Consider the following 72,089-nt stretch of genomic DNA (forward strand, 5'->3'; position numbering starts at 1 on the left):
CTCATATGTATTAGATTTTATGACTGCTTCTTGTCGGCACATTTAGGAAATGTATTTTCCCTATTGATCAGTAAATAGCTAGTTTCTTTTATTCTGAAATTTTCATTTGATTTTCTCAGTATTTCTAAGTAGATAAAAATATTTTTTTTTCTACATACCACATAAAATTTAGGTAGCAGCCCTTGTCCTTTGCCTAACAAAATGAAGTCTGCTGCTTCCTCTAAAATGGGGCTTTAATTAACGAGGCCCAGAAACATGCATGTTTTAATTGTGTACCGTTGCCCTGGCACATTGCAGAGTTCTCAGTCATATCTCTTGTATATATTGATTAGCACAAGTTAATCAATGATTGTCCCCAGGCCAGAAAAAAATCAGCACCGCCTGGGAGCTTGTTTGAAATGCTAATTCTTGAGCTCTACTCTAGACCTGAGTCAAAATGGGAATGCTAAGATGTGTGGATAATTTCTATGTATCTAAAGCTGTGGCATTCTGCTTTAAAACTTGGTGGAATAATAGTTCTTCCTCATTTCTTTAAATTTTTCCTTCTCCACTTCACAGATAATTAGAGACTAGAGACACCGGGGGAAAATCATTCAAAAATAGCGGTAAATAGACTGTGAAGCCACAGGATATGAGGGAGAAATTGAGATTAGGAAGCAGCTAGTTCACAATGCCCAAAATTAACACTGTGGCAGCTCCCTCAAATCTAAATATTGTAGGGCACCCTGACAATTCTAATTCTAAAAATTCTAATGATCTTTTTTATGTGGAGTCACTTCCTTTTATATGGTAAGTGAAAGTTTACATCACTTCCATAGTCGAAACCTGTATTACTCTCCAAATAATGAATTTATTTATGAAAACAATAAGTGATTCGCTGGAAACTTAAGGTCAACAAAGGTCAGAGTAGGGCAAAGTTCTACACCATTGAAAACATTTTTAAAGGCTACTTAAAAATCATTAAGTTTTGAGGGATGAGGATGTACCAGGTACAGATGTATGGGTTTTGATCCTCTCAAGGGCCTCATGAGGTTTTTGGTAACATTGCCTGCATTCTGCGGCTGAGATCTCTGGGATATACAGATATCAGATAATGTGTGAGATGCCACACAGCTTTGAATCCAGGTCACTCAGAATCTGACAGTGCTACACCTGCCATGACTTCTCAGTCCCAAGAAATCCAAGTCAAAATGCTTTGGATGTTATGATCAGTATCACTTATTGTGGTGACTTGAATAAGAAGGGCCCCCACAGGCTTCTTTACTTGTTTGATAGGATTAGAAGGATTAAGAGGAATGGTTATGTTGAAGGAAGTTGTCACTGGGGGGTGGACTTTGAGTTTTTAAAAACCCATACCAGGCTCTGTCTCTCTCTCCTTCCCTCTGCCTATGGGCCAGGATGTAAAACTCTCAGCTACTTCTTCAGCATTACCCTGCAGGCTGTCAAACTCTCTGCCATGAGGATACTGGACTAAACCTCTGAAACTGTAAGAAATAAAACTTTCTCTTATAAGAGTTTCCTTGGTCAAAGGACATCCAGAGACTGCAGAGATCCATCCCATATTCTGTCACCAAACCTAGACAATACTGTAGATGCCAAGAAGTGCATGCTGACAGATGCCTGATATAGCTGTCTCCTGAAAGGCTCTGCCAGAGCCTGAAAATTAGTCAGATGCTCTCAACCAACCACTGGACTGAGAATGGGGCCTTCAATAGAGGAGTTAGAAAAAGGACTGAAGGAACTGAAAGGGTTTGCAACCCCACAGGAAGAACAACAATATCAACCAACCAGACCCCCCAGAGCTCTCAGAGACTAAACCACCAACCTAAGAGTACACATGGAGGGACCCATGGCTCCAGCCGCATATGTAGCAGCGGATGGCCTTATAGGGCATCAACGAAAGGAGAGGTCCTTGGCCCTGTGAAGGCTCAATATGTCAGTTTAGGGGAATGCCAGGGTGGGAAGATGGGAGAGAGTGGGTGGGTGGGGAGCACTTTCATAGAGGCAAGGGTGGGGGCTGAGTTGGGGGATTCCAGAGAGAAAACCAGGAAAAGGGATAACATTTGAAATGTAAGTAAAGAAAATATCCAATAAAAAATAAATTAAAATAAAAAGGGTTTCCTTGGTCATGGTGCCTCTTCACAGCAATAGAGCAAGAAGACACTTATATTAGGAGTTTTTACCCTAATTGAATGTCACCATTGTTTTACATTACTTGGGGAAGGTGAAAGAAATTGTGTCATGTGATTTTTTTTTCTAGAAACTGTCATATGAGAGGATGTTTTTGCTGAGAACAGACACGTGGTGTTTTTCTGACAGCTGCCTGGAAAAGTGCATGTGATGTTTGGCTAAAGTGGATGTTTGGGAAAATGCTTGATATTATGAAAGGATATAAGTGTGACCCAACAGACAGTGAACAACATTGTGTGGTATTGGTTCGCCTTGCTGCTCTTTGGTGATGGTGACTTTGTAAAAAAACAGTGCACCAAAGAATTTTTTTGTGGTATTCTAGCAGCTTCTCCCCACATATGTAGATGTGAGCCAATTGGCAGAGCCTCTTGGTTTCCTCTGGATCAAATTGCCTTTGCTGATTCATGAATGGTGTCAAGCTTACCTTGCTGATTGTGTACACTGAAATGCTGAGGTCCTGACAATGCAGACTGGGTTCTCCCAAAAGAACTATTTCTAACCAGGTCCACATCTTCCTTTCCCAACTAACCTTTCCTTTCAACTACCTCTGGTGGGTGGTGGGTTAGAAAGGCGATGAAAGCATTTAAGTACAGTTATTAAAGTGGCTGTTAAAAAATCCAAGCCTACAGGTGAGGGCACATGTCACATACATGTGAGGAAGTCAGAGGACAGTTGTGGGGGCTAGTTTTCCTTCTTGCACCATGCAAATTCTGAGAACTGAACTCAGGACATCTGGATTGCTGACAAATGACCTTACCAGGTGACCTTGAACATCAACTCTTGAAAGAAATAGCTTGTCATGTTATAGATAAATTATAATAATAAACCTAGGAATTCTGAGCATTATGGATGACAACCATATTCCTTGATTTTAAAACCTTTCCCATGTAATCTAGTAATTAAAAATGCTTCCTTTAAAAAATTGTTTATTTTCTGTAAATGGAAGTTTACCTACATGTCAAAGTGTGTTCTATGTACATGACTGGTGCTCCTGGAGGCCAAAAGAGAGCACCAGATGCCCTGGGACCAGAGTTAGCATGTGAGCTGCCATTTGGGTGCTGGGGGTTGAATCTGGGTCCTCTGCTAGAGCAGCCAGTGCTTTTAACCACTGAGAAATCACCTAATCCCTTGAGTGCTTTCTTGATTTGTATTACACATGCCTGACAGATCCCCATCCTCTCAACAAAATATGGGAAGTCACAGATATCCTGTGATAGTTTGCATTTTCTAATTCTTATTAAAATATGACTAAAATAAAATATGTGTCCTTATGTTCTCTAAAATTTGTGCCTGAGAATTATTAACCTCTTTGGTTTAGTTATGTTATTGTTGTTCTTTGTTTATCTGTATGTATGTGTGTTCATATTTAGAACCCAGGGCAAGGCACATACTCTACCTCTGATAAACTCCCAGCATCATATCCCTCCAAGCATAGGAAAAGACCAGAAATCTATTTATGGCCACAGGGGAGTCATGGGGCTGAGATATTAGTCTCTTCTATATCACTGATCTCTTTCTAAATTCAGGAATAGATTCTTGGGTCTTTTAAAACTAAAATGACTTGTTAGTCTTCATACCGGATCCCACTTTGGTCTGTTGATAAAGATGCTGGTATGTAGGTAATGTGTATGGTGGAGATTAACTGTAGCCCTCAGATGGGTGTCCAATATGTAGAATTTTGTTTATCAACATAACTCTTCTATGTAATCTTGTATCTGCCAGCTGAACGGGAAGTCTATCGTGTATAGCATCAGCTCTCCAGCTCCAGATGTTCAAAGGTCATGATCAGTTAAAGCTCCTAGATATAGGGTGCGGTGCTTATGGTCTCTGCCACCTAATGGAACCTCTGGGATTCTGCTGCATCTGGCCTGCGTCGGGGTCCAGGATTGACTGAAGATTCCTGGGCTTCCAGAAGTCATATTGTCACAGTGATGGCTGCCCCTCTGGACCACAGCCTAAACATCCTTTCCTTCTCTCATGGTTGTGGACTCTAAGAAAGCATCCTGGACATCAGCTTGCTCATGCCTTTTCTGAAGCCATAACTTTCTCAAGCTGTAAAACATAAATCTCTGCTTAATATGGGGAAATGGGACTCCAGGAGCTGTTGTCTGAATACTGAATACCCTGAAATACCTGTTCTGAAAAGTAGTCATCTTTGCTGGGTTAGGTGTCAGCCGGAAGTAAGCAGCACAGAGAGAGACTCTTGAAGTAGCGCATTTAAAAGTGTCAGAGGAGTGGTGATCTGTAATATATCTACCCTGCAATATGTGCACCCTTCCCCTGTGAAGACCACGGTTCTGTATTCAGGGAGGAAAGGAAGGAAAGGCTTTGGAAACAGAAACTGAAGAAAGTGACATAGGTTGGTTTTGGAATAATTATCCCTGGGAACAGAAATAACAAGGACGTCCTCAGTCCAAATCTGTGTCGATAGTTGCCGTATGGGCATCTTCAAGGAGAGCCTAGATTCTTTGTGCAAGAATGGTATTTTGACCATTAGTTGAGATGGTTCTTGTTATGAGGTGACTGTGCCTATGTGTCTTCCCTGGATGGCTTCATGGCTCTGCTGTGCCTAGATTTGGAAACAGAGAGCAGCCTTTGTCAGCCACCAAACCTGCTGGTGTCTCGATCTAAGACTTCCAGGCTTCCTGAATGTGTGAAAATACAGTCCTGATCCTTATAGGAGACCCATCCCAGTCAGGAGAAAGGCAGGACAAAAACCAACACGGTCTACTAAATCTCTCTTACATATACAAAAGCATTTAACTATTGTTGTGGTCAATATTAAAAAGATGGTGACCAGTTTCAGTGTGTCACCGCTCCACATTGTCCCCAGGTACTCTCTAACATTAGTTCCAGCACCAGTGTGCCATATAGAACTTACATTAATTCATCTCAGTGGCTCCACGCTGCCCCAGGTTCTCTCTGACCTGGGCGGTTTCTCCCACATTAGTTCTGGCACCAGCAGGCCATATAGAGCAAACATTAATTCATCTCAATGGCACCCTCCCCCTCTGGCATCTCTCTCCTGGCAGAGGGCCAGCTATGAACTCTACCCACACTCCAACCAGCATGGCAAATTCAAAACTCCAGAAACTTGTAATTTAACAATGGCTTTATTTCAGATTTTCTCAGTAAATTTTATACTCCACAAAACAGCCACACCATAAACTCAGAGCCAAATGATATGATATAATTTGCCCACCTAGACAAGACAAATCATCCTGTACAAACCAATCACTTATAAAATAGTCATAACAACCTTGTAGCTATGCAGAGATGTGCAGAGGGTCATTATTCTCTTCCTCCATCTTGCTTCCTCCCTTGGCTTCTCCTCTTTTCCACTTTTTAAAACTTTGTTCCCACCTACCCTTCCTTCTCATCCAATAACAGGTCTTGTTCCTGCCCTCTTTGAATTTCATCCACAAACTATAACCCAAATTACATAACAACTGATCTTCGTTGGTCTGGGCTTTGGTGGTGTGTACAACTGACCATACTGAGGGTGCAGCTCTTTGGAAAAGTTTTGCCTAGCATTGGAGAGGCCCTGATTTCCAGTAGGGCAAAGAGGACAAGAGGGAAAAAGAGAGGAAGAAGGGAGGACAAAGGGGGGGGGGAGCAGTTCATTGCAAGTGATTGTGAACACATCCTATTAGCAATTTTCACAGAAGAGGAGCCTGCTTCTGACACCTCTCTTCCTGTAAACCTGGTCACACACACTTTTTTCTTGGTGAAAAAGCACCTCATGTTTAAGAGGTAAACTCTTCAGGAATTATATCAGTGTTTTATTCATAGAACTTGCTTAGCCATGATTGAACAGTTCATTTTTAGTTATGGAGACTACCACTTTTGCACCATGTTTAAGGCTAATATAGAATTTATACTAACTTTCCTAGACCTGTGACCCCTTAATATGGTTTCTCATGTTGTGGTGACCCCCGACCGTCAAAAGTTATTGTTGTTGCTACTTCATAACTATAATTTTCAGTTTTATAAATTATAGTGCAAATATTTGCTATGCAGATGGTCTTAGGTGACCTCTGTGAAAGGATCATTACAATCCCCAAAGAGGTACAATTTTCAGGTTGAGAACTGCTGGTATAGACCCTGAGTTCCCATGAGCTTCACCCCATAGGGCTTGCCTCTGAGTACCATCAAGGGCTGACAGATGCCCTTTTATGGCTGGAATCCTTGCCAGGTCATCACTAGGGTGAAAAATGGCCAAGTTGCCAGAAACTAGACCACTGCCACAGCAACCACAGGTCAAGAGTTGGGCCTAGGACTTTGCAAGGTGAACCTTATGTGCTAAGCAGAAGCCACCTTCAGCGTCGGGGAGGCTGTATCTTTGATCCATCGCTCCACTAGAGTGCTTAGGCCACTTGGTTGCCCTGTCTCCTTCCTGACCCACGAACCGCTGGGTCCGCTAGCCTTTAATAAAGTGAACTTTAGTCATTCCTGGGAATCCACAGGACCCTCTGAAAGGAAGCAAATTCTAATAAGTCCAAGTAGGTTTTCTGGTACTTGTCTTCCTAGAAAAGTTAGAAAACCCACACAATTTAAAATTCTGTGAACAACCAAGCATGTGAGTGTGTGTGTGAGAGAGAGAGTGTGTGTATGTGTACGTGTGTGTGTAGTGAGTGTATGTGTGGTGTGAGTTTGTGTGTGAGTGTGTATGTCTATGTGCATTGTGTGTGTGGTATGAATGTGTGTGTGATGTGTGTGTGATGCAAGTGTAGTATGAATGTGTGTGTGGTGTGTGTATGGTGTGTGTGTGTGATATGAGTGTGGTGTGAGTGTGTATGTAGTGTGAGGGTGTGTGAGTGTGGTGTGAGTGTGTGTGTGGTGAGTGTATGTGTGGTATAAGTAGTGAGTGGTATGAGTGTGTGTGTGTATGTGTGTATGTGTGTGTGTAGTGTATGTGTGTGGTATATGTGTGTATGTGTGTGTGTGTGGTGTGTGATATGACTATCGTGTTATATCTTTTAAATATGCCTCCAGCCATAAAAATAAGTGAAGAGATTAACCCTGGTGGCTATGGCTCAGGAATGTGAATCGTGGTACAGAGAAGGCCTGTGCCCAGGATCAGCGGAGCTGGGCTTTCCCCTGCCAGGCTGCCTGCTGCCTGCTGGCCGTGTCCAGCCTCCTGCTTTCTAGTCTGCCGCGGTCTGCTGCATCCTCTGGGTGGAGAGTGGATCTTACCCCTCGCAGTCTGGTCAGTGGGATTAAGGGGAATTAGGGAACCTCAGGGGTCCTTTGTGGACAGTCTGGCTCTCTGGGTTACTGTGTCTTCCCACTGTAGCAGCTGCCACACTACAGCAAACACTGAATTTTTACTTACAATGTAAGCGAACCTTAAGATCAGCAAGATGGTTCGACAGGAAAAGCATTTGCTGCATGTCCCGATGACCGGAGTTCACTCCTCGAGCCCATGTCAATATGAAGAAATGGTCGTAGAGAACCAACCCAAAGCCTTGTCCTCTGGCCTGTCCCCCTACACAAGCCATTATTTACACACACAGCAATTATTAATTAACCAAACATCGCCATTGGTGTAATCTTGACAACATAGTACAGGCTCAAAACTTCACCTGTGTCATGAAAGGGAAGGGCAGGGACCCTGAATTTGTCCAAAGGGCGCATTTTCTCATGTTCAAGCCTCACATTGTAACTGTGAACCTGCTTGGAGACCCTCAGGATGCAGAAGCTCTTGGCTCCCTCCGCCCCCCTGAGACACCTGTCCTCTGTTGACATAACTGTGTCTCCAGGCTCTATCTGGTTGTCTCCTGATTGAGCCCATCAGATGCTAGAAAAGGGCAGATGGTTCCTGGATTGCAGTGTCTTTGAAAGGGACAGAACCCTCAAGGATGGCTCCTTGTTGACAGAGACTAATCTTATAATTCTTCCTCCCTTAGTTACTGCGTCAAAACGATGGCCCACTGCAAGTGGAAGGTCTGCGTTGGGGAGAGTCAGTCCAGAGGCTGTGGTCAGTTCATGGATGTGGGGGTCGGTTGTGCTTGGGGAGGAGCTCCTGGCTAGGGAGCTATGCTAGGGAGTGTGGAATCAGAAGGGTCAGCTTCTATAATGATCATCCACTGGAAAGGGTCACATCAAAAATATCGCCATTAAGGTAAAACATACAAATTAGTTTGGAAAGGTATTCTACCAATCAGATAGCGTGCTTCGGAAAATCCTTTCACTCCTACTCCTAAGATGAATGGTATCTTGGCTAGAGTTCATCTTTTATTCACTCATTCATTCATTCGTTCATTCATTCATTCACTCACTCGCTCATTCATTCATTCACTCACTTATTCATCCATTCATTCATTCACTTACTCATTCATTCATTCAGTCATTCATTCACTCATTCATTCATTTACTCATTCATTCACTCATTCATTCATTCACTAATTCATTCACTCCATTCATTCATTCATTCATTTGCTCACTCACTCATTCATCTAATTTTTTTCTGCAAGTGCCTCCAAGTACCAGGACTCTAACTGAAACTACATCTTTTGGCTCAGCTCTTGACTATCTGTGAGTCTGGGTAGATGTTGGCCCCTCATGGTGGCTGCTAGTCACCAGATTATCTTCCTTTCCCTGCTCTGAGATAATTTCTCAAATCAGCTAGTGAAAACCAAAGCCTGCTTCCTTTTGTGCCAATAGGCAGCAGATCCTGGGAGCATCTGTCTTGTTGTATAAAGCACTTTAATTTTGCATTTAAGTTCCAAAAACCCCATCGATGCTATCATTTGCAAACTGACTCTAGACAAACCAAATCATAAGAAAACTACAGCACAATAAGTATCTAATCACTTTTTATTGCTTGCAATCAACTTGAGAAATAGAAAAAATTACCCGAGGATTATTTTTTAAAACATCCAGTAATTAGGTCTCTTGTCTCCCATCTTCCTGGAACCCAGTGGGCTTTACAATGCATGCTGCTGAATTCTGAAGTAACAGGAATAAGAGCAGCTTTTCGTCACTGCACAAACTTGGTTTTCTTTATTAAGAAATCTTGTTAAAAATCTTCCAGAGGCTGGAGACATAGGTCAGCGACAAGCAGCAAGACCGGCTCTTGCGGAAGACGAGAGTTTGATTCCCAGTGTCCTCCAGAGGCAGCTCACGGCCTCCTGTAACTCCAGCTCAGGGGGGCACAAGAGGTCTCACGGCGTCCCCTGGACAGCCGCACTCTCCTGTGCACACATGCAAACACAGAAATCAAAAGAATACAAACTTAAAGGTAAAAGCCTTCCTGCTGTGTGTGGTAGTGCATGCCTGGAATCCCAGCACTCAGGAGGATTATTAGTTTGAGACTAGCATGAGCTACATAGAAAAATCATATCTCAAAACAAAAACAGAACAACAGACAAAAAGCAAACAAACAAGCCCAGCCGTGGGCCAGCAAATGACCCAAAAGGTGAGTCATGCCTAATGAGCTGTGTCTGAATAGAATCCAGGTGGGAGGGGAAGTAACACCAGAAGTTGTCTTCTAATTAGCATGTGTGTATCTAAACACACACACACATTCACTCACACTCATATAGATATATACTCACATACACACATATACACACACTCACAAACATACACACACATATACACACACACTCACAAACACACATACACACACTCACAAACATACACACACATATACGCACACACTCACAAACATACACACACATATACACACATACTCACAAACATACACACACATATATACACACACTCACAAACATACACACACATACACACACACACATACACTCATACTCACATACACTCATATCATGTTCACACATACACACATACACACTTAAAAATGCATATATACAACCTAAAACCAAAGAAACATAAAAGTCCTTTTGATCCAATGTATAACTTCTAACGCTCTCATCAGTGTTCATCTGAGAAGCTTACACTTCAAATAATAGTCTATCTGTGTATAGTAGGATGTACATGCAATCCCAGCATTCTGGAGGCAGAGGCAGGAGGATTGCACAAATTAAAGATCAGTTTGGTCTCTATACCAAGTGCCAGGCCGGTCAGGGCATCATAAAGAGATTCTGTCTCAAATAATGAAATAGACAGACAGACAGATAGACAGATGGAATCATAAGTGCAGGCCCCTGAAAGGTGTTTCCTGGCAGCAGTCTCCTGCCCACCTCTGATCATTCTGAGCAATTCACCGAAGTACTGAGTAGCCTCTTCTCTCTGGGCTCATACTCCAAACTTCCCTCCCCTTCCTGCATCCCCGCTACACCTCCTTCTTCCATTTTTATTTTCTTTGTATCTTACAAAGACAGATCTAGATATTCAAAAAAGAATGATTAACTGAGAGGACACTCTCTCATCATCATTTCCCAGGTGGAAGAAACACATTCTTTTTAGTTTCTTAGGGAAACATTCCTAATAGGATAGTGAAATTATCTGTCATCAGTGACATCAGACTCTAGGGAGGTCTGTGGTCACAGAGTAATTTGAAAGTTGCAGTTGGGAGCTGATGAAATCACAGGGGGTGTTGCAAGAGACACCCTTGCAGAAATTTGAAAGTGATCTGAAGGCTGCTTAGCTGATGTGTTGGTTTAAGTATATTTTCTGGGTACTTCTTGCAAATTCTAATTAGTATGCATGTTCTGTCACACCGAAGGTATTGTCAGTGGCTTTTATAAATATGCATTTGCTTCCTAATTACTCCACGGAACTGAATGCCAGCCACACATGTGCTCACCTTTAATCACGGAACGGCTCTGCCAAAGACTTAATTACACAGGCAAAGTGGAGTTCTTTCCCATCGTCTCCACTCTCTTTCTCCAGGCATGTTGTACTCTGGGATATTTAGGACTTCATTTGTTTATCTCAATGCCAACAATACTTGCTTCCATGTATATCATGTTTATTCTTTCTTCCTTTAATGAGCAAGGTCGATATTAGGCACTGTTCTGGGTTCTGAAGATGGGGAGAAATACCAGAAAACAGTTCACCCAACATTTCCATTCTGGATCGAATTAACCGCCATCCTTAAGCTGAATCATTCAAAATGAGCCATGTACAATGAGATGGGCTGGCCCGGCAAATTTAGGAACAAATTTATTGCTGTAAAATTCTATGTAACACTGTCAGCAACTTCATGATATTATGAGTTGTAAAAGCCAGAAATGTATTTAAGAAGGAAAAACATCTGGACTCTTTTCTCAATTAGGACAAAGTAACTTCTATGATTGGATATGTCGTCTTAAAAGTTTACTTTCCAGCATATGGTCCTACTGGGAGACAATCGGCCATTTTAAGAGATGTGGCCCAGAGAGGGTAGTTAGGTAAGAGACATGGCCCATTGGGAGAGTGGTTAGGTCACCTAGGCTATGTCCTTAAAGGGGATATTGGGGATGGCTACCAAGAGAAGAACAGCGACCTCTACCACACACTTTGACATGAGAGTCTGTTTTCCCCCAGGCTCCAAACAAGGAACCCTTTGGATCATGAGCCAAAATAATCCTTCCCTCCTAAAGTTGATTTGCCCATGTGTTTATCACAGTAGCAGGAAACTCACAGAACAACCTTCTACAAAGTGCTTTATGAACTCTTCAATGCTACATAGATATTGGAGTTTCTCTTTGTGTATAGTTGACCAGCAGTGAGATGCTCTGTGTATAGTTGACCAGCAGTGAGGTGCTGTGTATAGTTGACCAGCAGTGAGGTGCTGTGTTTAGTTGACCAGCAGTGAGATGCTGTGTATAGTTGACCAGCAGTGAGATGCTCTGTGTATAGTTGGCCATCAATGAGATGCTGTGTATAGTTGACCAGCAGTGAGATGCTCTGTGTATAGTTGGCTATCAATGAGATGCTGTGTATAGTTGACCAGCAGTGAGATGCTGTGCATAGTTGACCAGCAGTGTGATGCTCTGTGTATAGTTGGCCATCAATGAGATACTGTGTATAGTTGACCAGCAGTGAGATGCTGTGTATAGTTGACCAGCAGTGAGATGCTCTGTGTATAGTTGGCCATCAATGAGATGCTGTGTATAGTTGACCAGCAGTGAGATACTGTGTATAGTTGGCCATCAATGAGATGCTGTGTATAGTTGACCAGCAGTGAGATGCTCTGTGTATAGTTGGCCATCAATGAGATGCTGTGTATAGTTGACCAGCAGTGAGATACTGTGTATAGTTGGCCATCAATGAGATGCTGTGTATAGTTGACCAGCAGTGAGATGCTCTGTGTATAGTTGGCCATCAATGAGATGCTGTGTATAGTTGACCAGCAGTGAGATGCTCTGTGTATAGTTGGCCATCAATGAGATGCTGTGTATAGTTGACCAGCAGTGAGATGCTCTGTGTATAGTTGGCTATCAATGAGATGCTGTATATAGTTCACCAGCAGTGAGATACTGTGTATAGTTGACCAGCAGTGAGATATTCTCATTCTTGTTGCTCAGCTTAAAAGTTTTCAGATCAGTTCAGGACCTGTGATTTTGGAAGGAGGCATGGATAAAAGTAAATCTGAACAAACAGCATGTGATGGTGGTAAAGCCCAGCCCAGCCCAGCCCCGCCTTTCCTCCTGAACAATTTTGGTCTTCGACCTATATATTATCCTCAGAGAGACTCTTCAAAGGACAACTCCATTTACTTACCTCAAACCATCACAGTCAAACTGACATTGCAATTCTATAGTATTTGGTTTCAATAAGACAAAAATAAACACAAATTACATCCATTTAACTTTTATTTTAAATCATCTGCTGGGATTCTGGTCTCCTTCTAGAAACATAATTGTGTATCAGTTAACAATCCAGCATAAGAAGATTATAGGTGTAATTTAGGGTAGAAAATGACTAAGGAACATTTTCTATAATTGTAAATTGAAACGAACTCTTGAGAAACAGCTAAATGGCTTTTGGCAATGCTGCATGCTAGCCAAACCAACTGAAGAGGAAGTAGAGACATCTAGTTCCCTAGATTAGTCTTTGCTACATACTAGGCTCTGACAGAGACCAGTATGGTTTCGGTCATCTTTCTTTTACTTGTTTTAGCTTGTCTACATCCCTTACTCTGTGGTCTAGCATTTTTTGATGAGATCTGTCTTTTCCAGCCAGGATCTATGGCTGCAGTGGACAGACATCCAAAATAGCAGAGCCTTAAATAATGGTAAGAGTTGGAATTTGTCCACAATTCAGTTCAAAATGGCTCAAGGAATCTACTTTACCGAATCACCGGGACACTTGGCTGCCTGTCTTTTTCACTCCACGGTGTGGAATTTCCTGGCCTTCTTCTTCAAGGTGGCATATGTCACAACTGCTCATATACATCCCCATCGATGGTAATGTCACATGTCACACCTGGCTGGAAAGGAGCCCAAAGTTTTGTTGCTCTTTTGGTTGGCTGTGTGCTCTGCTAACTAAATATTACTGCGGAGAAAGAGACAGATGGATATTAAGGAGAAAACAATGGTTGAGGGGTAAATGTCATGTTAAATACTCATTTTCAGGATCAAAGCTAATATATCAATTGTTCTCAGAATGGAATGTCTAGTCCATAGCATGACATGGGCACTTGATAAAAATTCAGACTTTTCCATTGTCTACACAACAGCTCCTCAGTTAGAGACTCAGTGAACCTTCCCAGCCACTGAGCTGAGGGTCAGTTTTCCAAAACAGCTAAGCTGGAGTCAGGAAGGGTCAGAAGTGATCAGCTCCTGTTCCTTGACTTCTCCGGTCCATGCGAAGTCACTCTGTCTGAATTGCTCCTAGGGATGGCTCACTGACCAGCTACCAGAACCTTCTCTGACTCCCCTGACAAGCCTGCTCACCACTGACAGCACGGGATGACAGACCTGAGGACCCACTAACGGTCATCATTGCTCCTCTCCTTCTTTCTGGACTCACGTGCCCCAGCCTCTTTCTCTCCATTCTGGGGTTATTTTGGGAGGATCTCTGCAGAGCAGCTGTCCCCGAGCAGGCACACACTGTCTGTCTCATATTGTATTTTCTTTTACCCAAACAGCTAATTATGCTGCTGCTGCCTGTCCAGTGCAGAGCGGGGACAGTGGTTCAACAATGAGCTGATACAATGGAGAATTCCACCTCAGACAGCACAGGCTGCCCCTCCCCCTAGCACCCTCCAGTCAACATTGGTGTCTGTCAGCTGGTGACCAGACATCCAAACAGACTTTGCCAATTAGAGAAGTCACACCTCTCGGTTGGCAGGCGCCTGCTATTGTGCCTGAGACCACAGCAGAGAGCCATATGGCTTTCACAAAAAAGATTCGCCAAGGGAGAAACAAGGGGCGCCCCTGAGGGCAACCGGTGTCAGATGGGGGACCTTTTCTGATGAAGTTTGCAGGTAAGGCTGGAGATAGGCTGTTAGGTGACAAGATGTAATTCAGACTACTGTGACATCACTTCAAATCAGTATTTCCTTCGGGGACTAACACTGAATTTGGCTTGGCAGCCTTAAGCCCCTTCTGTTCTCTTGTCATTTCCCCAGCTCTCTTATGGTGAACTCTTGAGTTTTGCTCCACTCTGTTGGGAACACACACACACATACACACAGACACATATGCACACACATACAGACACACACATGCACACACACATTCACACAGACACACACACAGACACACACAGATGCACATATGCACACACACTTTCACACAGACACACACAGATGCACACACACATTCACACACACAGACACAGACACACACACAGACACACACAGAGATGCACAGACACACAGACACACCCACAGACACACTCACACATGCACACAAACATACACACAGACACACACACACACAGAGATGCACACATGCACACACACATTCACACAGACACACACAGACACAGACACACACACACACACCCACATGCACACGCGCACACACACACACAGACACACACAGACACACACAGAGATGCACACATGCACACACACAAACACACACAGACACACACACTCACACAGACACACATGCACACACAGAGACACACACAGACACACACACATGCACACACACACTCACACTCACATAGACACATGCACACACACACACACACACACACACACACACACACACTCACAGCTGTGTAGTTGTAAAGGCTGCTGCAGTCCTCACAGTGCTTGTTCCACCCCAGACAATTGGAACGGCACAGGGAAGCGCAGTTGATGCTTGTTTCCCACAGGAGTCAGAACAGAGGAAGTTGGGGCTGACAGTTTGGATTTGAATCCTGGTCCTGCACAGGTGGGCCATGAGTGGGTGGGTCACTCAGTTTCTCAGTTAATCGAAGGGACTCGCAGGCCGTGCTGGACTCCAGCATCCTTTATGTCCACGGCCACTTACATTGTAAATAACACCTCCATGTTCACCATAGAAACTATAGATTTGTGAGCCCATCTTTCCTCTAATTTTAATGTTGAAAGTCTCAATACTCACAAAAATATTGGAAAAATATAAAGAGCCCCATACACTAAACACCAGTTTCAACACTATCTTGTTTTCTCTGATCTAAAACTAAACAAAAACCTATAATATAATTTTTAAATATATTTTTTGTGTGTTTTGTGTGTGTGTGTGCTCTTGTGTGTCCTGTATATGCTCATGCATGCTCATGAATGGGTGCACACGTGTGTGTGAGTGTGTGTGTGTATGTGTGTGTGTGTGTGTGTGTGTGTGTGTGTGTGTTTGTGTGTGTGTATGTGTTGGCCTCTGGCAGTTTTCCTCACGAGCTAGTCATGTTGTTTATGAGACAGGGTTTCTCACTGACCTAAAGCTCCCGGATTAGGCCAGGTGGGCTGGATGTTGAGTCTTAGAAATCCTCCTGTCTCTGCCGTCCCCCCCTTAGTTTTGGATTATAAGCACGTACAACTGTACCTAGCTTTTGACCTGGGCTAGGGGAAATTCACTTCAGGTCTTTGAATTTGTACAATAAGCACCAGACCCACTGAGCCCCTAAATGTTTTACTTTAAAGCAAATCCTTTGCATTTTTGCGTATATGTATATGTATACACACACATATATATGCGTACATATACATATGTACACAGTGAGAACCGTCTGATGTGGGGGTAAAGAACATATGCTTATCTCACTTACAACCCTTTCAGGAATGGTATACATTGCTATTAACCATAGTCATCACGTTGTACAATAGATGTCTTGAATGCATTTCTCTCCTCTAAATGGTGTCTGTCTCTCTTGTCCAGAATCACTTTCCCTTGACGGCCTTACCAAACAACCATCCTTCAATCCGTACCATTTCCTCACATCTGCCCCAGGACTCTTGATGTTGTTAGTTCGGTTTTTGAGGCAAGGTCTTCCTATGTGTCCCTATGGTATATCAATAAGGCTGCCCTTGAACTCACAGAGACCCTCCTGCCTCTGCCTCTTGAGTGCTAGAATTGATGGTGTGCACATGTTATTACATTTCTAGATAGGGTTTCATATAGTCCAAACTGGCTCTTAGCTCACTGTGTAGTAGAGCATCGCCTGATCCTCCAATCCTGCCTCTGCCATGCCTGACTATATACTTTTCTAATAGTACAAAGTAAGGAATACAATCAGAACATTTCAATACACATCATGTATCAATCATATTCAAACCTTCTCTGCGACTTATCTTCTGTTAGTTTATATAATCCAGCATCATCTGGCAGGAAGGAACCTCAGTTGGGGAAACGTTTTTTATCAGATTGGTCTGTAGGCAAGTCTGTGGAGTGTTTTCTTAATTCCTGATAGTTGTTGTAGGCCCTGGGTTAGTATGGTGGTGGTACCCCTGGGTAGGTGGTCCTTGGTATAAACATGAAAGCTGAGCAAAACTGAAAAACAAGCCAGCAAGCATGATTCTGTCACGGTTTTGCCTCAACTCTTTACCATGTTCCTGCCTTGAGGTCCTTCTCAGACTTCTCTCAGTAATGAACTGTAATGTTTAAGCTTCAATGAGTCCTCTTGTCTCCATGTTGGTTTTTCTCAATGTCTTGTCATAGGACAGAGGTTGGTACCTAGAGTTAGGTGTTGCTGTGAGAAGTCAGACTGTGGTTTTTGGTGAAATGTGGAAGACTTTGGGATTTAGGATTGAAAAAACAGTTGAATGCTGTAAGAAGATAATAAAAGGCCATTCTAATAGAAGGCTGGGAGATGGTAGTACTAAGAACCGTGCAAGATGGTGGTGGGCCATCTCAAGACATGTTAGTGAGGATCAGAAACTGAGTTTAAGGCCACCATTGTGATATCTTGGCAAAGAAACTGTCTGCTTTCTGCCTATGACCCGAGAACTTGCCTGAAGCTAACTTAAAAAGTCAAGGGCTAATTTCAAGACTACTTAATGTTGAGTCTGATTATTATTGGCATTGCTTATGCAGGTCTACAATGAAAAAGAGCAAGTAGGGTCACAAAATAAGCAGTTTGGAGAAAGAACGTGTGTCAGAAGCTTTATGCTGCAGACAGAGCACTTACTGGAAGAGGGGCTATAATTGTTAAGGAGATTAGTACAGCTAAGGAAAGGGCTATTTTACACCAGGATAAGGGAGGATGCCCTAGGGCAAGACCTCACCCAGCTAAGCTTTTAACTTGTGAGAAGGGGCCCAAAACACTGGGGTCACATTAGACATGGAACTATAGGATTTGGAGTTTGCCCTGTTACAGTCCAGTCTGCTTTGGTCTAGTATTTCTTTACTATGCCCCATTTCTTCCATGGTAATGTGACATTATATGTGTAAACGCCAACCCCCCAGTTACTTGGCAACAGCCAGGTATACTCCACCCCTCAGTTCCCTGGCAATAGCCAGGTATGCTCTGCCCCAGTTACCTGACACCATGAAAGGGGCTACTTGTCCCCTCCTCTTTCTCTTGCTCTCTTGCTTTCCTCTCATTGCCCCTCTTCTCCCCCTTCACTCCCCCCCCCCTCTATGTGCTCATGGCTGGCCTCTACCTCTCTATCTCTCTACCACCCTCTTAACTCCCCCCTGACCTGAATAAACTCTATTCTGTACTATACCGTTGGGTGGCTGGTCCCTCAGGGGGAAGGGATTCCCATCATGGGTTCCCCAGAGGCATCTCCCTTGCCCCCAGGCCTCGCTGCACCTCCATGAGCCATATTACCCCCCCCCATTCTCTTCATCCTTTCCCTAACAATATGTTATGTGCCATTATATGTTAGAGATATGTGATTCACTTTTTATAGAAAATGTTATTGTAGAGGTGGTCTTGAGTTTCAGAAGAGATTTTGACCTTTGAACTGTGTTAAGACTATGAAAGACTAGGGGAACTTTTGAAGTTGGACTAAATATATATTGTATTGTGTTCTAGCCACAAGTCTATAGGGGGTCAGAGAATGGATTGTGCTTGAATACAAAATGTTCCCTCATAAAGTATTTGGAAACTTTGTCCACAGTTGGTGGTGCCATTTGGGAAGGTTTATGGGGTCAAGTTTTGGTATTTAGGAATTTGGTATTTGGTAATTAGGAACTCTGTCACTAGAGGCAGGCTTTAAGAACACTGACTGCTCTTCCAGAGGTTCTGAATTCAATTCCCAGCAACCACATGGTGGCTCACAACCATCTGTAATAAGATTTGATGCTCTCTTCTGGTGTGTCTGAAGACAGTTACAGTATACTCATATAAATAAAATAAATCTTTTCAAAAGAGTTTAAAGTCTTGAACCATTTCCATTTCATTCTCTCTGCTTTTTGCATGTGGGTTGAGAGGTGAGCTCTCAGCTTCTGGCCCTGGCTGCCAAGCCTCCCTGCCAAAATGGACTCTCTGGCATGATGCCATAATCTCTCTTACATCAAGAGCCAAAAGCAAACCCTTCGTTCCTAAACATGTCTTGGTCGTGGTGTTTTACTGTTCTTCCTCTTCCTCCTCTTCCCCCCCCCCTACATTCTAGATATCTTATTTTGCCAACTCAAATTTTCATGTACATCTCTAATTCAAAAATAAAGATTTAGAAAATATAGCTATCATGCCATTGTCTCATCTAACAAGACTGAAGACTCCCCTCCATAGGCTCTTTCAATCGTGTTTAATATTTATATACTCAAAATTTCTGATGGTCTCAAGGATGCCTTTCTTCTTTATTTTATTTTTATGACAGGAGAATATTATGTAGCTCTGGCTGGCCTAGAACTTGTTATATAGACCAAGCTGACCTCCTATCATGGAGATACATCTGTGTTTGCCTCCTGAATGCTGCAGGTAAAATCGTGAATCACTATACCAACTAGAAGTCCTGGTCTTACCCTGTAGACCAGGTTAGCCATGTAGCCCAAGCTGGCCAAGAACTCATGGCATTTCTACTTTAGTTTCCTAAATCCTGGTGAAAGCTACCAAACACCACTCCAAAGATGTCTTGCTCTGTGTAGGTTTCTTTGGAACTAGAGAGAACATGATCCACACACCTATTTGGCTATTGTGTTTTGTTCATGCTTAGCATCTTTCGGATGGGATTGATCTGCGAGATGAAAGAGGTCATCTGACCAGAAGCATATCTCACATTCGCGGTTTAGCTGTTGTTGCCCGTGTCTTGCTATTTATTCTCTATATTTTCTTTAAGTAGTACAGAGATTCGTCTATATCAGATCCAAGTTCAGTTTGCTTTTAACACAGGCAGTGTTGTGAGTGTACAGCCTTGTTGACATTTTTTCCTTCTGTATATGGTGGGTATGCATGTGTACACGTGTGTTCACATGTGTTCACGTGTGTTCACGTGTGTGTGGGTACACTGGTGTTTGTGGGTGCATGTGTATGGTAGGAGCATTGCCACTGTACAGTCAGCAATCTTTGCTGAAGGCTCTTCCACCTGATTTTTCAAAACAGGCTCTGTCAGTCAAACCCAGAGCTCGCCGATCAGGCTAGTCTCTCCTGCCAGCTTCCTCTGGGGATTCCCTGTCTCTGCCTTCTAAGGCTGGGATTCCAGGCAGGCCACCACACCCTCCCATCATTTGTGTGGCTTCTGGGCTCTCTTGCCACGTGTCGAACACTTTAACTGCTGATCTTTCTTCCCAGTCCCTTCTTGGTCATTTTTAATAGTTTTGAGGCTGAGGCTGGGTTCAGATAATATCAAGAGTGTCCATGTAGTGTAAGCTAACTTATTTTTGTTTGTAATTTTGTTACCTGCTAGCTAGCTGTTCTGTCAAATATTTTAAGAGTATATCTTTTATTCCATTCTCTTTAATCTTTTTCAGCCTGTTTCTATTTCCTAAGGCAATATTCATCCCCCCAGCCCCCATGCTGAAGACAAGGAGAAGCTGTATATTAAAAAAACACCTTTAACATGTAGCAGACATTTGGCCAGGTGTCAGGACAAGGTGCTGCTCCTCACAGCAATGAAAACAAATGCACTTTGCCTGAACATTTTGTGAGCTTCTTGGTTGAAATCCCTAAAAATAATTGAGGATTTATGCATGGGTAAATTATGTTAATGAGAGGCCTCTGGAGGAAAAAAAAAGATGAATAACGTTCTCAAGATTGCAGCTAAGATTTTTATTTTTTTAAAGAAAATGATTTTTGAAGAATCCTTTTGCTCAACAGACACGTTTTTACTGGTTTTCTTTTTCCTTCTTGCTCCACTCCCAGACGGGAACACTCTAGGGGACCACAGGTTGTGGCTGGGCTTACTGGGCAGGAGCCCATGCTGTTGGACAGACTGCCCGATTTCCCCTGCATGCCACGGAGCTGTATTCACACCACACTTGCCTTGGCTTCATTGTGACTTAGATCGGGAAATGTGACAAGCAACACACACACACACACACACACCCCTCTGTGGTTATAGTGGGTCTCATATATGTTCATTCCCCTGTGGAGAATGGCACCATATGGAGACAGGTAAAGGCAGCTTTGGGAACACAAGCTGTCTTTTGTACTGGCCTAGGGGCGTTCCTTAGCTATCTCTCCTCCCCTCTTAACCTAGCTCCACCCCTTTACAGTTAGTGAGTGGCTTTGTACAGGGTGCTGAAGCTCCTTGGCCTCTTTTGCCTGCTGCTTACTTAAGGCTCACAGACCCTCCCTTGGTTTAAGGATATACCTGAGGAGATTAGCCCGCGGGAGTCAAGGAAGCAGCATCCCTATGAAAGGTGTTGCTTTTATCCCTGGCTTCCCTGCCTTGCCTGTGATACAGGGCTTACAGGGTGGACAGGACTCAGCTTGTTGCCTTCTCCAATCCTTTTGCCCCCCTAGATTCCGTCCCACCTGCTGTCTCATCTCTTTGTCTTTCTCTTCACCTGCTCGCTCTGCCTGGCAAGCCCAGCCCCTACTGCTCTGTTCTATTAAATACAGCCTCACCAAAAGAGCTTCCCCTATTCTCCCCAAACCGCAGGGAGCCACCAGGGGCTTCCCGCTCTCCAGCTGTCTGGCTTACATTAAAGACCCCTTACTTGAAAGCAGGAACCATATCCTTCTAGTTCAAATTCCTTTCAATGTACAGCAAGGTCGGTGGTCAGTTTATTTGATGCAAAGACAAACTAGACATTAAACACCCCGGGCTGGTTTTAGCAAACTTTTGTTAGCTCAGAGGTTCTCAACCTTCCTTTGCTGTGCTCCTTTAACACGTTCCCCATGTTGTGGTGACTCCCCTCCCCCGCCCTTCTCTCTCTCTGTTCATTTTCCGGTGCTGGGCATCAAACCCAGAGTCTGGAAGCTGCATATCAGCTCTGCCATGAGCACTGCGTCCAGATCACGTCTTACACCTTAGAACTCACTTCCTGCAGTGTATGGCTGCATCACATGGGTGTCTAATTCATGTGTTCTGTCCACTTAATCTCCGTGGCGTTAGCCATCCGTTGCTGTGTAATGAATTAGTCCAAAATTTAGCAACTTAACAACAATTTCTATCTTATAGTTTCCATGTATCTTTGTTCACGTTTCCATTGCTGTGAAGAGACACCATGACCACAGCAACTCTGATAAAGGACATTTCATTGTGGCTGGCTTACAGTCTCAGAGGCTCAGTCCATTACTGTCGTGGCTGACAGCATGGCGGTGTGTGGGCAGACATGGGGCTGGAGAAGAAGATGAGAGGTCTACATCTGGCAGAAGGTGGAGGCTGTATACCACACTGGGCATAGCTTGAACATAGGAGACCTCAAAGCCTGCCCCGACCGTGACACTACTTCTCCAACAAGACCACAGCTCCCAATGGCGCTACTCCCTGTGGGCCAAGCATTCAAACACAAGAGTCTACGGGAGCCGTACATATTCAACCCATCACACGATTCAGCTGCCATATTACTGGTGGTCATGCCTCGAGGGTATTAAGGTCATTGTACTCAAGTGACTGGTTTGGACTGTGCTTCTCTGAAAGCTCGACTGAGACTGGAATCTCACAGGCATGGGTGTTAGCTGGAGGCCCCAATTTTTTACCATGTAGACTTTCCTGTAACTTTGTAAATATCTTTGAAACATGGAGGTAGGCTGGGGTGGGGCAAGGTAGAGAGGAGGTAGAGGGGAAAAGGAAGGAGGAGGGAGGGGAAAAGAGAGGGACTGAGGTGGAGAAAGAGACATAGAAGGGAGAACCATGGCTCCTTTTATGACCTGTTCTCTGGACTTTTATCATCTATAGCTTTTTTTTTCTCCTCTGCTTGTTCTACGCCAGTGATCCTTGACTTTCCTAATGCTATGACACTCTAATCCAGTTTCTCATGTCATAGTGACCTTCAACCATAAAATGATTTTAATTGCTACTTCATAACTTTAATTTTTCTAATGTTATAAATCATAATGTAAATATCTGTGTTTTAAGAGCATCTTGGGGGACCCTTGTGAAAGGGTCATTGGATACCCCTCAGGGGTTGAGACCCACTGGTTTTCTTGTATTACCTCATGTCCCGCGCAACCGTCTAGCCTGCAAGAACGACGCGGCACACGAAATAGGATCCTTCTTCGGTAAACCTTAATACTCTCGAGAGCCAGCACTTGTTACACGTGACGAAGAAGACGAAGAAGACCAAGAAGACGAACAAGACGAACAAGACGACGAGACCAACGAGACCAACGAGACGACCAAGACGAACCGAACTATCTAGCCCGTCCCCTTATAAAGGGATCAGTCCTTGCCTTGGACGTGGAGCCCCCTGATTGGTTGAAACTCATCAGGCCCTATGACGCCACGGGAGAGGCAGAGCTCAAGGAGTGGAAAGTTACCCAGCACGTGCGCACATGGCTTGTTTACTGCTAACTCCAGCCGGATGTCAGCGACATCTTGTAATGAAGAATGTGCAGGCGGCGCCCCACAACCTCATTTGGTCTTACAAGACTACGAGAAGTTATATCAGATGGTGAAACCCCCCCCCCCAAAAGCTAGATTTAACTATGATTTCGTTTTAAAAGGCCTGGATCCCAAATCTAAGGTGTTTGTACCAGTCAACTTTCTGTCATTGTAACAAAATACTTAAGGCAATTAGTTTGTAAAGGAGAAATATTTATTCTGACTAATGTTTCTGGAGGTTCCAGTCCAACAGTGAGTCACAAAAGACAGGAATAGGAAGAGACTGGGTGAGGTCTTACCATCCCCTTTAAGGGCACACTCTTAATAACTGGACTGCCTCCCACAGGGCCCCAACCTTTGACTACCAGTAACTTCAAACCCAAGCCCTTAGCATGTGGGCTTTTTTTTTTTTTTTTAAGGACATTCATTAGAGCCAAAGCAGTGACTTGGATTTGATACTTTTATTTGATACATTTAAGTGAATGACGCACAGAGAGTAATTTATACCCTGGGAGGATTTGAGCCATATGTATGTGTCTATTTATAAACACATAAATATACATGCATGGCTGATGTACTAAGTGAAAATCATAGGCCAAATACTGCTCAACATCTGTAAAAATACAGGGGAAAAAAGCTAAACTTTGTAGTGAGAATTTTGGTTTCCTTAAAAAAACACAAATAATTAGTTTTAATCCCAGGTACGGGATATGAGGGCTCTTTGGGTGTTCACAGCAGCTGACGATGGTTTGCCTCGTAGCAGATTGGTTCAGATTTTGCCAGCTACAGACAGTTTCTGTAACTGTAGACATTTGAAATTCTGGGAACTTCTCAGAGGGTGTATAAATGCCCCAGTAGGTGGGTTGTTGGTTGGATGTTGGTGTTTGTTGCTTGTTTGCTGTTGGTTGTAGTTTTTTAAGTAGTCCTGTATAAAGAAGACCAAGAAGGAATCACATTTCCTGATGGTGAGAATCAAACTTGCCCCTAATCAGCAGAAGATAGTCACACATTAGCGTTGGCTCCTTTCTCTTTATCCTTCTTTCTCTCCTAGCTCGTGTTAGGAGGTTGAAAAGGGGGAAGGAAAGAGTGGAGAGGGGTGTAAGAAAGAAGAACCCACAAAGCAGTGAAAGATAACTACAGATTTGATCAGTGTTTGGGCATAAACTTAATTAGTTGGGCATTTGTTCGAACTCCAATTCCCATACTGTTTCCCATCTTATTTAGGGAGCTGTGCCATCTGCCTGGAGTTTATGTTGGAGGGTCTTCTCCTTGCTTTCTTTCACAGCCATAAACGTGTTTTGGTCACTGAAGAGCATCAGGAAACACAGTACTGCTCTATCCTAATTCGTCTTATTAGATCTCTATTATTAAACACACTTCTGTCATGCAAACAGGCACCTGTCCTCATTTTATTAATGAGGAGCTAAGTTATATAGTTGTTAAGTAATTTGTCACCTGGCCCTTGACAGATAGTCAGAACTTGGACACTAGCAGCTTACTTCCTGTGCCTGCTGCTTAAGTTCACCAGGCCACCTGTTGTTATGACTTAGATTTCAAGGGTCCACAAAAGGATGTAAATTAAAGGCCTGAGCAGCTGTGGTGCTGTTGGGAAGTAATGCGGCCTTGCGGGGGTGGGGCCTTGTGGGAAGAAGTTAGGTCTTAAGGGTGTACCTTGAACGAAATAGTGGAAACCCGGCTCCCTTCTCTCCTTCTGGGGCATCAAGACATTAAGCAGCTTCACCCCTCCATGCCTACCCACCATGGTGCTCGGCCTCTCCACGAGCACTAAAATGACAGAGCCACCTGGCAAGGGGCTGAAACCATCATCCCCAGACAGACCTTTCCTCCATCATCCCCAGACAGACCTTTCCTCCATCATCCCCAGACAGACCTTTCCTCCATCATCCCCAGACAGACCTTTCCTCCATCATCCCCAGACAGACCTTTCCTCCATCATCCCCAGACAGACCTTTCCTCCATCATCCCCAGACAGACCTTTCCTCCTTTGGGTATTTGGGGTATCTTCTCAAAGCAATGGAGACAAGGCTTGTTCTAGACTGCTTTCTGTTGCTGTGATAAAATTTTGTAACTAAAACCAACTTGTGAGAAAAAGACTTCATTTTATCCTACAACTCCCAGGTCACTGTCACTGAGGGAAGTCGGGACAGGAAACAAGCAGGTACCCAAGGCAAGAACCGTGGGAGAATGCTGCTTTCTTGGTTGTTGTCAGGCTCACATTCGGCTACTTTTCTTATACTACCCAAGACTGCCTGCCCGGGACTGTCTGCCCGGGACTGCCTGCCCGGGACTGCCTGCTCATAGTGAGACCCTCCTCCATCCTTTAAAAATTGATAAAATACCTCCATAGACATACTCAAGGGCTGTTCTGTTAGAAGCAATTCCTCAGTTGAGTTTTATCTTCCCAGAATGTCTCTAGCTTGTATCAAGTGAACAGAAACTAACCAACACATGGATACATATCTCTCTAGTTTGTTCAGGGCAACAAGACAAAACCTGCAATTGCACTTTGAAGGTATGATGTAATTCATGGTTAAAATGGGCTGGGACACAGTATAGATTTTGTTGTAAGTAAGTAACTCTTCTTTCTTCTTACACTGGGAAATTCTCACCTTCTTGTATTGATGTTTACTCAGGAGCATTCAGCATTCAGCACTGCTAAACAATACACACATACACACACATATATACACATACATATGTACACATATACACACATACACACATGTACACACATGTACACACACATACACACATATATAAGCACACACACATACACATATACACAACACATACACACATACATAAGCACACACACATACACACATACAAACACATGTACACATACATAAGCACACACTTACACACACACACACACACACACACACACACACACACTAATGGACAGGCAAGTTTCTGGGCTTCACACAAGGTAGGCTCCTTGATTTAAACATTAATCCCATCCCCAGCCTGTCTTCCAGGATCAATGACAATTGAAGTTCTTGAAGCAGCTGTAAGAAGTCACCTTCCCTTTCCATCTCCTGACTTCCTGATTGGTAATCAAAGTAGCATTTTCATTTAAGGGAAGATACTGTAAGCATCTGTGCTTACCTCTGACTATTGGCTGCTACAGCAAAGGGGGGGTTGTGATGTGACCAGCAAGGGGCATTTCTGTCCTTGGAGTATGCTCTTCTAGTCACCAGGATGCCAGGATTCCTGTCAAGCAGACTTACCACCAAGGGCACTATAGGAAGTGGGAAAAGTACCTCTGGGTAGATGGTAGAAGGGAAGCTCCCCCAGTTCTTCATAGGAGCATAGCATATGCTAATGACTGCTTTTCTTGATGCAGCATTAAAACTGGGAAATCCTGAATGGTGTCTGGTGCCTGCAATGAGACCTGTGTGTAAAGGAGACAGATTTCAAAGAGGTGGAAGGAGGTGATCTCGGGGCACATGTGAGTGACATGGCTGGCAGTCCTGGCTACTCTCTCCTGTAGGCTATTCTAGGTCTAACACCTTGACTGCATCTGGAACTAACTAAAATTCAAAAATGGAGGGGACACGTGTGAGGGCTTTTGCTTAAAGTAGGACGATCCATTTCTTTTTTTTTTTAAAGATTTATTTATTATTTTATGTATGTAAGTACATCATAGCTGTCTTTAGACACCAGAGGAGGGCATCAGATCTCATCACAGATGGTTGTGAGCCACCATGTGGTTGTTGGGATTTGAACTCAGGACCTCTGGAAGAGCAGTCAGTGCCCTTAACCGCTGAGGCATTTCTCCAGCCCCGAAGATCCATTTCTAATCCCAGCCTTTATGTAGAAGACACCTTTAATCTGGGTCACACCTTCTGCTCGAAGCCTATAGAAGGGAGGGAGAAGGAAGGTTTGGATCTTTGCCTAATTGCTCTCATCAGTCCATCACTGGCATTAGAGTTTACTGTTTGTGGATTCCAGTGTCTACTGAAGACCATCTGAGACATCCAGCCTTGTGGACTGAGCAACTTCTGGATTCTTGGACTTTCCAGTCATAGCCAGTCATTGTCGAATTAGCTGGACCACAACCTGTAAGTCATTCTCATAAATCCTGTTTGCATGTGTGCATGCTTGTTTGTGTGTGTGTGTGTGTAAGCATGTGTATGAATTTCCTTAATTTTACACATACTTGGGCAATGCTATTTGGCTGTTGTATCTACCAGCTTTCAGGCTTTTAAAATAACAGTTTTATAGCACATTACATAAAGATGATTATTTCAACCACTTTTAAAGTTCAGCTTCTGTAACAGGGAGTTGAGCATCCATAATCTAAAGGTTCAGAATCTGAAATTTCTTTTCAAGCAATGATATGACTCCATGTGGGGGACAGTCCACAGCTGACTTCATCTGACAGGTGGTAGCCAAAAATGCAGGCACAGTAAAAAAAAAAATATATTGTATAAGATTTCTGTCAGGAAGTCACAAAGAAATTCTCTCTTTAGACTTACTCCTTATCCCCAAAATATCTCATCAGATATATTCCAATTTTACCAAATCTGGAATCCGAAAGTTGTGGCCCAAACACTGGATAAGGAGTTTGGCTGGCGCTTTTACCCCAAGTTTGTCCAGAGTGCACGTGTTTAACATATTTTGTCTTGTTTCTGTATTTTCATGTCCGTTATAATTTCTCAAAAATACTTTTTATTTCTGCTTTTCAAGCTCAGTGTCTCTTCTGTGTTTACCCATGACGTCTGACATGCTGGTGGCAGGCAGGGACTCTGCATCATAAGAACTGAGACCGGGTCTTAGCTCAGCCTGGATAGACTGACTTAGTAGGGCCACAAACCATGCCTGACAACGAGAGACTGGCTCTCAGTCAGCAAGAAGGAGGTGACAAAATGCTGTGTGGTTTTCAGCAAATTGTGTCTCAAGTGCTAAGAGGACTTCATATGGAATGCTTGGGAAGAGAAGGAATAGACTTTTCAGAAGAGGTGACTCAGTGATGGTGGTGGGTGGGATAGGGGAGGTACAGCTGGAATCACACATGACACACTGAGGCAGCAGCGTGGATGTGAAGTGCTTACCCAGTGTGACACAGAGTGAAGTTTTAGCAAGGGCTTGCAATAACTGTCATGGGTTATGGTGCAAAAATCCACTTTTTTATTACGTATGAGTTTGGGAACCTGCTTGTCATTTTAGGAAAGTCCAGTGTTGTTTATTTATGTGGGCCCTTCTGTTTTGTTGTTATTGTTGTATTTGTAAGTGCTCCATTAAAATAACTCAGGTAGACAAGTAGACATGTGGGTGCTGGGGTCTGGGGATAAGATTTTTTATAGCCACCCATGGATATATAAAAACAAAAGCAAAATCAGACAGGAGGCAGCCCACCCAGGATACTCAGCAGCGGATTTGCATTTGAGATTTTTGAGCTTTCAAGAAAACTTCCTTTATTAAAAAAGGAAGATCAACCTTGGCTTAAATTCTGCCAGTCTTACACCCAAGGGTTAGAACAGGGTCTCAAAAAATGGTGCTCACACATGCAGTACTAAATTTCATGTCAGAAAATAGTGTTCACACATGCAATGCTAAATCTCATGTCAGGTAATGGTGTTCACACATGCAATGCTAAATCTCATGTCAGGAGTCAGAATTTTGAATGTGTATCAACACTTCTTGTGAGACACATTGTTTCTCTAAACTTTTCAGCATTAAAAATAGTTTAAATCTTGTACACATTTAATGTTTATTTCCTTGGGATACATTTCTAGACATATAATTGTAGATTACCTACACTGGAGCCTTAGATGAGAACTGTCAGATTCTCTTTCTGTAGGTCCAATTCTTACCAAGTTTATAGTCAAATGATTTATTACTATGAAACTTCTCAGCGCAATGTTTGGCTTATTTATTCAGTGAATAAAAAATAATATATATACATATATGTTATGTGTGTATGTGTGTATTCCATGCAAAAAAATATGAAAGCCAGTTTATAACTGTTATCTTTAGAGAAATAAATTAACTAACCTAAAGCCTCTGTCTTCAGGATATAATGACAAATTATAGACTGTCTGCAAAATTTACTGCTTGTAAGTCTGGAAGTTGAGAAATCTATGATGCTAGCAGATCTGATGTCTGATGACTCACTTCTTGGTTTGCAAATGGCCAGATATTTTTTTAATAACCCAAGGTAGAAAAAGAGAAGATTTATGTCTTATTTGGTGTTTCTATTACTTTGATAGAACACCATGACCAAAAGCAACTTGGGAGGAAAGGGTTTATTTCATCTTATAATTCCACATCATAATCCATCACCAAAGGAATTGAGGACAGGAACTCAAGCAGAACAGGAACCTGGAGGAAACACTGAAGCAGATGCTATGAGAAATTCTGCTTACTGGCTTGCTCCCTATGGCTTGCTCAGACTGTTTTCTTATAGAACCCAATACTCAGGGTGGACCACCCACAGTGAACTGGAATGTACCACCTTAACCATGAATGCCAATGACCAACCTCAGCATGGAGAGGGGTTTCTGAGACAAGGAGTGTCTGTGAGCAGGGAAACAATTTGAACTCCAGGTTACAAGCTGAAGGTCTATGTTCTGCTTAAAACAGCTTTTCAGACTCCTCTCTCTATGGTCCCCTTTCTCTGGATATCTTCAGTCAGCTCTGCTTGACAGTCTTTTGGTTTTTTGTTTTGTTTTTTGAAAATCTAAAACCTCTCTGGATAGCTCACCTCCTGCAGATCAAAAGCCCAGTAACCCAGATTTTCTTTTGACTATTCCATGGATCAGCATCCCATGACCCCAGCCCCTTAATTCATAGAAAGCAAACGCAAACATAGACAGTAAAATAGCTGGGTGGGACCCCATCCTGATTTTACCATTCCTGCCATTCCTGGCCCCAAACCTAAACTCCCTCTGTCCCAGGCTGACCTTGAACTCAGAAATCTGCCTGTCTTTGTATCTTTCTGACAAGCTGGTTCATAGTGTGGCTGCCTCTGCTCCTTTAGATCTGTGCAGCTCCTTATATAATTCATATTGCATTCTTATATTTTGCATAGTTGAGAAATTATATATTCTTGAACTCATTTTTTCAGAGTTTTTTTCAACAGCCTTAAGGGCTGTCCTGAAAGCCACATTAGTCTACCATTTTGCTGAGACAAAGGCACACTCTTGCCCCCCTGATTCTTGCTGTCTCTGACTGTCATGGAGTCATTAACTTTGGCAGAGAGGATACTCCTTGAAGGAAAAATGTGAAAATATGTACACTATTATACAAAAGAGCCTTACATCCACAGCAATCATCAACACTTATGGAGGGTCACAGCCTGTTAACTCTGTTCCAGAGGCAGAAACCATTTCATTTTGTCCCTTACATGGCCATGCCAGACTTAGCCTATGAATCAAGAGAATATGCCATAGACTTGCCCACAGAACAATCTGGGAAGGGAAATTTCTCAGTTGAAGTTCCTACTTCCCAAATGACTCATCTTGTATTAAGTTGGTGTAAAAATAGCCAGCATAATTGACCACTTATCAATTTGACACATGAAGACTTTACAGTTAAACTATAACCTTTCCTTTTTTGTTCATCCCCAATATCTTACATTAACATCAACCACAGTATAAAATGATTTTCATTGTGCTTCTTTTTATGAGGGCAGTAATTTTGTTCTTTAGACTCCATGCTCACAATTAGTTTATATACAAAAGTTCTACCTTATTACCACATCGATAGTTAAGATTTCAATATATATGAATTTGGTAGGAGGTGAGGGGATATAAACATTCATGTCATTATCATCTTCTAATAACTGTCAGGGAGAGTTTAAATGGTAGTGGTCTAACTTTCACCTGTGCTTTCACCACAAAGTTCTTCAGAAACTCACGGGATGAGTGATTCTTTTTATTATCAGCTTTTTAATAACTTTCTTAGAGAAGGCTCCAGGGAAAGGCCAGAGTAATTCCTTCTGTTGTGGGTTACTTTATACTCTTGTCTTCTTTTTTTTTTTTCAGAACCTACCAAAATTGTATTTACTCACTGAATAATTTTCTTCTTCCAATGTAATGTCTGTGAATGTGGGAGCTATGAATATATTGCTGACAGAAACATCTCTATGGTATATACCATACATGGAACCAGAGGCCCTGACACCTCAGCTGTAGTCAGACAGCGTTGTGTATGTAACAACAGCCTTTCATGAATAGTGGACTAATGTCATTTCTATGTTATGCAGAGAGTGAGTGAAAGATACTTAGAGAGATCAAAAACCCCAGGGATGGGTACAGCACCACTTATCCTCAATCTCTGAGATGTTAGAAGCAACTTGCCAAACATTATTTGCCAGGCAATAAGATAAGAAGAACAGTATATCATCAATAAAAATGCATTTATAAAACACACTGCTATGATGATGAAAATATAATTTTAATAAAAAATATATGTACATGTATCTCAAGAAGTAGTTGACATATCATTAGAACAAAGAGTAAGTGTATGTACATCTATAATCACCAACATCTAATGACTGTTGGCAAAAATGTGAAAAACTTGGAAATACTGAGCAGCACTGGTGGAAAGGCTAAGAAGTGTGTCATCTGTGGTATGGCATGACATCATACTCACTGTCCTGTTTCTGTGAACAGGCACCAGGACCAAGGCAGCTTACAAAAGAAAACATGCAATAGGGGCTTGCTTACAGTTTCAGACGGTTACTCCATGACCCTCAGGACTTAGAACATGGCCTAGGGCACGACAGCAAGCAGGCAGGCGTGGTGCTAAGAGTAGTAGCTAAGAGTTTACATCTTGATTCGCAAGTGTCAGGCAGAAGGAAGATACTGGGCCTGTCATGGGCTCTTGAAACCTTAAAAGCCACCTGCAGAGACACATCTTCTCTAAGAAGGCCACACTTCCTTATCCTTCCCTAATGGTTCTACTAATTGGGAACCAAAACCTGAAATATATGAGCTTGTGCAGGGGAGTCCACCACACATGACAATATTTTACAAAACTTTTTTTTTTAGTTGTGTCTTTTCGTTTTGTTTTTCAAGATGGTTCCTTACAAGGGCCTTGCTCTCTTAGAACTCTTTTAATGGACCAAACTGACCTTGAACTAAGAGATCTTCCTGCCTATGCCTCCCAGGTACTGTGATTAAAGGCATTTGCCACAACTTCCTGGCCTATTCTATAAAACTTAAAAAGAGAATCCATTACCTAAACCATCAGATCTTTGCTGGGTACGCATATAGAAAGACTGAGAGAAGCTACTTGAATAGATATTTACACCCATGCTCACACCCAATAGTCCAGATGTGAGAGTAAGCCAGATGCAATTGCTAGACAGTGGACAAAATACAATGTTGACACACAATGCCTTATCAAGGCAGAAGATAATGTCACTCACTGCACCCTGAGTGGGCTTGGTCATATGGTGCTAAGTGAAATAAGCTAGTCATAAAGGACAGTCACTGGAACAGGGTGCCTACAGTGGTCACATTCAGGTCAGGAAGCAGAATGCTGGTTGCCAGTAGCTGAGGGGAGACAGAAGAGAGATTATTCCATGAGCAGAAAGTTTCAGCTGTACAAGGTGAAAAATGACCAGTGGGAAATGGTGGTGGTGGTAACACAGCTATGTGAGCCCTGACCTATACACAATGCTAATGTGATAGATCCATATTGTATATGCTTTGCCACAATCAAACATTTATAAACAGGGTATTCCATATACATACATATACATATATATATATATACACATACATACATACATATAATCTCCAGAATAAATAGAAAATAAATACAATAACAAGCCATACAGAAAACTTTATGTCATAAATGATAATGTTATGTACATATTTTCTCGGTGTCAATGAGGTGCTTTGTTTCTGAATATTTGATCACACTATGAACCCTGAGATTACATCATTTACTGAAAAACAAAACTTTCTAGTTGTGGTGTGGTTCATTCCTCAACACACACCCTTAATCCTTCTGGCTGGGATACAGACACACTCTTAGCACACACTTTTAATCCCAAACAATGAAGGTAAAGTTAGTTTGTGAACGGGAACAGCCATGTGTGAGAGTGAAGTCTAATTGAGTCACAGACAAAGTGAAGAATCAGAGAAAGATTTGATGGAATGGGATAGAGCCAACTCTCACAAAAACAGAGAGGAAATGGAAGCTACTTAAGAGAGCACACATGGGGGGGGGGGGAAGGAAGTAGTTTTATCAGGAGAGTTTTACAGACACAGGTTGAAGAAAGAACAAGGTAGACACAGGCAAAGACAGAACAAGCCAGAGAATGAGAAGGATCCAGAGGAACACAAATTCGCATGAGGCCAATCAGAGCAATCCAGGAGAGGCTGAGAGAGAAGCCAGATTGAATCAGTCAGCTTAGAGAGGAGTTTTGAGCCCGAGCAGTTGAGTTAACCACCCAGGCAGAATTTAGAAAGAGCTAGAAAGGGGTGAGTTTCTTCGGCTGTAAGTCTCAGAGGCTGCAAACCTTCTAGGCATGGACAAGACTGTATGGAGGTTAGGCCCAAGTTAGCAGAGGGAGGCAGTAAGCCTTCAAGATACTTATATCAGGAGAGCAAAAGCTACTTTAATGGTGTGTATTTGGATCATACAACAGATCACAAAGTTTTCTGTGTAGCACTAAATAAATTACCAAGCTTCTTTCTAATCACCAAGCAATATGAGTATGAATTGGGTACATTAGATGATTTTTGTGTGTGTCTCTTTAATTAGTAAAACAAAGTTCCCACCTGGTATTAACAAGGCATATTTTTTTTCCACCTCCCCTGATTATCTCTCAGCATGGGCAAGCTCAGAGTAAGTGGAGCTGCTCTGTGTGGAAGATGGTACACTTTTTTTAAAGCCTAGAAAACTAGTGTGTGTTTGTGTGTTGAACTAATGTGTTAGAAATAAGGCATTCCCTCAGCCTGCCTTCAGCGACTCAGCATCAGGAGCTATGACATCACTAGCCCCTAAGTTATCACCTGTTGCCAAATGCCCTTTCGAAGGTCCCTGCTGTCAGACTGCTTGCTCTCTTGCTCTCTCCATCTGTCTGCCTCCCTCCCTCTCCCCCCCCTTCCTTCTATCTCTCTTGTTCCCACTTCAGGACGCTCATCTCCAATAAAGTTCTTGCATCTCGGCATCTCTTGGCTCTGGAGAGTGTGCTTCTGACTCCGCCGCTAAATCCTAACAAAGTAGACCAGTGAAGGAGAATTTTGAAGTGAGGATAAGAGTGGACAGGAAGGAAGGCCATAGCGTGCCATGGAAACGTAGGTGGTGAATGTTAGAGAACTCTACATCACCCCTGGAGAGCATCTGTGTACTTTTAGATAAAGCACTGCTCTGGGCACTCTGCATTTTGAACCTGCCCCTTTGTATGACATTGACCCCTCAAATTCTCATTGCTTCTTTTTTCTCTCTGATTTTCCCGGTACATACTACACAAAGTGAGCACTTGATAAATACACACAGCTGCAAATGTTCCCTTCCAGTGGGAAATACCCAGCAAGCACTTGTTCCCTTCCAGTGACTTTAACATGGCATAGTATTCAATGATGCCTGCTTCCTTTGAAAAGTATAAAAAGCTGCCAGGAGGAAGTGGGGCACCCATCTGTCCTCATTACCACAAGAAAAGGTGTCAAATGATGCCTAAGTGTTTTTCTCCATGAGACATGTTGAATCATTCAAGGAGAAGCCCAAGCTTTGCTTCTGAAGTTCTCTAAAATCAGGAAGATGGTGGCCTCGAATCTGGTGTCCTTGGGAGCAGCAATCGATAGGCAAAGATTATAGTAGGCCCACAGGTTTCTTGCTTGTTTGTGGACTGCTTTCCCCTGGGCTTGTTGGTGCGTGCAGGAAGAGCAGAGAGACATTGACGTCGTGCTGGAGAGGATGCAGAGCATTCGACAGAAAGTAGCTAGGGATCATAGACCTATAAGGGCATCAATCAATACCACTGCGAACCACAGCTCTTCCCCATCTCCCAAGGCTCCAGAATGTCCCCAGATAGAGCCACCAGGTGCTGTGTCCTGACCTGCATGACTTTGGACTTGACTGGGGTGATGAGACAAAGAACAGACACACCTCCAGAAAAGCAAGCAGTGGGAAGGCCACACGGTGATGCAGAAGCCAACTAACATGTCTGTATTCTCCTGGGTGAGGAGGCAGCTTTATTGTATCCATCAGGAGGAAGGCTACTAGCTGTCACAGTTGGAGGTCTCTGTATGGAATCAGTTTCAGGTTTCAGTCATCTGGGAGGAGGAAGCTGTGTTTGATAGTTTTCCGGCATACTCTGGTTTCAGATAAAGATTGCACATTCTTTTATTCAATTGGATATTTTATTTATTTACATTTCAAATGTTATCTTCTTTCCTGGTTTCTCCTCTGCAAACCCCCTATCCCATCCCCCTTACCCTGCTTCTATGAGGGTGCTCTCCCCCACCACCACCCTAGCATTCCTCTACATTGAGGCACCAAGCCTTCACAGAACCATGGCCTCCCCTCCTGTTGATATCAGATAAGGCCCCTTTGGCTCCCTCAGTCCTTCTCCTAACTCCTCCATTGGGGTCCCTGTGATCAGTCTGATGGCTGGCTCCGAGCACCTGCATCTGTACTGGTCAGGATCTGGCAGAGCCTCTCAGGAGACAGCTGTATCAGGCTCCTGTCAGCAAGCACTTCTTGGCATCTGTAATAGTGACTGGATTTGCTGGCTGCATATGGGATGTGTCCCCAGGTGGGGCAGTCTCTGGATGGCCTTTCCTTCAGTCTCTGTTCCACTCCTTTGTCTCTGTATTTCCTTTTGACAGGAACAATTCTGGGCTAAAATTTTGAAAATAGTTGGGTAGCCCCATCCCTTAACTGGAGGAACATCTGGAGCTTTCTGGTTGCTACCCCTTAGTTCCCCATCCCCCATTGCTACATACTTCTGTTCAGTTTCCTGACTCTCTGCACATCTCCTCCCATACCCAATTCTGTCCCTCATTTTTCCCTCCCCCTCTTCTCTTCTTCCCAAGTTCCCCCTACCTTCTACTTCCCTTGATTATTTTGTTCCCCCTTCTAAGTAGGATGGAAGCATCCATTCTTTGATCTTCCTTCCCCTTGATGTTCTTGTGGTCCCTCATGGATGCTCCAAGCTCTTTGCCTAAAGTCCACATATCTATGAGTACATACCATGTGTGTTCCTTTGTGACTGAGTCATCTCACCCAGGATGATATTCTCTAGATCCATTTCCCTGTGAATTTCATTCTTAACATCTGTAGTTGGGCCAGAAGAAGGCTTTCCCATTCCTCTGAGCCTGGTCCAGGAATGTCTGAGGCACTGGGGTTCTGGACATAGCTGTTTTCATTTCAGCAATACACATCCACTCAGGACTCTAGCAGCTCCCCACACCTGTTCAGACCCGAGCCTGTGGAGACAAGGGTGTCTACAGCCCCAGCACAGCTCCATCCTCCCTCCTGTCCACCTTTCCAATTTCAGTGTCCTCCAGTGATGCCCTCTCTTCCTGTGTAAGCCAGCAGATCTGTTTTCTGTTGCCTATAACCCAAAGAGCATTCACATAGGGACATGTGGACTTGGTACAATATGAACTTTTATATAGTTCCAGTACTTGGGAGTATGGCTCTGTGCAAACTTTTGGAACTTTGGTAAACTTTCAGAAGTCTTAAAGTCTTAGGCAACTTGGAGATCATTGGGGGAAATGCGTACACTTTTTCTTTAGTGTTTACAGTTGTGTTAAAAGCATGTTTAGGTGTGGTGACAATTTCAGCCTTGGTCCACAGATATGCCCACCAGTCTATTTTGTGCACAAGGAGAAGTCCATTGCAGTTGCCTGTTGGGGTGTACACGCTAAGGCTCTCCGGAAGCCGGGAGATCTGTTCATACTGAGGGAAAAGCTCAGTGAGGGCCAGAGCATGGCCAGGCAGCTTGGGGCTTGAAAACATGCCTGAGTGTTCTGCCTCCCCTGACCAGTTCCAGCTAGCTGCTGCCAGTTGTGCGCAGACCTTGCCAAGCTGGCCCGTGGCCAGGCAGAGTGAGGAAACAGAATGACAGGGATGTCCAGGTGCAGACAGCTGGCTTGGCAGAGCAGGACTGACTGACACAGGGGAAGAGGAGGGGTGAACCACAGGCACCATCCAGACCCTGGGAACCAGCCTGGGCCTAGACTCTCACTCTGCATCTGGAGGGTCTCCTCCTGAGAAGAGGATAGAATCCCTCAAGTCTCCATTCGCTGCAGCTGGGAGAGAAACAGATGCAGGGTGAGCGCAAACAGGGAGGAGAGCACCTGTCCCAGGTACCCATCTCCTCTGTGCGTGAGAGAAACAAGGCTGATTCCTACCAGCCTTCTCTCTAGGTGTTTCTGTAGATGCCACACATTATTGTAACCTTCTCTATGAAAGGGTGGTCTTGGTACAGAAAACATTAACCAGGTTAGATACAGACAATGAAATACTGTCTTCAGCAGTCAACGGGAAAAGGAAGTGAATCAGGCCAAGGATGGGGATTGGGGGGTGTGTGGGATTGAGGAGGCTGGGGGCAAGGACAAGAACAGTCAGATCCTGGACATTCTCCAGAAGTCCTGCCCCCAAGGGAAGAACACAGATAGCTCTTTGGAGGGACCCCTCTGGACACAATGACAGGAACCCCAGGTTGCTCGGGTGCTCACCATATGGGGGAAGTGACCAGCTCAGCTCGCCAGTCCCTGGGGGAACCTAGCTGATACGAGGCAGGCTGCCAGCCCAGCCGCACACACATCGCTGCATGTATTTGGGTAGGAACCCAGCAGGCTGATCCTACTTGGCTTTTGCTGGTCCCCCACCTCCGCCAGCTCCTAACCAGTTTCTTTGGAGCTTAGTGTGTCCGTATTTCTTTACAAGGAGAAAAAAGTAATAACTGGCCAGATTCCTGGCTGAATGTCCATCTTGGTGCTCCATTGATAAGAGAGGCCCTTATCTCCTCTCCTCTTCCCAAGAGATTAGGCTTTTTGCCATTTTTCAGATCCTTCCCCAGGCTTTAAAGCAACCAGATAACCATCTTTAAGATAAAAGCTACTTTTTCTGATGGATAGAACAAGGAAATAAAATATTTTTTTTTCCTCTTTTCTTTGCTCCCCACAGTTTTGTGGTTTTTTTTTTTTTTTTTTTTTTTTTTTTTTTTTTTTTTTTGCTTTGCCTATAAAATACTAATTCCAGTCACTTTTTATATAGATAGGTGAAATTGGTCTGATGTTTATGGATCATAAAAACTTGTTTCTCCTGCACAAGGGTATAGCTGCACATAGGTACATTCTGCCATCTTCGCTGGAGCCTAGATAGAACTCAGCCTGGCCTTGGCCCTGGTATATTTTGTTCCTTAGGAAAGAAAACAATGTATTGTTCATGGATAACTTGGGTTGTCTGACTCTAGCTGGCTTGTGCCTCTGACCTCTCTGAAGCAGTTACTCCGCTGATCACAGACTTCCTTTACCCTTTGACAGCTGTCTGCCTGTGTGCTTTTTAATAGTTACACTGGGGACTAGTTCTTCTGACCCACTGAGTCAAGCCTTTTATCAGCTCTGGGCTCTGCCTGGGGGCCAGCCCCTCCCCCTTCTTCGCTCACTTGAAGGCATTTAATTGAGAACAATGACAGTATATATTGAGAGAAAGACTTAGTATTTAAAACTGGTGCTTGTGAAACCTCTTTCTGGTATGTAGTATCTTAGAAAGAAATACTTAAAGGAGGCTAGTTCTGATGTTGTTTTACGCACGAAGTGGGGTAGAAAAATCAGGGGAGTGGATCTGCTGTCTACGTTTTCTGGCAAAAGGGTGACGGGAGGATGTGTGAAAATCCACACCCGCTGTTCTGAAGGGTTGCCTCTCCCTCTGTCCTTCCCTCTGTCTCCCCTACTTCCCAGGGTGGTTGCTGGGACAAAGGGAAGCCTGTGGGAAAAAGAAAAAAAAATGATTCCACCCCCAGCACCTGCACCGTACCTGTTCTGCAGACCCTCGAGACAGAGCTTTTACTGAATTAGCTTGAGTTACAGCCAGAATGTCTCGGCTCCCTGTTAACGGAGCCAAGCCCCCAGTGACAATGCAAAACCACAACTCTCACCTTAAAGGAGACAAGAGATCATTTATTCTGAAGCCAAATACGTGACCACTGCCTGGGAACATAGATTTAGTTATCTCCAACTCCATATTTCAACAAGGGAAGAGTCTGACAAGGTTTGTATAGTAATAGAACAAGGAAGTCATAAATAAGGTACCTTTTAGATGGAGTGGTAGGAATGTTGTTTAAGTGGGAATGGGGTACAGAAGGGCTGGAGGTGGACATGTCTTTATTATAGGCCGAAGATGCTGCTGTCTGATGGCCTTTCTTAGCGTTTGGTTGGTGGAAGTGAGGTGTCTGTTCTAGATGTTGGGTCACACACAGAAGAGAGTAATGAATGGCTATTAAAACTACTAAAGATGGTCCAGGATAATTTGGCTGTGGACTGAAAACGTCCTAACTTTCTACAATTGTTGAAGTCCTGATCAGTTAATCAGGAAGTCAGTGAAATGTCACCAGTGTGTAAGGGGGGGAGGGGACTCTTTTTGCCCCAGATACTTCCCTGGCCCTAAAGCATGCCACAGACCCGAGATTCCACTGGCCAGACAGTGGCCATCAGAGTTGAAGGCAGTTTGTAAACCCTGTTCCGAGTCAGAGGTAAGATGCTGCAGGTTCAATATACACTCCTTAGGCTGCCCTTCGGATCGCTTCTCTGCCTCAGGTGAAAGTGAAGGTGAGCACAGATGGGCATTCCCCAGTCACCTGCTTTTGTCTTTCTGTACCCACTGCCCATTGTCACTTTCATTTTTTAATCCACATCATTTGTGGTGGTTTGAATAAGAATGGTCTGCATAGGTTCATATATTTGAGTGCGTAGTCATCAAGGAGCGGCACTATTTGAGAAGGATTAGGGGGTGTGGCCTTTTTGGAGCAGGTGTGTCACTGGGTATGGACTTTGAGGTTTCAAAAGCCCATGCTAGGCCCAGTCTCCCAGTCCTCTCTCTCTCTCTCTCTCTGTCTCTCTCTTTCAACCCCTCTCCCCTCTCTCTCTCTGTCTCTCTCTCTCTCTGTCTCTCTCTCTCTCTGTCTCTCTCTCTGTGTCTCTCTCTTTCAACCCCTCTCCTCTTTCTCTCTCTCTCTCTCTCTGTCTCTCTCTTTCAACCCCTCTCCTCTCTCTCTCTCTGTCTCTCTCTCTCTCTGTCTCTCTCTCTCTGTCTCTCTCTCTGTGTCTCTCTCTTTCAACCCCTCTCCTCTTTCTCTCTCTCTTTCTCTCCCTCTCCCTACCCCTCCTTCTCCCTCCCCTCCCTCTCTCCCTCCCTCCCCTTCCCTTCTTATCCCCCCTCCCCTCTCCCCTTCCCTCTTCCTTTCCCTCTCTCTCCCTGCCCAATGCAGATCAGGATGTAAAACTCTCAGTTGCTTCTCTAGTACCATGTCTGCCTGCACATCCACCATGATGATAATGGTGACCGTAAGCCATCCCTCAAGTAAATACTTTTCTTTTTAAGGGTTGCTATGGTCATGGCATCTCATCAGAAACAAAAATCAACTTAGACACCATTGTAATACATTTATTAAATTAAATGTGCTATCCAGGAAACTTTCTTGGAGGGTTTGTCTAGTGACTGTGCTGTGTTAGTTTGCACTCACCACTAATGCTGATTTTCTATATGTGGTGCTTTCAGTCAGACCGCCTCTGATCGCCCTCTCCCAGGAGCAGGGGTTGCCCACTCTTACCTACTGTTTCAATTATTAAAATCACATTGTTTGTTTTTTGTGTGAGAACATAGAGCTAGAAGACAATTTCCAGGAGCCAGTTCTTCCTCTTCATGGGCCCCAGGAGTTGAACTCAGATTACAGGCTTGGCAGCACATACATTTAGCTTCTGAGCCATCCAATTGGCCTGTTTCCCTTTCCTTTTTCTTTCTTAAAAATTTTTTATTGATTCTTTGTGAGTTTTACACCATGCACCCCATTCCCACTCATCTCCCCACCCCTTCCTATTTACCTTCTGCCCTTGCAAACCCGCCACCCAGAGGAAAATAACAAACATAAGAACAAAACAAAGCCTAAAAAATGTAGTGAGCTGCGAGGTGCCCTGCCCCGAAGATGGCGCTGGTTTCTGCCTTCCACCTCCTTGATGGTGAGTGCTCTCAGTAGTAAACAAGTCCTTATTTGGCTGTGCCTGTTCAGCTTCCCTGCTTCCGCATTGAAGCAGCCTATCTGCAGGGCCCACGTGGCTTACAGGGGTTGTCGGTCGCAAGGGGATTTAAGCCTGTGGGGGCGTTCCCCAGGGGCGGAGACAGAGGCAGAAGCAGAAGCAGAAGCTTGTTCAAGGATCCTGAATAAACTGCTTGAAGAAGATCTTTCCCAGGTCGTGTCTTCCTTGCTTGTCGAGGTTGGGCGCAACAAGTGGTGCTGAAACCCGGGATTCTCTGCTCAAGATCAGAACTTCTTGCAGTCAGGGCAGCGCTGGAAAGTCCCAAGGTAAGGTGAGACAATAAAGACCGCAGCAGTAAGGGCTCAGGTATTGAGTGAGGAAGTTTGCAACAGCAGCAAAATGAAAGTGAAAGATTTAGGACGGGAACTTCTCAGTCTCATCCAATTTTTCTGGCTCTTCAAGAGCTACTCTTGTCAAAGAAAAACCTCAAAATGAAGAAGAGCACCCTAGAAAGGTTTTTGGATGAGTGTGATACCATTGCACCTTGGTTCGCAGTCTCAGGAAACCTAACTGTGGCGTGCTGGGATAAGTTAGGCAAAGAACTGGATTTCGCTTGGGACCAAGGGACGTTAAAGCCCGGAGTCCAGCCTGTGTGGAGGCTGGTGCATAGCTGCCTTGAAGACCAGGAATGCTACAAAGAGGCAGTGGAGAAGGGGAAGGTTGCTCTAGAGATGCTCCAAGAGGAGAGATCTGAGGAAGTGGGGAGCAAGGAAGAGACGGAGACAGAATGGCCGGACACTGATGAGGAATTACAGACTTTAATAGAGGATAGAAAAACAGTCTCTGAGAGAGAAACAGAAAAAGGGGGAGAAAAAATTACAGCTCAGGGAGGAAGAAGAACCCCCCGGGGAGATACCATCTGCACCCACTCCTTACAATTATTATAGGTTGGCTCAGACTGGGATCTGACAAAGTTTACAATTTTTTGGCATGCCTCTGGCATTGCTTATGGTACCATATTCTAGTCAACAGGTTAAGACCTTATGTGGCACTGTGGATGAATGGGCTATATTGCATTGTGGGTTTGATGGGGTGATAGATAACCATTATCCAAAACATCCATTATTGATGTTTTTCAAGGAGCATCTGGTAGTTTTTCCAAAGATTACCTCCACTGTTCCCATTAGTGGAGCCCCTAATATCTTTACCGATGGATCTAAGACAGGCTGTGGGGCCTACATGGTAGAGCAACAAGAGCTCGTGTTATACCAATATCACCCAGGTTCTCCGCAAGTTGTTGAGTGTAAGATTGTAATAGAAGTGTTCAAAAATTGTTCCTTTCCTTTTAATTTAATTTCATATTCAGCCTATATTGTTAATGCTGTTAAAATATTAGACGTGGCTGGGCCAATTAAACCTAGCAGCACAGCGAGTGCCCTCTTGCAGAAATTACAAAATTTGATTTGGCATAGGGATCAGAATTTTTTTGTTCAGCATGTTAGAGCGCATACTGGACTTCCCGGACCACTGAGTGTAGGAAATGATAAAGTAGGTAAATGTACCCGGAAGGAGTATGTTATCCTTAGCTCATCTCTTGATCAGGCAAGACAGTTTCATCAACAATTTCATGTACCATCCAAGACTTCACAGCAGAAATTTAAGTTATCCAGAGCTGATGCTTGCCAAATTGTCTTAGAATGTCAACAATGTATTACCTTCCATCACCCTCCTGGGATAGGAGTTAATCCCAGAGGTCTCTTGCCGCTCAAAGTATGGCAAAGGACATCACTCATATTTCTAGTTTTGGGACTCTAAAGTATGTTCATGTTTCTGTAGATACCTGCTCAGGTATTATTCATGCTACAGCCATGAGTGGAGAAAATGCACGTAGTGTCATTGGACACTGCCTAGAAGCCTGGGCTGCCTGGGGAAAGCCCCAACACTTAAAAACTGATAATGGCCCAGCGTACACTGCCCATTCTTTTAAATCCTTTTGTAAACAAATGGATATACAGTTAAGCCATGGCCTGCCTTATAATCCCCAAGGACAAGGTATCGTTGAGCGAGCTCATTGCACGTTAAAAGAATGCCTCATAAAACAAAAAGGGGGAATAGGCCATGGCAGGTCACCCAAGGAACAACTATCCTTTGCCCTTTTTACCCTGAATTTTTAAATTTTGGATGATGATGGCCTCACTGCCACTGATCGACATCAATGTCGAGCGAGCACGTTGAAAGGCTATGCCAAATGAAAAGATGTGATTACGGGTTTGTGGCACGGGCCAGACCCCGTGTTGGCATGGGCAACAGGGTCTGTTTGTGTGTTTGTGTGTTTCCCCAGGACCGACAAGATCCACTGTGGGTTCCCGGGAGACTAACCAGGAGGTGCAACAAGAATGAAGATGCTACTGTGGCTAATGCTACTCAGCGTGAACCAACTGCAGACTCAAGTGGAACCCCGATGGGGGATTCTGTCGGTGTTCCCGAGATCCATGCCGATACGTCATGATGCAAAAGTGTATCCCCACTTCTTTAGTAGCAATAAGAGTTTAGATTTGTCCTTCTTGTTTTTAGATAGAGAGCTTGCTAGCATTAATGAAAATAGAAGTTTTAGTTTGGCAGGGAGCTTATGTTTTTGTAGGGTAAGGAATATTAGTGATAGTAGTATAGTAAGTGCATATCCTTATATAATCAATCTGCGGCTTGGTTTGATGTCCCTACTACTAATACCAGGTACCAAGTCAAAGCTTCTTGGGTGAGTGGATGGTGGCCTGCTAAAAGTACGCTTGAGGAGCCGGTACCCCACCAGCCTAAGTGGGCTCCACATTGCTCTAGTGATTGGCTATTGGACTGTCATCTTAGATTGCTGCTGCCATGAATCATCTAAAAGAGTGGGCAGGAATGGGAACCATGGCTGTCCTCTTATTGCTTGCCTCCTTTGTGGGCCTGTGGTGCCTTTGCAGGATAAGTTTTGCTCAGAAACGGCATGCAGCTATGGTTGTCCAGGCATTCATAGCCATTGAGGCAGGACAGTCCCCCCAAGCATGGCTTACAGTCATGCACCAAGAATAAAAGTCCTCTTGGCATGCTAGAGAAGTAGTCAGTGATGGGTAAGACTCCCTGGGTGTGTCACCAACCTAAGACAGGGATCGAACCAATGTCGTTCGTCTCCCAAAGACGGGTATAAGGGTACTGCCACAGGGGGCAACCTAGGACAGGCATTCTCTCAGCCAAAAAGGGGGATCTGTAGAGAGCTTCGAGGTGCCATGCCCCAAAGATGGCACTGGTTTCTGCCTTCCACCTCCTTGATGGTGAGTACTCTCAGTAGTAAACAAGTCCTTATTTGACTGTGCCTGTTCAGCTTGCCTGCTTCCCCGTATTGAAGCAGCCTATCTGCAGGGCCCATGTGGTTTACAGGGGTTGGTGGGCACAAGGGGATTTAAGTCTGTGCGGGCTTTCCCCCGGGGGCAGAGACAGAAGCAGAAGCAGAAGCTTGTTCAAGGATCCTGAATAAACTGCTTGAAGAAGATCTTCCCCGGGGTTGTGTCTTCCTTGCTGGTCGAGGTTGGGCACGACAAAAAGACATTGTGGAAGCTATAGTGTGTCCCATAGTATACCCTTTTGTCCACCTATCTTCACTTGCAAAAACATGTTTGTTGCAGTGAGTCATTGAGCTGGTTCCTGGCCTCTGGCTTCTGTTGCACTATCAATACTGGGTCCTCACCAGGACTCTTCTCAGATACCCTGTTGTTATCTGGAGATCTTGAAGCTTTGGATTGCAGGACCTTCATATGATCAAGGAGTTCATTGATGAGGTAGATGTTAGAATGAGACAATTCTAATCTCTGGATCTGGGGCTGAGAGGTATCTGAGCTGGTCAGACCGACAGCTCATATACACTCACACCACCAGAGCAAACTCACCAGCATTGCCCTGGCTGGATCACCCAGTACCACAGCCAGCAGCGGACAGGGCCGACTCTCTGGCTTTCATGTCCTCAGGGCCGGCCCACCCACACCACTAAAACCAGATCTACTGTGCTGCTCCGTTGAGATATGGGCCCACTCTCCTGAGTGCTGTAACAATCGAGGGGCTGAGCCAGCTCTCTTGCTCTCATGACCCTCGGACCAGCTCTCTGCCTCTGGTGGCAAGGAGTGGGGAGGGCATCACCTCACACTTGTGCCACCTCAAGGCAGATGAGGGCAGGGCCAGCTCTCCCTTGCTCATGACACCAGGGCCATCTCTACTGTGCGCCCAGGGTGAACTCTCCCAAGAGTTGCAGCCAGTGGGGGCGGGGCCAGCTCTGCACAGCCCTTCGATACCAAAATGGTCCCAAGCTACAGCCCAGGACAGTCACATGATTTATAGTGGCAGTATAAGCCACAGACATCAACACAGACCCCTACTGCTGCTTAGCCATGGACCCAGACATGGCCTCGGCAGCAGCTCGGGCCAGGACTTCACCGTGGCCTCGGGTGCAGCGCAGGCTGCTTACATCCAACCATTCCTCTCCACCCGCGAGCCTCCAGCTCCACCTCACTTGGCAGTGCACACACTGTCCTGCTCCCTTCCTCATCTCTCCACCACACACTTGCATACTGTAGTGGCTCCTGCTGCAGGCGGCCACGCAGCTGGCAGAACTCTGGGCGTCTTCCCTCACCGGTGCCACGTGGTGTGGCAGTGGGCGGGCCTCTGGTATTTATAGCCAGTCCTGCCTGAAGCTCATCTCTGGGTACCTTCTGCTCACTCTCGCTGCGTGGCATCTGTTTTATCTTTCTTAATTTCACTTCTTATGTTACACACATCGTTATTATCTGAGTTTCCTAGCAGAAGGAGCTATCTCTGAGGATTTCAGATCTTTTCTGGTCACCTCTGCATTTCTACTATCTGGTACATGGTAGCTACTCCATAAGCAGCTATTGTCAGCAAAACACATAGTTGTTTCCCAACTTAGCAGTACTAATCCTGGGTACCCTAGTACTGATTTAAGAGTCAACTAAAGACAAAGCAAAGCAAAACAGAAACAAAACAAAAGAGTCAGTTCAGTGTGTGCACCTCTGCCCAGCTCTGGGTTTCATGAACGGCCTGAAGGCAGCTATGATCATATTTACTTCGTGAAAAGTGGCACGTACTAATGGAGCTATTTTCTTGGTTGATAAATGTTATTCAGCAGCGACTGTTGCTAAAACCAACTCGCCTACAGCGACACAGTTACACAGTTACAGTTGGAGGGGCTGAGCAGTGTGTACAGATGCCTGGCCACAGGGCTTTGTTTTAGAATTTTGTTCCCCGTCCTAATGACTGTCATCTACGGAAGACAATGGAGGCCATCTACAAGTCGTTTCTAGATGAACCTTGGCAGGACTGGCATTTTTTTACTTCCTCCTGGTCCACTGGAAAGTCCAGTACCAGCTTGGCTCCGTCATATATTGAAGATGAAATCCTGGTGAAAACGTGTTAGAGAGGGTGAGAGGCAAGGGAATGCAGACATCACTGGTTCAAGCAACTAGACAGAGTGTTATGGAGTCCTAACTAAAGGGCTTAGTCAAAGGAAATACAGATTTGTAGCAAGTAAGCAACTGCTGTAGCAGATGCCATGATCGTTGGAGCCCGCGTAAGTGATGGAAACAGCCTGTTTGCAAGAGAAGGCTTAGTCTTGGTTAAAGCTATGCTTATATCAGGCCTGGGGGCCTGACTGTCGGGGAAGGGCGTTTGCTGGGCAGGCGTGAGTTCAGATCTCCAGCCCACAGAAGAGCAGACTTGTAATTCCAGTCTGAACACTGGAGGCAGGGCTGGGGCAGGGGCAGACGGGCAGGTCCCTGGAGCTTATTGGCTGGCCATTCTACGTAGCGTTTCATGTCAAATAATAAAATAAAGAGCTACTGAGGACGATGCATCACACCAACCTTCACACAGACATGCTCGTGTGTGTGCTGGCACAAGTGTGTGTGCACACATGATCAGGCACCAACATACAGCACATAAATGTAAGGGTATGGACATACGGTCCATTTCCGGTTGGTCAATTGTAAAGCAGTGCTACATGTAGGTTGTCAGTGGAAAGACGAAGCGATTCTCAACAAACTGAGCGTTTTTGTTAATGAAACATAAGCTTTAATCACAATAAGACTGGGCAGAAGACAGACGATTTTAGGAAAGGAGAAAAGGTAAGAGCCATCTCTCAGGAGATACAGATGTAAGTTTTCTATTGTCATCTTGGAGGAGCAAAGGCTCACATTACATTTCCTTGAACAGGCTCCAGATATACTGATTTTTCAGAGAGGTGTGCTAATTTGCCTCTTTCCTGCTAGATGCATCTGGAAGTAAAATATTTAATTGAAATTAGAGTTTGCCAGACAATGCAGTGGACGGAGCGAGCGTGACAAAGCGTACCTGCTCAAGCTTGTGAACCATAGAATAAAACTAGGTCAACAGTAAAGGCAAAGGCAGAGTGGGGCAGGAGCAGTGGATTGGAAGGCCCAGCGGGGGACTGAGAATTATTGGAGGGAGTATAGCATTCGAACAAGGAAGTAACACCCAAAGGAGGAACCAAAACGCACATCACAGAGATGATGCTGTAGCGAGATGGTTAAACTGGGGTGGAAAAGGAGGAGGACGTGGCCCAGTTGGTAGAGCACACTGGTTCTCAAGCTTCTTTGGGGGTGAAAAGACCTTTTTGCAGGGGTCTCCTAAGACCATCAGAAAACACAGATATTCACATCACGATTCATATCAGTAGTACTATCAGATGAAAATAACAGTAGTGAAAATAACTTTATGGTTGGGGTCACCACAACACAAGGAACTGTATTAAAGGGTCGCAGCATTAAGAAGGTTGAGAACCACCTGTCAGTACTTGCCTAGCCTGTAGGAAGCCCTGGGTTTAACCCTCAAAACCTTGTAAAACAAGTATAGTGGCACACATCTGCAATCCCAGCATTCCAGTGATGGGACAAGGACAATCAGAAGTTCAAGGCCATCCTCGGCCTCACAGTGAGTTCAAGGCCAGCCTGGGATATATTATACCCTATCTAAGTGGAAGAGGTAGGAGGAGAAAGTTCCAAAATTATTATCTTTGGAAGTGAGGTGATCAATGAATTGGAAAGCCAGGGTGATCAGTGGTAGTTCTTAAGAGATGCTGCAGTTTCTGGGAAAACAGACAGAGGCACTGATAGAAAGAAAGATGGAAAGCCAGGCACTAAAACCCAGTTAAGGAAGGGCTTGATCCAGAAGTAGTGAATTAAAGGGATCAATGGTGCTTATATTATAATACTATATTTTTCAAAACAAGATGGGATTTTTCTTTCTTTTTCCTTTTTCAGAGGCCACAATGAGACACAGCAGCTGGAGGCCCTGTTAGGCAGGTCTGTGGAGGAACCAGCTGTCTTCATTGGTCTTGAGATGCTCCTTTTATAACTAAGACTGTATAACTTATTGGTGTAAATAACATATAAGAAGGAATGGCTTGTAGAAAACTGACATAAAATTACATCCACAAGGTGTTTAGTAGGAGATGGGGACAGAAAGGAGGAAAGTAAGCCTTTGGGTCCTTAGACTTAGGAGAGAGACTTGAGAGAGAGAGAGAGAGAGAGAGAGAGAGAGAGAGAGAGAGAGAGAGAGAGAGAGAACAAATAAATGGAGGGAGGACAGGGGGGGACATGCCTTTCCTTCAGATCTGAGGAACAAAGAAGAGTTTTGACTCTTTTGGGGGGAAGGGGTACCCTTGGCTATCCTGGAACTCTGTAGGCCAGGTTGGTCTCAAACTCAGAGATCCACCTGCTTCTGCCTCCTGAGTGTTGAGAATAAAGGCGTGCACCACCACTGAGCAGCTTGGGTCTTTGACTCTTACAGATTTTCAGGAGTATGGACAATTGTCATTTCATGCAGGCTAGCTGTCCTGGCCCATCTGCCAAGGGGCATGGAGGCACACACTAGAAGATAATAAAGTGTCTCATAGCTTTAGCCTTAAACCTACATCAGTATACAAAATTCTGTAGCAATGTAACAAAATGTAACCTTATTTTTGTATCAGTATACAAAATTCTGTAGTGATGTAACAAAATGCAACCTTGATTTTGTATCAGTATACAAAATTCTGTAGCAATGTAGCAGAATGCAACCTTGATTTTGTATCAGTATACAAAATTCTATAGTGATGTAACAAAAGGTAACCTTATTTTTGTATCAGTATACAAAATTCTGTAGCAATGTAACAAAATGCAACCTTGATTTTGTATCAGTATACAAAATTTTGTAGCAATGTAACAAAATGTAACCTTATTTTTGTATCAATATACAAAATTTCATACCTATGTAAGATTATAGCTATAAGATGATCTTTGTTTTTAAGTGTAGATTAATATCTACCTATGTTTGTCTAATTTCTTATAATATTTCTATATTCCCCCTTTCTCTTTTCAACCTCCTTTTCTTACCAAGGAAAGAAAGAAAAAAAATGCCTGAGGCTAAGCTGTCTATTTTGTTTCCTCCCTATTCAAACCCAAACCCATAATTGTTTGTAATCATCCTTTTAGATGATAACATGTCTATAAAACAACCAAAATCACCCCCCCCCCCAGCTTAAGGGACTGGGACAATGATCTTCTTATAATTGCTTCCTGCTGATTTGGGGCAAAATATTCCTTTTTGTAGAGGCCCAAGAAAATTAGAAAAACAGTTAGTTTTAAGAAAGCTAGTGTTAGCGTTGGTTGTCTAGTCTCTGCATGCTGAGAAGTTCTGGTTAGGACAGTCTGAAAGGCTGGACCAAGTGAGCTAGCTGTCTTGAAAATGTCCCAGAAGCAGGTCTTCAGAGGAAAGTTTCCATGCAGTTGAGGCAGGTCTAAGCAAGGAGCTGGAACAGCAGATCTCAGCATCTCAGCATCCCTAAGGGTGAATCCTGTCAGGACTGCCCTCCTGGTCTTCTGTTCAGCAATATGCAAACTTACAGGCAGCACATGGTTCTATAAAGAAATCTGTATGGAATATGCAGTGTGCACAGAACAGCTAAGGATGGTTTCCTGCTCTGTTTGAGCAGGTAAAAGGTAACTGTCTTCAGAAGTTAATTTGACCATATAATCAAACTGCAGTATAAATCTCTGTTCGTGTCATATGAAAGAATGGTATACAATAGTAAATCTGAGAATTTTGTAGCCAAGAAGACTTGTTGGCCATGCAAGCTGAAGTTCTGGCTGGAGGCACGTATATGTCAGTTTCAGAGTTGTTTTAATGGAGGACTTAGCATTGTGGTTTATTTGGTCCTTTTGATTTTCTTCTTGTCTGTAGTTGAGGTCTTCAGAAGATCTTCCCTGTGGTGTCTGATTTTTGTCAATTTGAAAAAAACTTTTCTTTTTCTGTGGAAATATAAATATAATCCCTCCCCTCAGTGTAACACACTTCCTGTTTTCCATTCTGAGGTTAGGACATCTTTAAAATAAACAGGCTGGTTCAGTTCAGCAGTTTTTCCCATAATCCAGTGTCTCTTAGCAACTTTAGTTCACTAGAATGCAAAATATTCAAAGTTAAAGAAGCAGTATGTAATCTGTCTCTGAGGGTCTTTGTTACCGCTTTTTGTTAAGCATCTCTTTAAAAGTACAATTAGATCTCTCTATTACAGATCTCACTTTATAAGGAATAAGGAATAGTTTACTGTGGAGCCAAGATTACATAATCTTATGTGGTGGCTTAAATGAGAATCGCCCTTGTAGGATCACATGTTTGTATACTAGGTCCTCGGTTGGTGGAACTGCTTGGGAAGGATTAGAAGCAGGGTCTTGGATGGATGCTATGGTTCCCAGTCTCCTCTCTGGGTACCCAGGTGCCACAGGTATACTTCTGGGAGAGGAAGTCAGGAATGGAGGTCTGTGGTCCACCTTTCTCCTCAGGGCATCTGCATGCCAGGTGGCAAGAGGATCATCAGGGTCCAGTATAATTGGGAGTGAGTACTGGGGACTCTAGGGGCTGGAGATGTGAAAACATTCAGGAGTCTTAGGCACGGCTCTTTTAGGTGAAGGTCTTCTCAGCAGCAATCCTTAATGAAGCATCTCTCCAAGACAATCCTTGCTTGTTCATATTGCTTTATTTGGTGGTGGATATAAACACATACACTTTATTTGGGGTGAACCAGGGATTATATATCTCTTGGAGAAAGGAATCTAAGATTTCCAGAGTTTGAGCTCACTCAATCTTGCCAGTTCTTATGCCTGTGTAGTAGTTAGGTTTCCCATGCCCTATAGATAAGGAATGGCTATTCAGTAGCCTTATGCTAGCCTTAGATAAGTGAGATCTGCAACATTCCAACTTCTCTACCGTGGTAGCTAAAGTTTGTCTTAAGTTTAAATTATTCTGCTTAAGAGATCTATAAAACAAAAATTCCTCTAATTGTAAGTCCCACTTGCCCAAAGGCAGACAACTTCCTGGCATGCTGAGGCTGTTTGCTGTTCATATAAGATAACAAGCCATGTGTTCTTCTATAAACAAGCTTGGTTGCTCCAACAGGATCTGCTTGATCACCAGTAGGCCAGAGCTACAAAGTACATCATGATGCCTGCTTGCCTCCAATAGGGCAAAGGTGGGAAATACATAGCCTTGTGGGTTTCACCTTCATAAGCCTCTGACTAATGAAATTTATGGACAGACTCTGGAAATACTTGGTATGGACCTTGTAATGCTTAATAAAACTTACTTTAAATCTGCTCAAAAATTGTTGTAGAGGTCTTAGTCTTGTCTGGTGGGATCAACACTACACCATTGCAGTTCTAATCAGTCAATCTTTGCAGTTCCCTTCTTTCTTTATGTTTATATGTGTCTGGGTTCCCTCGGGGGCCAGCAGAGATATTGGGCTCCCTGGAATGATGGGCGTGATGGAGTGACAGGTGATTGTGAGTTTCCTGGTGTGGATGCTACAGTTGTGCTTCTGACCTCTGAGCCATGTCTCCAGCCCTCAACCTTCTTATCCAAAGTGAATTTCATGAATCTGGGCCTGGGATATAGGGGTATGTGTGTGTGTGTGTGTGTGTGTGTGTGTGTGTGTGTGTGTGTGTGGTGGGGAGAGAGGAGGGAGAGAGCCTGAGGGTCTGTGATCTAACACCGATATGTGGTAATGCAAAGATAAACAGGCAAGGTGATTTCATTTTGAAGTGTTAAAAACAACTATACTGAAAGGCTCAATGAAGTTGTTGGGTTTTGATTTGATTTGTAACAGGTCTCAGACCCTGAGAGTCCAAAGTGAGTGGCATGTAACTTGTACGATGTTCATGAAGCAACAACTAGTAAATGTATAGATAATCCATGTGAATATATTTGGTTTGTTTGTGGAAAAGTTACATTCTAGGTTACAATAATTGTTCCAATAATTCTCTACATCGCCTGACAGTCTGTCCACCAGCCCAGGAGACAGTGTTTCTGCTCTTTCCAGAACATTCTATCCACTTGCTAGAAGCAAAGCCCCATTATTCTGAAGACCAGATCTTTATACTTCCAAATGTCTGGTGTCCACCCACTGTGTTAGAGTGGGAGACAGGTGAGTGGGAAATCCAGGGCCTTTACTTATCACAGTCACCAGTGGGTCCTGGGCCACCCTGGTGAGCCTTGGGAGGTTTGAAGGTGGCAGACTCACTTAGTGACACCTAGCTCCCAGTAGACTAGCAATGGAGAAGTGAGGCCTGACAGGGGGCCTCTGGAGAGGGGGAATCAGGTCAGAGTCCAGGTTTAGGAATGCCCAAGGCTGTGGTGAGGCCTGAATGTGCTGAGCCCAAGAGGCCCCCTTAGGGACAGAGGTGACAGCCTTCCTGTTTTCAGCTTAATGACAAGGGCGCTGATTTCAATGAATTACCAAAGCGTTATCCTGATCCTGGAAATCTAGGTTGTTTCTTTCATTTTTATTTTTGTTTGTTTTGTTTTCTATTTGAAATTTATTGCAGAGATTGTTTTTAAATGTGAATCTTTGTGTTTCAGTTGAAACACCTCCTGGAGGTAAGCCTCTCCTCCTACACATTCCCAGCATCCTTCCTGTCATCCTCACTACTCAAGAAATATTTGGAAACCTATTCACAAAGGCACCCGAATCTTTGAGCATCTTGGCTTCACTTCGACCTTGTCAAAATTGTCATTTAAAACCTTTGCCTCTCACTTTGGCTGGTATAAAATCTAATCTCAAGATTGCTTTTAAGTTAGGTTTTCTTTTCAGGAAAAAAGGTTTTCACGTTTGTTTGTTTACTTTTGGTTTTTCTTGGCCGTGAGTCAATCATCAACTTTCTGCATTTATTTCCCCTTTAAGGTCTCAATGTTTTTGTTCTAACCGGGAGTGGGAGTGATCCTTATACACTGCATGCATAGTCACTATTATTATTGACGTGAAATTCTACCTCCTGTGCTCCATCCCCCCCACCCTCAACAGCCAGTCTGTTTTCCTTAATGACCATGCTTTGGAAGAAAAGCTAGGCAGTATTCAATGTATTATTAATGAGGGCACACTCTTAAGACAGTGGCTCTCAACTTTGGCTACACACTAGAATCACCAGGAGAGCTTTAAATTCTACCAATGCTTACGGTTGGCTTCTGATTTAATTGGCCTGGGCTTTGGGGGTTTTTAAGCACTCCCTAGGTAGTTCTAACGTACAGCTAAAGCTGAGAAGATCTTAAAGTTGGTATATTGGTTGTTGGGTTAACCTGAAGTGTGAGCGGTGGTGGCTAGTAGCCATGGGAATGGGGTTGTTGTGGGCAGTGGTGGTATCTTTACTGCTGGGTATCAAGGCCGAGGAGGAGATGTCAGGCTTCCTGCTGGTGTGAGCACGTCTCCGGCAGCTCTCTTGGTTCTGGTTACTGTTTCTATGTTCTTATTTGCTTTTTCAACATAATCCAAAAACCATGCTACCTGCTTCTTTTGATTTCTCAGCATAAGTACTTCTGATCCTATTTTTTCCTCAGACGCCCACTGTGGAGTAGAACCTACCTGGTCTCACAACTTCACCTTTATCTGCCCAAACTCATCACCTTTAAAAAGAGAGTTAGAGAGAAAGCTCTCCTTGGGCATTTAACTCAGCCCTCTCTGATCCTGTTTGATGTGTGATCTATATGTTAGTCAGAGAAGTCAATCTATGTGTTCTGAATGTCCCTGGCTTCCGATTGCTTTAATGAAATGAAGTTGCTTTAAGCTTAATTTCAATTCTTTGTTGATTTGCCACCCTCTGCTTATTGGCTTCACATTACACATAGATATCCTCAAACTACATGTTCTTTGTGCTTAGGGGTAAAATCAACCTTTTTTTCCTATTTTTGCCCTTTCTCTGTTATCAGTCCCTGTAGCCCTGTTTAGGGATGGATTTATCTCTGTCAAGAGGGTCTTTTTGACTTGGGGACCTATTCTGGGTCACAGAAGCACACAGACACATTTGAGGACAAAGCCTCAAAAGAGATTCTGCTGTGTAAGCTCTGGACTGAGGATGAGAAAAGGCTTCTAGTGAGGTTAGGAAGAAATGAAACCAGCTTGAGACCTCAGCCAACAAGAGAGAAACTGGGGTGTTGGGATATCTCAGTGTCTACACTGCTCCCCCAAACTCTACCCTACGTTGGGATGAGCAAGGAACACTCACAGGGAGCAACCAAAAGATGAATGGAAAAGAAAAAGCTCTCGTCCCTGTCCACCCAGATGTCTTGGTCTGCCTTAGACGCTAAGTTCCCTGGAACTCTGTCTTTGATTCTGTAATGCACAGCATCTAGTGCATCTTCATCAGATGCACAGAACCTATTACGAACCTATCCAGCGAGCAGCAGAACTGTCTTCGAGGTTCTGCTTCACTGCGTGTATATTAGTTTCTTGACATTACAATTCCTACCCAGCCCTTCTCCTGGGGGTTTAAAATAGAATTGAATTCTTCTCAAAAGCGGTGTGAGGGATTAGAGGAGGCAGGTAGGGAGGAGTGGGAGGGGCATTAACCACAGCTCAACCATCTTTACAATAGACTCATTTTTTTGGTGCTTGAATCAACAAGTGATTGCATTTCTTGGCTGGTGGAAGAGGGATAATAGTTATTCTCACAAAACCATTTGGGAAAGAAGGGTTAGTGGGAAATAAAGTCAGAATTATTGCACAGAATTAAGCAAATGTACTTGTTCTCCATCATCTTTTTCTTTGTGTTTTCAAGACAGGGTTTCTGGAACTCTGAGAAGCACCCACCTCTGTCTCCAGAGTGCTGGGATTAAAGGCGTGCTCTGCCACACCCACTTCAACTTCCTTAATTTTGCCTCCTTAAGAAACTAGCTGGATCTCTAAAGCAAAGACAACGCCTTGACAAATCGAGAATTAATGCCTTCAAGAAAGTTGAAGGGCAAGATACTGTTGTAGAGCTTCATCAGGTCATCTTGGTGAAGAGAAACTGCCTGAGCAGAACCTACTTTTACCAACAGCAAAGGTATTTGGCAAATGGCCAAAGTCCAGGGAACAAAGGGCCTGATCAGCGTAGGGTGTCTATCAGAAGACCCTTCCTCTACAACCAAGACTCCTCATCATCTCTGCCTCCAGAGGTTTGCAGAGGAAGTGGCTCTGCTTCCAAGCAGAGGTAGTATTGGGAAAGTGGTCTAGACACATTAGCCATGAAAATCTGCCCCTCAGTAAAATATTCTTATTATTTGGATGGTTTCAAGTTTTCCAAGCTTCTGGTCTGAGGCTGTGTCTTAATAAAAGAGTGGTTGTCTGTCACCCACAAAGCCTGGGGATAGATCAACAGTATTACAGGTACAAAAGAAACACAAGCTTAGATTCCATTAGGTCTGAGGCTGGCCGCCCCAGGTAGCCTCGCAGATGTGGCAGTGAGTTTTATCTGGATGGAAGCCTCCCCACGACAGGCTTCAAGTCTCCCAAGTAAGTTTCTGCAGAGAATAAGTCGTTCACAGAAGTCAGAGCAAAGCCACCCACACAAGAAATATGCGCTATCCAGGAAATGAATCAAAATAGACAGATAAAAGCTATACATTTAGAAAGGCTCTGAATAATGGATCATTATTCAAGAAATGTAAAGACAGAAGCTGGGGCTATGGGAAAGCTAGGGATAGTGGCCTGTACTTTTAACCCTAGTGTCATGTCAGGAGGAAGAGACTGAAGGACCCCTTTACACACACACACACACACACACACACACACACCCTAGACTACTTCACATTTGCTATGTTTAAACAAATAAAACATGAACTTAAAAATGTCTACATAGAAAAAAATTCACATATAGTCAAACAATTCTGAGAAAGAACTGAGTAGAACTTCTAGAAAACATATAATTGGGCTGGAGAGATGGCTCAGTGGTTAAGAGCACTGACTGCTCTTCCAGAGGTGCTGAGTTCAAATCCCAGCAACCACATGGTGGCTCACAACCATCTGTAATGGGGATCGGATGCCCTCCTCTTGTTGAAGACAGATACATACAGTGTATGCATATAAAATAAATGAATGAATGAATATATTTTTTTAAAAAAAGAAAACATATAATTGAAATTTAAAACCATTGTGTTATTTAAAAAACAGAAAATTGGAAGATGGGTCAGAAGAAATTAGCTGGCATGAGACATGTTAGCAGTGGCAACAGCTCTAAATTTTGTTGGGGGGATAAATAATAAATTCCTCTCTGTTTATTAGAAATTCAGTGTGACACTTACACATACAATGTCTCCCCTGTGCGATGTGAGTTACTATCTATGTTGGGCTTGCACTAGTGCATGAAATTGGGGGGGGGAGAGTTATTTGAAATTAAATTAGAATACAGTTTGATATTAAACTTAGTAATTATCTATTGAGATGACAAATGTAGAGGTTTTACTCAATGTGTAAGTCTTCCTTTATAGGTTCATAAATGTTTTACATTTGGTCTATAACATTTTGATCTATTTGCATCTTGTTAGATGGAGGTTGGGATGGTGCTTGTCCCACAGTCATATAGTAGCTGCCCAAACCTTTTATCTGTTACATGAGAGAGAAAGGGAAAGAAATTTAGAGAAATGACAGGGAGAAAACACTAACCCCAAAATATGGTAGCTGTCAGTGAATTCCTTTGTGGAGGGTGTTTCCAGAAGAGGTAAGGCAAAAATAACATGAATTCAGCAGCATAAATGAGCAATTTTTAATTACTACTTGGGAGCTCTAGATTCAAATTTGGCAGATAATGTATATCATGAGGGGTACCTTTAGTAAGGCAATAACAACTTGGTAATTTTAAAAAATAACTTAAATGTGGAAAGCATTATAAGGGATAATGGTAAGAATGAATTATGGGGAATAAAAACTAACAAAGAATACATGTACTTACTGTCTATGAAAGGTTCTGCAGTCAGGTATGGCAGCACACACCTTGGATCCCAGCTCTGCAGAGACAGGCAGAGGCGGAGGCGGAGGCGGAGGCGGAGGCGGAGGCGGAGGCGGAGGCGGAGGCGGAGGCGGAGGCGGAGGCGGAGGCGGAGGCGGAGGCAGAAGCAGATCTCTTAGGTTAGAGGCCAGTCGAGTGAGACCCAGGACAGCCATGGCTATACAGAAAAATATCATCTTGAAAAACAAAGATTCTAAGAACATGAAGGAGGCATAACAGTTAATAGAAGACACCAGCTAGACAATGGGAAAATAATTAAGCAGGAAAAATAATCATTTACCTTCACCACATAAACGACCATCATCGATGAGTAGTAAAACACCGAGTGAGGACACACACGGTCCCCATGGATTTCTTAGTAATTTTAAAAGAGATTAAAATAATGGTAAATTCTAACAGATGCTTAACCACAGGCTCAAACGTAACAGCGCCAGCAGCTCAGTGAACATTGTACATTCTTGATACCATGCGACGGTAAGGGCACAATAGTCCATATCTTGAATTATATGAAATTTTGGATTTTGATCACACAGAGCTAACAATTTTATGTGAATCTGTGTAATAATATTTCTGTTCCCTGGCATGAATGTGATCTCTCAGAGCACCACTGAAATCCAAAGCGAGATTCTGCGAAATGGCTGACATAGAGTTTCAGACAGTGTTTTTAGAGAATTGAAGGGGGGAGATGTGCTGGAGTGTTAAAGTGGCTGCAAGGACCAAATACAATGGTTCTCGGTAAGATCTGGACGGCCAGGGCAGAGCTCGGTACAATGGTATCATTGCGTGTATCCTACGATACAGAATAAATCTCACTTACGATCGTTTACTGGCATGGCCGCTATACTGTGGCTATGAACGGATACGTCTTTATTTTAAAGAACTTAAGTATGGTGTGAAAGGTGAGACTACCTGCAGATACCTATCGGAAGGTTCAAACATTTGGCAAAGAATGAGGACACGCGTGTCACACGCAGAAGGCAGAGCTGAGACAGTATAACGTGGAATGTCTAGGTGGGGGTGTGGATATTCCTTTCAGTCCTCTTGCAACCTGTCCCCAGAATCGAATAATTTCAAAGTATACGGAGGGAGGAAGGATGAGTTGTGCGTTTCATTCAGGGTCTGGATGCTGGGCTGCCGGTGCTCTTCTGAATGGAAGCTTTGACTCGGGACCAGCTGTGTAATGACTGGGGTGATTTAAAAACCAGTCCTAGATGAAACAGAGGTTCTGTTGCCTACCAAACGGGAAAATGAGTTCTACTCCTGAGCTAATGGAGCTGCCCAGCTGCGTGTCCTTCCTCGGTGCTCTGGTGAATGGGACCCTGCAGCTGCTAGCTGGCACCTGAGAGCCATCTTCGTCTTTGAGTTAGGGCAAAGCTCCCCCAAGACTGGGCAACATTTTTAAAATATTAAATTTTACTAGGCTCTTCCAGCAACTGGGAAATTAAGATTCTGTAGAAGGATGGAACAACTGGAGATGAAAGTCCTTACTAAAAATAGAAATGAGTTCCCTCTTCTGTTTCTCAAGTATCAAGTTGGGTTTGCTTGGTGAGCAGAGAACAGGCTCAGGGCAGGCAAGGGGGAAGAAAGTGCTGAAGAGTGTCTCTCTGTGTGTCTCTGTGTGTCTCTGTCTCTGTGTGTCTCTGTCTCTGTGTTTCTGTTTCTCTGTATCTCTGTCTCTTTCTGTCTTGTTTTATTTATCTTTCTTGTCTCTCTGTTTCTTTGTCTTTCTGTGTCTCTGTGTCTGTCTGTCTGTCTGTCTATATGCCTCTCCCTCCCTCCCTCCTGGTACTATTGTGGCTCTAGCAAGTCTCAAGCCAGGCTTCCTGCCAAGATCTTCTTTGTATTTCCCTGGCCTTCAGTCAAGTTCTGAGCTCTTTGTGAGTCCCTTCCTGTGTGCACCCCCATCCCTCCCTCTTCCTTCTGTCCTGTCAGCCTTTGCATTCCTGTGAGCTCTTCCAGCCACAGTATTCCTCGTCCCCCACCCCAGATCTCTCATTTTCAGTGCCACTGTCTTTCCCTAGGAGGTAGAAATGATTGGAAATGAAAGCCAATCCTGACCACTCAGAGGTGAACAAGACAGGCCAGCGAGTGTTTGCTATGAGAAAAGGCGTCTTGGGAGTTCTGATTTCTCAAAAAGACTTTAACAGTCCAGTTTTAAACAGACTCAGATGAACTTTGTACTACAGGCTGCAATCTAGCAAACAGACCTGGGTTGAAAACCCAGCTTCCTCATGACAGTGTGGATGTAGGTAAGATGGAGGTGTCCCAGGGCTCATCTCGGTGCAGCTGTGTGCACAGGACTTTTTGGGAAGTGAATGGATCCTGAAGGCTCTGACCCCATCAGTGAATCAGTATATTCATGGGCTCAAAATTTAATGAGCTAGTGAATTCTTAATTTGGTGGAAAACCTCACTTAGGAGGTAGGGTGGTTTGAATAGATATGGCTTCCTTAAACAAAAGTGTTTGACGGTTTGGCCCATAGGCAGTGGCACTATTAGAAAATGTGGCTTTATTGGAGTGGGTGTGACCTTGTTAGAGGAAGTATGTCACTTTGTAGGCATGGTATGAGGTCTTATATATGCTCAAGATATGCCCAGTGTGCCCCCAGTCTCTCCCTGCTGCTTGCTGGTTAAAATGTAGAACTCTCAGTTCCTCCAGCACCACCCCTGCTTTCACACTGCCATGCTTCCCACCATGATAATAATCGACTGAGCCTCTGAAACAGTAAGCCAGCCTAATCAAATGTCATCCTTTATAAGAGTTGCCTCAGTGACAGTGTCTCTTCACAGCAGTGGAACCCTGAGGCAGGAAGGACTTATTTGAAGGACCTTGAGCTTAGGGTGGGCCCTTGAGGACTAGATTTCTTGGCTCCTTCAATAACATTCTGCCCGCCATCCCCTCCGAGGTGAGCGCCTTTACTCTAGTGTCCCTTTCTCACCGTGGTGGTCTGCCATATCACAGGCCAAAGACAAAGAAGTCAGTCAACCATGGAATGAAATCAGTAGCCCAAAGAAATATTTCCTCCCAAAAACTGATTTTCTTGGGTGTTTTTGTGTGTCATCTGAGAAATGGATATATTGATGGTTTCTTCCTCAAAGCAAATGAACCCAACTTTAAAAACGTAGGAGCACCTGGGTTGTGTAAGCTTCCCCCAAAGTTGAAACGTTGTCAGACAGGGAAACTCGGTTAAGAAGAAGGTGAACAACTCAAGATACCTTCCTGAAACTGACCAAAGGCCCTAGCATCTTCTCTGCCAGGGCAAGCAAAGAGGTTGCAAAGAGGATACTCACAGCAGCAAGGTTGCACAGTAGACTCTGAGACCAGAGAACCACCCAGAAGAGTTTTAGACCAGCTGCTGGGACCATCAGGAAAGGACACTGCTGGTTACACAGTGTGTTCCTGGTTCCCAGCTTTGCGACATGTCACCCATACTGGGGTGGGCTTTGAGTTGTCTTTGAGTCATTTCTATTCCTGTAAGTGATAAGTTATTTCTCTACTGGTGAAATAAGTCAATTCAAGCCAGAGTAGGACTCTGTGTGTGTGTGTGTGTGTGTGTGTGTGTGTGTGTTGGGAAGCTGCCTCAGCTGGGGAGAATTCACTACCCCAAGGCCAAGGAGGACACCACTGGAGGAGGGAGACAGAGGGGAAGGGAAAGAGAAAGAGAAAGCATGTGCTCTGAGAGAAGGAAAAGAAGTGGGGAGAAAAAAGAGGAGAGAGAGGCACAGAGGCAGAGAGAACACACAGGGTTGGCGCGGGGTATGCCAGAAAATGATTTGGGGAGAATCTGGAGGTACCAGGTTTGCTTTAGTAAGTAAAATACGTACCTCAGCCCCTTGTTCCAGGTCTGAAAACTTAGTAGTAAGTAACCCCTAACCCATATTCCTTTGAGTAAGACCAATAAAACTCACTGGTTCACCAAGGTAGACCCTGGTGGCATTCACCCTTTACTCTGTCATGAACTGGGGTGAATAGATGTATGTGTTGGTCTCACTATGAAAAGTTTTGTCTCAGAACCCCCTCTTCCACCACATCCATGTGGGCTCTGTAACTCTTCACTGACTGGCTTAGTCAAACTCAAAGTGATTAGCCATTCCCCAATATGTTTTGTGCCTCAAGATTTTGCAACCAATTTTTAGGTTTCTTATTGTCTTTCTACACAACTCCCTTTTTCTTTTCTGTCCACAGCCTTTTCTTTCTTTCTTCTTCTGCTTTGCTGCCCTTTGCATTAACTTTTTGTGTTACTCAGACAAAATACCAGACAAGATGCAGCTTAAGGGAGAAAGGGTTTATTTTGGTTTACAGCCCATTGGGGGGGTGATGGGGAGACAGGGGAGAGGAGCAAGGTATGAGGCAGGAGTGTGGGTGTGTGGTAATATTACCAGGATGCACAGGGAACAGGGGAAATGGAGCTGGGCTAAGGCCTACCCCCAATGAACCATTTTCTCTAGCTAGGTCCCACACCCAAGGTCTGCCTCAGCTGAGGACTGGGTCCTCAAACACATGAGTCTATGGGGAATATTTCATATTCAAACCAATGACATATTTTTCTTTCTGACTTGATTTTGTGCTCATGTGGGGTGTGTGTGTGTGTGTGTGTGTGTGTGAGAGAGAGAGAGAGAGAGAGAGAGAGAGAGAGAGAGAGAGAGAGAGAGAGAGAGTACTATGTGTGTGCCAGGCTAGCATAAAAGCAGGATTAGGCAGAGGAATTCACACATACATGGTCAGGTATAAATAAGTGCTAGCTGATGCTACAACTTTATTGAATTCACTAACAGCTAAAGAAAAGATGGGAACAGATAATTAAAAGGAGTGAGGTCCCTGAGATTAAAAAAAAAAAAAAACATACATAAGGACAATAATTCTTTAATGGAGCTTTTTTTTTTTTTTTTTTTTTTTTTTTGGAGATTCTTAGAAGGAGAACCAAGTAGCAAGAGACGTCTAGCATGATTGTGTTTATGTTTTCATAATAGACATGAGGATCCACTCCAGAGAGCAGCTCTTAGAATACCCTTTATATAAGCTAATAAATATGGATGTGAGTCTTGGTAGAGCATCTTCATGAGAAGCTGAAATCGCATCGTGTGTGTGTGTGTGTGTGTGTGTGTGTGTGTGTGTGTGTGTGTGTTTGTATACAGTCCCCCAAGGGCCTACATTTCCCATAGGCTCTAGAGCTGTGTACGCTCAGGAATAATCAGACTCTTTCCTCTAGGCAATGTGAAAGTCTACAGATTTTTTTTCTGACAATCAGTCGCTGGAGACCTGGAATCTAGTACAGTCCTGAGAGTGGTCCCTTTTTGTCACGGCGAAGGACAAAGAGATGTGATTGGAAGAGAGGTGCAAGGAAGACTAAAGTCCTTTTAACTAAAACCAGCATTCAAGCAAGCACACCTGACTGAGAAAAATCACACAACCTTTGCACATGGGGGTCGAGTGACTAGCTACTGGGACAGGCAAAATAACTGACCATTCTGACACTTGATAGTTCTTTGAAGTTTATTGTTGACTTTAAAAAATTGAATTTCACCTGGGAGGTGGGGGGAGCACATACATGCTGCAGAAGGAAACACCCCAAAACACCGACAGGAGAAAAGCTGAGGCAGGTTAGACTTGGGTGGATGTTCCTTTCTTTTGTGTGCAGTGTCCTTTCGTGGTAAACAGATGTCACTTTGGTGGTAAGAAAGTACAACAGTGAAAGTTAGTTATAGTGAGCTGCTTCAGTAGAGTAAGAGCTGGCAAACACACTTGTGACATTCTAGCACACAGCTTCACAACCCTCAAGGCATTTTAGAACACGTAGGAGAACTTTGCATTTAAGGGCACCCTGGTTCCATCCCCAGTTAAATAAAGTAGTGTGTCTGAGACAAGGGTTCAGGTACTGGCTTTTAAAATAACGCCCTATATGCTTCTAACGCACAGCAGGCTGAAAACTACCCCACGCACCGTAGAATGAATGCAACTGTTTGACCCTAGACACTGTGCAAACAGATACGCTCTTTAGTAGTTTACGTCTCTCTGTGATCTTGTCTTTGCCTTGTTCAGCACTGGCTCATTCATTAGCTTTCAGAAGAATGTCCCAATATGGTAGGTTGTAGGTTGGAAGCAGAGCAATCCGGAATGAATCTGTACCCCTGGTTTTCTGACAGGGTCGTGGGAGAAGGCTTCCACGTTCAAACCCCAGTTGGTCTGTTTGTTTTTTAATGGTATGGTAGTGACAACTGCGTTGGACATCTCGGTGTGTACCCTGCTGTAGCTAAGAATACCTATAATGGTTATAACAATGGAATGTAAGGCTAAGGCTTATCTTCCTCAGTGGTTGGGGTTTTACTGTTTGTAATAAATCATTGGACATGAAAACCTTGTATCTGCTAGATGCGCTTTTGCATAAGACTGTATGCCTTCAGAACAGGGTTGGTTTTAAATACCATGTTTTCTTGACTTAGGAAATTGCCTGGTGCAAAGTAAGTACCCAGTAAAATATTTACGTATAGTCAAGGGATGACTAATAATACAATACGAGTATGGAATGGAGTAGTCCATGCCTATTTCGTGGTCAAGAGGGACGATGAAGTTTACTTCTCTTTTCATTTGCTCAGTGCACGGAACAAGGGGAGACCACCTTGCCAGGGCTCAGCCTCCATCATTGTTTGCCCAGATAAAGATCTCTCCAGCAAACGAAGTTCACTCTAAATGTATCCTGCCCCTAAGCGACTTCCACTCTGGAAATTCTCAGTGACACTTCAGGGAGCTCAGCCTGTTTCTCTGCCAGTGAGTGTGTCCCATAAAAAGAACAAGCTCAGGTCTTGAGGACACAGGGTCTGGACAAGGTATGTTCCAGCCGCTACAGCATTTTCCCATGTGGCTGGATTTTTTTTTTCCCTAAAAAACAAAAGATGCTGTAATCTGAACCTTGCAATAGCAGTAATTTACACTTTTATGTGAAAGTTTGATGAATTTAGGGTAACCCGTGTGTAACAACTGGGGTACTGGGAATCATACTTACATGATTTTTTAAATGCATCTATTTTTATTGTTTTTAGAATTAAGTGTATTTGTGTGTCTTTATGCAGATATGTGCATGCACAGGTACCCTACGTTTCTAGAAGAGGGTGTTGGGTCCCGTGGAGCTGGAGTTACAGGTGATTGTGGGCTGCCTGACGTGGGTGCAGGGAACCAAATTTGAGTTATCTCGATAGCTGTAAGTTTTCTTAATTGCTGAACCAATCCTCCAGCCCCACTTACATTCTAGTCAGGAAGCAACGTAGCCTCCTGGGGGGAGGAGGGGAGGATGGCCTGAGACTGCAGAAAGAGAATGAACTAGGTTCAAGAGTCAAAACCAAGACTGAGTTCTGCAGCCTGCAACTCCGGTTGGGCTCTGCTGTTTTACCCGTGGAATCGGATGTCAGCTCTGTGGAAACAAATGCTGAAAGGATCTGCATTTTTGAAACGCTGGACGCTTCTTTTCTTCCCCAGCTGCAGCAGCAACCATTGTCTGTGACTTTCCACCGGACTAAAAGGAATGTTGGTGTGATCATCTCAGGAAAGACCCTCTGCCACTCGAACCACATAGCTGCTTCTCACCCTTTCAATTCCACGCCGATTTCACATCCAAGGAGCTAACAGGAAATCCATGAAGACCCATAAAACTTTAGTCACAGTGGAGGGGAGAAGTAATAGAGAAGAGGGAATTGCAGACTGTAAAAGTCAGTTTTGAGTTTTTTGTGCTGTGGGTCTTGTGGACTTCTAAACAATTTTCTCTCTCTCCCTCTATCCCTCCCCTCTCCCCTCTGTGTGTGTGTGTGTGTGTGTGTGTGTGTGTGTGTGTGTGTGTGTGTGTGTGTGTGAGAGAGAGAGAGAGAGAGAGAGAGAGAGAGAGAGAGAGAGAGAGGAAGAGAGGAAGAGAGGAAGATAGAGGGAGGATTTGTTTTCAGAAGTTTGTTTCTTGGGGCACCACAGAACAACATGGCTGTATTGTCCAAGGAATAAAAATCATTAATAGAGCTGTCTTCTGGGTCCCCCTCCAAACCGCTGTCTGTATGCTCAGGGGGAAGAGTTCCAGCTTATTCACAAATTGTGTTATCTCCCCACAAGATATTCATTGTTTTGAAAATAGGAGAAAACCTCAGCAGCTCTGAAGCACATAATTGTGCTTTCTCATTACCCAACAGGAATGTTCCCTTGTGCTGTGGTGATACACTTGAGGGGGAGCTGGAGGGAGGGAGAGAACTCAGGGGGGAGCTGGAGGCAAGGAAGAGTGCAGCTGGTCCCCATTCCTCTCTCTGTCATAAGCACTTTTTCTCATACATTGGTGCCTTTTGTACAAATCAACATCGAAGGCAGAGTTCTGGTGTGCATTCCAGGCCTCTCGTCTCCCCTCTCTCCCTGGTGATCAGTGTAATAAGTGATTTCAGAGTATTAAAGTGAATTCCACTACCACTGAGTCATATACAGACCCAAGGCCAAGCAATGACATCAGGAACATATGTGTTCATCTGAAGGAAAGACTTGGCTTTGGAAATGAGAACAACATCTCTGGTGGGAAAACTCGATGAGGAAGAGTTTTCTGTGCTTTACTTCCATTGGGGTCATTATCTGAAAAGGCCACTGCCCGAGACATGTGTGTAGTTCTGACGCAGGCCTAGAAAATGAGGATGTATGCACTACCCCAACAAGGCAGAGACTATGGAAAGGGATCGACTACTGGCTGTAATTCTTGATGACTATGATTTTACAAGTCTGGAATTTTCCAAGCAAGTTTAATTTTCATTCAGAGTGGTATCTGTGAGATATTAATTCATTAATCACACACGCCTGTCCCCATATCTCACAAATGCCAAAGCCAAAGAAGATGCATTCAAGGTCTGTGCTTATCTAAGCACATTGCAACATTTGGATGTGGTCATTTCTCCTTGTGTTCTACTGAAGCCACAGGACAAATTCAGATCAGTTCATAATTTGACATCATGCTTGAGCTTTATGCAGACCTTCTTGTTTCCATAGCAACAAAATCACTTAGCAGTATAAGGAGCCTGTGGAACAATATAGAAAACAAGGGGGAATCTGACTAGAACAAAAGACAGAAGTTATGGTCAAAATTTCTTGGGCTCTAAAAAATTTTTATTACAGTTTTATTCACCTCAATAGATTAAGGCAAACCTCGTTGGTGCCACTAGGTATAAACTCTTTGTTCACTCAGATCCTCTCAGGATTCAATCATCTTACTCAATCTTCAGTCCTGCAGATGCCTGATGTGCTTGCTCCCTGTGCACAGGCATGAGTGTGTGTGTCCGTGCTCTAGTGTGTGCACTCTCGTGTGTGCACAAACACACTGAAGATCTGTGGTCTCCTGCTTCAAGTCTGTTTTCATAGTCTCTCCAAATGGTCTTTCTTTCCCTCAGATGCACTCACACTAGGATGAGCCTCATCCTCGTTTGAGCGGGTAGCAACAGTATCCTGGACAGCATCCTCGCTTACCTGGCCATGCCCTTGTTAGAAGTCTAGGCACCGAGCAAACATCCTGCAGGACAGACAGTAAGCACAGGATCCAGAAGTATAAGTGGATGGTTAGTTATTGTTATCTGTGATTCATTTATGAGGAGCTTGGTGTGAAACCTTCCTGGTCCCCTGGGACTAATCAATCCCCTTTTGTACATTTCTTAGTCCTTGGGATGCTTGGTTGATAATTTCTGTCCCTTAGTAACTATTAAAGTGTTTGGTCCTTCACCCACTAACTTCCATGCATGAAAATGTGTGCTCCACATCTTGTTTTTCCACTAGCTAGACAGACTAGGCAAATACAAATGCAGCATAACAGTAGCACTTCAGCTTTCGAAAGATGGAGTGGATAGGGTTGTGTACCGGCATCTCCAAAAGGGTCCCTTGCTGCAACTGGGCTGCACTTTCACCAACAGTCTGCCACAGGCTCTTCCTGCTGCCAAGCCTCAACTTTTCTGCACGACCCCTTTAATCTTGGGCCTTCAACTGCCATTGAAGCTGCAACTAGGAATGGCCAATCCTAGCCTCTCACAGTGCCAGACCCAGATGCTGTCCACAACCTGTTCATGCTGGCTCCTTTCCCCCACTGTTTATGTTCTTGGGGATCATCCCATGGCGCTAGGAGTGAGGTGATATGGTTCATGAGGCTGGAAGACACAGGCTTTTGATCCAGATCTTGAGGTGGGAAGACATATGCTTTTGATCTGGATCGAAACACACCTTTAATCCTAATCTGGAGGCACACCTTTACTCTGGACCATACTGTCTGCTGGAGGCCTACATCGGACAACGAAAGAAGGAAGGTGTAGGTTGATGTCAAGGTGATACATGATTAGACAGTAGAGAGAGAGGTGGAGAAAAGTCTAGGAAAGCAGAAGAGGTAGAAAAAAGGGGAGATTCGGGAGGAGGCAACATAAAAACAGACATGGATGTTTCTCTCGGCGCACCTCTATATGAATGAGGTTGTTGTAAACGTTTTATAAGGGATGGAATTGTACAAGATCATTTGACTTATCTAGGTGGGTATATTATATCAATTGGATCAGAGGATTTTGCTGTGTTCTTTGATGTGATGACTTAATTGAGTTCAAAGTGTGTAGTGGCAGAATGCACAATGCCCACCATGGAGTTGGGAGGAGTGTGGGCAAGGCTTGGCAACAACATGCCAAGGGGAAGTGAGTAAAAGTAATTCACCATGGCAAGTGGAGTGGTATTCAGTGCCTGGGTCAAAATTAACAAGGGTCTGTGAGTACTTAGAGGCAGTGTGGAGCCACTAAGATACAAATACCCCACAGTGCCATGTGGCCCTGTGGAAGCTGGCACCAGTGCAGAATAAAAGGTAATCTCATATTTAATAATTATCACCACAGGGAAGGGTTGTTCATTCACTGCCTTCTTGGGCTCACTTTGCCAGCACAGTCATTGGTACCCGCTTCTTTGGGATTCCAGCTTATACAGAAGACCACCTGAAACACCCAGCCTTGAGCAACTGCTAGATTCTTGGACTTCCATTCATAGCTGGCCATTGTTGATTAGCAGGACTGCAGGTCCTGAAGGCAAAAGCAAGTTATGCGAAGAAGTTGCCCAAATGCCTATGGTTTCTACTCCTGTTACAATGCTGTCTGTTGCCAAGCATGTGCCTATAGCCTCATGGGGTATACCCTATGGTTGGTTGACTGAGGAAGAGAAGACTAGCACATGGTTTACTGATGGTTCTACATGGTATAGGGAACCACCCAAAAGTAGACAGCCGAAACATTATAGCCCCTTTCTGGGACCACCCGGAAAGATACAGGTGAAGGAAAATCTTCAGTGGGCAGAACTTCAGGTAGCACATGGTATGACAGTTTGTTTGGAAGAAGAAATGGCCATATGTGTGATTGTTCACTGTAGCCAGCGAATCAGATGGATGGTCAGAGACTCAGAAAGATCACGACTGGAAAATGGTGAGAAAGACATCTGGGGAAGAAGTATGTGGGTAGATCTCTCCAAGGGCAAGCGATGTGAAGATGTTTGTGTCCCATGTAAATGCTCATCAAAAGGAGCCTTCAGCTGAGGAATGTAATAATTAAGTAAATAGGATGTGGACAGTCAGCCTTTCCCCCCAGCCATGCCTATTATTGTCCAATGGGCAGATAGACAAAGTGGCAGAGATGGAAGTTTATGCATGGCCTCAACAACAGGGACTTCCATTCTCCAAGGTGACCAGACAGCATCTTGGTGTCAGGATGACTACATTGTACCACTTCCTCTGTGGAAAGGACAATGTTTTGTTCTTACTAGAGTAGATACTTATCCTGACTATGTATTTGCCTTTCCTGCACGTAATGCTTCTGTGGACTTACAGAATGCCTTATGCACCATTGTGGAATTCCACACAGTATTGCTTCTGATCAAAGAACTCATTTCACAGCCAAAGAGATGTGACAGCTGGCCCATAGTCATGGAATTCACTGGACTTATCATGTTCCCACCACCCTGAAGCAGCTGGCCCAATAGAAAGATGGAATGGCCTTTTGAAGATTCAGTTACAGTGCCAATTAGGTGACAGCAAAATCGGGGGCTGGGGCAGGGTTCTTCAGAAGGCCATATATGCTTTAAATCAGTGTCTGATATAGGGTACAGTTTCTTCCATAGCCAGGATCCACGGGTCCAGAAATCAAGGGGCAGAAACGAGAATAGTTCTACTCACTAACACCCTAGAGACCCTGCTTCCTGTTCCCACAGCCCTAAATTTATCTGACCAGGAAGTTTTGGTTCCAGAGGGACAAGTGCTTCTGCCTGAGCCTAGAAGATAATCTGTGTGTGTTCCAGTGGGCAGAGTTAAAGAAGGAGCCCAGAAGATCATGTGTGGATCCCAGACCTTGGACACTGAGTTATTTTTAGAGTTGGAGTTTAGTTTTGCTTGGTTTAGATTGTGGCTGTACCCTGGTCCTTTCCTTTCTCTTGACGAAGGTATTTGATTTAATTTTTTACTTTTACAGGATCCCTCAGCTGAAGGACCTTGGAATTTTAAAAGAGATTTTGGATTTTTAGAGATTGGTTATTTTAAAGAGACTGAAATGTGTTTTAATTTTAAAGATGATGGGACTTCTAATTTTTTAAAATGTTTTTAATGTGATATCTTATAAGAAAGGAAGGGTTGTATCGTAATAGTGACGTGTTTGTGTGGCATGTTGACAAGAGACCAGTTGTACTGGCTGGTTTTGTGGGTCAACTCGACACAAGTTAGAGTCATCTCAGTTGAGGAAAGGCCTCAATGAGACCCAGCTGTGAGGCATTTTCTCAATTAGTGATCAAGGGTGGGAAGGCCTCAACCACTGTGGGTGGTGCTACCCCTGGACTGGTCGTCCTGGGTTCCATAAGAAAGCAAGCTGAGCAAGCCATGGAAGCAAGTCAGTAAGCAGTAATCCTCCACTGTCTTAGCATCAGCTCCTGACTCCAGGTTCCAACCCTGCTTGAGTTCCTGACCTGACTTCCTTCAGTGATGAACAATGCTGGGAAGTGTAAGCTGAATAAACCCTTTCCTCCCCAATGTGCTTTTTAGTCATGGTGTTTCAAGCCAGCAATAGAAAAAAAAAGGTTTATTTGGGGTCGAAATTTTGGCAATTTCAACCTGCCCTGGTTGGAGTTGTTTCTTTGGGCCTGTGATGGGACAGCCAAGCCCATCATAGTGAGGAGCACTGGCTAGAGGAAGGTTCTCACCTCAGGATAGCTGGCTAACAGACAGGAGAGAGGCCAGGTTCCCCTTTAGGAGAACACCGTTAATGACCTAACTTCCCTCTACTGGGCTACAACCCCTAATGGTCCCAATGAAAGGATTCTAGTCAGCTCCTAAACATGGCTCTGAGAGGTCTTGCCCTTCTCCCTAGTTCCCTGTGCCTTGCTTAAAAATAAAAAAATAAAAAATAAAAAAAATAAAAAATAAAATAAAATTAAATAAATAAATAAATAAATAAATAAATAAATAAATAAATAAGTTAGATACATTTCTAAAGCTAGCCCCCAAGATCTGTTCCCTTATTTGGCCACTTCCTCCTCCTGAGGCTGACCACCAAGGTCCAGCTATCAAAGTATTGAAGTTCAGCATTCAAAAAACCCCTATGGCTCACCTAATTAACACACTCAATTAAAACTCCTCCTCATCCTAACTGGGGGAGAGAGCTCCATTTATAAATTGCTCTTTGCCTATGGGCCGCTCTGTCTCCTTTCTATCCAGAGGCAGTCCTTTGTCCCCTAGAACGAATACCCCCATCCCCTCTCCTGCTTCTTTCCCCCTTTCCCCTTGAACTTTATCTTCTGTCTTTGTCCCTTATCTGCCAACTGTTCCTCTGTGGGCAGAGATACCAACTACTTACTACACACTGGTGACCATGCCTGAAACCTGTGGGCCCTGGGGGAACACTTACTAAAGTATGGAAATTATCTTTGGTTTCACAACAGCATCCAGGTCCGATAGGACGGCTCAGACCATTAAGGGTCTCAACATCAACCCTAACAACCTGAGTTTAGTCTTTAAAAGGGGAGAAGGCCTGCAAGTTGTCTGCACATGTGTGCCCACAGCTCATGCAAATATGTAACTTAGCACAGGTATATGTGTACCACAGCACATGAACATGTTTGCCCACAGCACATACACATGTATGCTTATAAGACAGGCAAATG

The sequence above is a fragment of the Micromys minutus genome (genome assembly GCF_963924665.1).
Source record: "Micromys minutus genome assembly, chromosome: 25".
Classification (NCBI taxonomy): domain Eukaryota; kingdom Metazoa; phylum Chordata; class Mammalia; order Rodentia; family Muridae; genus Micromys; species Micromys minutus.